We start from the raw sequence: 60,948 nt of genomic DNA on the forward strand, positions 1-60,948 counted from the left end.
CTCTAGAACTCAGGCCACCATGTATTGGATAACACTGACAGCATTATGTCAGTGTTATCCAGTACATTCGAGACCTCTAAGGTTTACATAGCATCATAAATCAAAATAATGCTATGCGACGACAGTGGAAGTTCAGGATGGGAACTGCGCTGCTAGTCAGCTGCGTGACACCCGGTCATCTGAAAGGGGCCTAACTAAAAGCTCTGGTTCTTACAACAGCCTCTGCAGCCAGGATTGGAGGCAGCTCAAATCCCAACTGTTAACCCTTTGATTGCAGCAGTCTGTGACCACGGTGTAATCAAACTGAATTTCCCCCTCTGATTGGGTCCCAGTGATCTGATCGGAAGGCTGAGTAAGGCCCCTTTCACACGGGCGAGATTTCAGCGCGGGTGCGATGCGTGAGTTGAACGCATTGCACCCGCACTGAATCCTGACCCATTCATTTCTATGGGGCTGTTCACATGAGCGGTGATTTTCATGCATCACTTATGCGTTGCGTGAAAATCGCAGCATGTTCTATATTCAGCGTTTTTCACGTAACGCAGGCCCCATAGAAATGAATGGGGTTGCGTGAAAATCGCAAGCATCCGCAAGCAAGTGCGGATGCGGTGCGATTTTCACGCATGGGTTCTAGGTGACAGTCTATTAATTGTATTATTTTCCCTTATAACATGGTTATAAGGGAAAATAATAGCATTCTGAATACAGAATGCTTAGTATAATAGTGCTGGAAGGGTTAAAAAAAATAAAAAAGTTAACTCACCTTATCCCCATGATCGCGTAGTTCCCGGTCGGTCTGTTCTTTAGCTGTGGCTAAAGGACCTGTGGTGATGTCAGATCACATGCTCCATCACTACGGTGATGGACCATGTGATTGGAGCATGTGACCTGACATCACCAAAGGTCATTCAGCCCACAGCTAAAGAACAGACCGGGATCTACACGATCATGGGGATAAGGTGAGTTAACTTTTTTATTTTTTTTAACCCTTCCAGCACTATTATACTAAGCATTCTGTATTCAGAATGCTATTATTTTCCCTTATAACAATGTTATAAGGGAAAATAATAGAATCTTCAGAACATCAATCCCAAGCCCGAACTTCTGTGAAGAAGTTCGGGTTTGGGTACCAAACATGCGCGATTTTTCTCACGCGAGTGCAAAACGCATTACAATGTTTTGCACTCGCGCGGAAAAATCGCGGGTGTTTCCGCAACGCACCCGCACATTTTTCCGCAACGCCCGTGTGAAACCAGCCTAACCCTTCTGCAGTCAGTCTTGGGGTCCTAGACTGTACCCCAGGATTGTAAATTCAGTAATCCTGCTACTGGCACACTAGTGTTGTTCTAACTATAGCCTGTGCCATAGAGACACACAGCATAATACAGGAGTATGCTATGATATTTTTAAATATAAAATTATTTTGTAAAACAGTATTCCTTAATGGGATTATAAAAAAAACTTAATAAAATATTCTATTAAAAAGTTTTAAAATGAAAAAAAACAAAACTTATAGGATGTATTTATTTTTGTCTTTTTCTGTCATTTTTCATTAGTTTGTAGTATATGCTTGAGGGAGTGGCACCTTCAAGTGTGAATGTGCTTCTATTTTATTCTGGGAGTAGCATTTTTGTGTACTTTTGGCCCGCCTATCCCAAAGGCAACCTTGATTAGGTGGTACATATAGGTGTGTGGGCTCCTCCTCTCATTGGTTCCTGGATGCACATAGAGGTGGCTAGGAGCAGGAGTAGGAGTCTGCTCTCCTGAATATAGATGCCCAATGGCATAGTTAGGTTTAGAGTAGGATCTGCCTGACTGAAACCACCTTGGCGCTGGTAGGCGGGCACCGATGTGTTTTGATCAAAATATATTGGCTGAGAGTCTTGGATTTTATCATATCAGAATAAGGGCTTAGTCCATATATAATGTTTGCATCTATTGTGTTAGTGCATTATTTTCAGTGATTTTTCTTTTAAAAAATAGATAAGCAATTACTTGACATGAAATACATTTTATTGAGCATACTTTATGTAAAAGCAAAAAACTTGTGGTATCCACACAACCGGGAAAAAAATGAATCATTCATTTAACAAGGGTCTATCTGAAATATGTAGTCTAAATAATAAAATAAAAAAATAAAATATGTCAAAAATTGAGGTAATTTATATGTACCCAGTGTCAGACTGGTGTGTAGAGCCCACTGTACGGCTACATTTAAATACCACCTGCTCACAGAGCGGCAGGCAGAAATAAGACACTGAAGATAATTGATTAAGGGGGTCCATGCAGCAATTTTAAGAAGGTGGGTCCCTGGGGAAAGAGAATACTGGCTGGCCTGCCTTTGTACCTGGAAGACACCTTAGCCACCTGATGCCTCTATTATATTAAATCTGATAGTATGTTTAATAATCTACTCTATTTTTTTATGGATATTGGCTAGTTAAGATGCTGTGCTGGGGGCCCACCTTTGTCAGGGGCCTACCAGGGAATTCACCTGTTCCCCTGTGGGCCAGTCCGAGCCTGTATGTACCCTCAGACAGCACCAAAAAAATGCTAATCCTCTTGCATAAAACTAAGCCTTAGGCCTCATGCACACGACCGTTGTGTGCATCCGTGGCCGTTGTGCCGTTTTCCGTTTTTTTTTGCGGACCCATTGACTTTCAATGGGTCCGTGGAAAAATCGGAAAATGCACCGTTTGGCAGCCGCATCCGTGAGCCGTGTTTCCTGGCCGTGAAAAAAATATGACCTGTCCTATTTTTTTCACGGCCAACGGTTCACGGGCCCATTCAAGTCAATGGGTCCGTGAAAGAACACGGATGCACACAAGATTGGCATCCGTGTCCGTGATCCGTGGCCGTAGGTTGCTTTCATACAGACGGATCTGAAGATCCGTCTGCATAAAAGCTTTTTCTGATCTAAGTTTTCACTTCGTGAAAACTCATTTCCGACAGTATATTCTAACACAGAAGCGTTCCCATGGTGATGGGGACGCTTCTAGTTAGAATACACTGCAAACTTTGTACAAGACTGCCCCCTGCTGCCTGGCAGCACCCGATCTCTTACAGGGGGATATGATAGTACAATTAACCCCATCATATCCCCCTGTAAGAGATCAGGGCTGCCAGGCAGCAGGGGGCAGACCCCCCCCCCCCCTCCCCAGTTTGAATATCATTGTGCAGCCCCCCCCCCCCTGTTGTTAACTCGTTGGTGGCCAGTGTGTGCACCCCCCTCCCTCCCTCCCTCTATTGTTTTAATACATTGGGGCCAGTGTGCGCGCGCCCCCCCAACCCCCCCTCCCTCCCTTTATTGTTTGAATACATTGGGGCCAGTGTGCGCGCGCCCCCCCAACCCCCCCTCCCTCCCTCTATTGTTTGAATACATTGGGGCCAGTGTGCGCGCGCCCCCCCAACCCCCCCCCCCCCCCTCCCTCCCTCTATTGTAATCATCATCGGTGGCAGCGGAGTGGAAGATTTTCATACTTACCTGGCTGCTGGCTGCTGCGATGTCTGCGTCCGGCCGGGAGCTCCTCCTACTGGTAAGTGACAGCAATGCGCCGCACAGACCTGTCACTTACCAGTAGGAGGAGCTCCCGGCCGGACACAGAGATCGCAGCAGCCAGCAGCCAGGTAAGTATGAAAATCTTCCACTCCGCTGCCACCGATGATGATTACAATAGAGGGAGGGAGGGGGGGGTTGGGGGGGCGCGCGCACACTGGCCCCAATGTATTCAAACAATAGAGGGAGGGAGGGGGGGTTGGGGGGGGCGCGCGCACACTGGCCCCAATGTATTCAAACAATAAAGGGAGGGAGGGGGGGTTGGGGGGGCGCGCGCACACTGGCCCCAATGTATTAAAACAATAGAGGGAGGGGGGGTTGGGGGGGCGCGCGCACACTGGCCCCAATGTATTCAAACAATAGAGGGAGGGAGGGGGGGTTGGGGGGGCGCGCGCACACTGGCCCCAATGTATTAAAACAATAGAGGGAGGGAGGGAGGGGGGTGCGCACACTGGCCACCAACGAGTTAACAACAGGGGAGGGGGGCCACTGGCCACCAATGAGTTAAAAACAGGGGGGGGGGGGGGGTCTGCCCCCTGCTGCCTGGCAGCACCTGCCAGGCAGCAGGGGACAGTCATGTACACAGTTTTTTTGTATATTCTAACCTGAAGCGTCTCCATCACCATGGGAACGCCTCTGTGTTAGAATATACTGTCGGAAATGAGTTTCACGATGTAGCTCATATCCGACAGTATATTCTAACATAGAGGCGTTCCCATGGTGATGGGGACGCTACAAGTTAAAATATACCATCGGATTGGAGAAAACTCCAATCCGATGGTATAACAGAACTCCAGACTTTACATTGAAAGTCAATGGGGACGGATCCGTTTGAAATGGCACCATATTGTGTCAACATCAAACGGATCCGTCCCCATTGACTTGCATTGTAATTCAGGACGGATCCGTTTGGCTCCGCACGGCCAGGCGGACACCAAAATGACTTTTTTTTCATGTCCGTGGATCCTCCAAAAATCAAGGAAGACCCACGGACGGAAAAACGGTCACGGATCACGGACCAACGGAACCCCGTTTTGCGGACCGTGAAAAAAAACGTCCGTGTGCATGAGGCCTTATACAGCCATGTCAATGGAAAAAAAAAAAAGTTATGGCTGGTTAAACATAGAGAGGCAGAAATGTAAAAAAACAAACAAAAAAAAGGTCATTAGAAGGTTCGTGTGCTGTGTTTTTTTTTGTGCACATATTTATCCTGTCTCAGGGGAAATCGGAGTATGTGGATGCAGCATGCCGGGACTCCCTATGGAGGATGCGCCTGTGAGCGTACTAGTAATAAGGTGCCGAGTATAGTAGTACTCACGGTTTGGCCTCATGCACACGACCGTTGTGTGCATCCGTGGCCGTTGTGCCGTTTTCCGTTTTTTTTCGCGGACCCATTGACTTTCAATGGGTCCGTGGAAAAATTGGAAAATGCACCGTTTGGCAGCCGCATCCGTGATCCGTTTTTTCCTGGCCGTGAAAAAAATAGGACCTGTCCTATTTTTTTCACGGCCAACGGTTCACGGACCCATTCAAGTCAATGGGTCCGTGAAAAAACACGGATGCACACAAGATTGTCATCCGCGTCCGTGATCCGTCTCCGTTTTTTCCTATCATTTCAATGGCAAACTTGACTTAGATTTTTTTTTCATTTTTCATGTCCGTGGATCCTCCAAAAATCAAGGAAGACCCACGGATGAAAAAACGGTCACGGATCACGGACCTACGGACCCCGTTTTTGCGGACCTTAAAAAAAAACGGTCGTGTGCATGAGGCCTTTAGTTGTCCTTTGGGGCCGGCAGTACAGTGGATAGGAAGACAGCACGAAATCCTCCGGGGTACTCTCGGTTACAGGGAAACCAGCCAGATGGAAGTTGAGGTGCCCTTGATGGTAATTGGTGTTAGGTGCTTTTGCGGCTGGGCCTCTGGTGTTCGTGACACCAGCACCGTAAGGTGCAAATGTTGAGAGTAGTAGTAAGAATGAGGAGTCGGTTGTTGTAAACCAGTTGAACATTTACTGAAAATCAATAGTCTCTGGACAGTTGGTACAGATCATCAATGGAAAGCGTTTTGTATTGCACAAATAATAATAAGTTCACTGGTAATCTTATTATCAGGTAGTGGCAGTTGTCAATGGAGGGGTTCTTCTAATGCTGACACTTTACAGGCAAGGATCCTGGCGGTAATCCTAAATTCACTTTTTATAGCACTCTGGTACTAAGTATGCTGATATATCTGGTTGCTATGAGCTATCCTTTAAGGGTGATCTTCCTTGTGGCAGGCAAACACATCGGCTTCATTATTTTCAGGATACTCTTCTACATAGGGTTTTTCACTATGACCCGGAAGGCTTGTGTAGTGGATTTGGACAATTATGGCCTTAATCATCCATTTCTGTCCAGGTACTCGGAAAGCTGCTCCTGGTCACTTGTGCTAATGAGGCCCATAAGCCATAGTTAGCTGTCACCCTCGCTAGGCTCTCTGCATCTGGGTGTATAGACTCACTGTCTGGTGCTTGGTTGCTGTAGTTATCTTCTCCAGACTTGATCAGGGCCCAGAGGAAAGGAACACAGCTACATGGTGACTTTAGCCTGTCTCTCTCCTCCATGAACTTGCTTCTCCTTAGGCCTCATGCACACGACCGTTGTGTGCATCCGTGGCCGTTGTGCCGTTTTCCGTTTTTTTTCGCGGACCCATTGACTTTCAATGGGTCCGTGGAAAAATCGGAAAATGCACCGTTTTGCAGCCGAGGCCGTGATCCGTGTATCCTGTCCGTCAAAAAAATATGACCTGTCCTATTTTTTTGACGGACAACGGTTCACGGACCCATTCAAGTCAATGGGTCCGTGAAAGAACACGGATGCACACAAGATTGGCATCCGTGTCCGTGATCCGTGGCCGTAGGTTGCTTTCATACAGACGGATCCGAAGATCCGTCTGCATAAAAGCTTTTTCTGATCTAAGTTTTCACTTCGTGAAAACTCATTTCCGACAGTATATTCTAACACAGAAGCGTTCCCATGGTGATGGGGACGCTTCTAGTTAGAATACACTGCAAACTTTGTACAAGACTGCCCCCTGCTGCCTGGCAGCACCCGATCTCTTACAGGGGGATATGATAGCACAATTAACCCCTTCAGGTGCGGCACCTAAAGGGGTTAATTGTACTATCATATTCCCCTGTAAGAGATCAGGGCTGCCAGGCAGCAGGGGGCAGACCCCCCCCCTCCCCAGTTTGAATATCGTTGGTGGCACAGTGTGCCCCCACCATCGCCCCCCCTCCCTCCCTCTATTGTATTAAATCGTTGGTGGCACAGTGTGCCAACCACCATCGGCCCCCCTCCCTCCCTCTATTGTATTAAATCGTTGGTGGCACAGTGTGCCAACCACCATCGGCCCCCCTCCCTCCCTCTATTGTATTAAATCGTTGGTGGCACAGTGTGCCAACCACCATCGCCCCCCCCCCCCCCTCCCTCTATAGCAGTAACATTGGTGGCAGTGTGCGGTCTCAACAGTAGAAGATTCATACTTACCTGCTTGCTGCTGCGATGTCTGTGAACGGCCGGGAGCTCCTCCTACTGGTAAGTGACAGTTCTTTAGCAATGCGCCGCACAGACCTTTCACTTACCAGTAGGAGGAGCTCCCGGCCGGACACAGACATCGCAGCAGCAAGCAGGTAAGTATGAATCTTCTACTGTTGAGACCGCACACTGCCACCAATGTTACTGCTATAGAGGGAGGGGGGGGGCGATGGTGGTTGGCACACTGTGCCACCAACGATTTAATACAATAGAGGGAGGGAGGGGGGCCGATGGTGGTTGGCACACTGTGCCACCAACGATTTAATACAATAGAGGGAGGGAGGGGGGCCGATGGTGGTTGGCACACTGTGCCACCAACGATTTAATACAATAGAGGGAGGGAGGGGGGCCGATGGTGGTTGGCACACTGTGCCACCAACGATTTAATACAATAGAGGGGGGGGGGGGCGATGGTGGGGGCACACTGTGCCACCAACGATATTCAAACTGGGGAGGGGGGGGGGCTGCCCCCTGCTGCCTGGCAGCCCTGATCTCTTACAGGGGAATATGATAGTACAATTAACCCCTTTAGGTGCCGCACCTAAAGGGGTTAATTGTGCTATCATATCCCCCAGTAAGAGATCGGGTGCTGCCAGGCAGCAGGGGGCAGTCTTGTACAAAGTTTGTAGTGTATTCTAACCTGAAGCGTCCCCATCACCATGGGAACGCCTCTGTGTTAGAATATACTGTCGGATCTGAGGTTCACGAAGTAGCTCATATCCGACAGTATATTCTAACATAGAGGCGTTCCCATGGTGATGGGGACGCTTCAAGTTAAAATATACCATCGGATTGGAGAAAACTCCAATCCGATGGTATAAAAGAACTCCAGACTTTACATTGAAAGTCAATGGGGACGGATCCGTTTGAAATGGCACCATATTGTGTCAACATCAAATGGATCCGTCCCCATTGACTTGCATTGTAATTCAGGACGGATCTGTTTGGCTCCGCACGGCCAGGCGGACACCAAAACGACTTTTTTTTTCATGTCCGTGGATCCTCCAAAAATCAAGGAAGACCCACGGACGAAAAAACGGTCACGGATCACGGACCCACGGACCCCGTTTTTGCGGACCGTGAAAAAAAACTGTCGTGTGCATGAGGCCTTCCTCTGACTACATTCTTCTCTGCTTTAGGCCTCATGCACACGACAGTATTTTTTCACTGTCCGCAAAACGGGGTTCCGTTGGTCCGTGATCCGTGACCGTTTTTTCGTCCGTGGGTCTTCCTTGTTTTTTGGAGGATCCACGGACATGAAAAATGAAAAGAAAATCTAAGTCAAGTTTGCCATTGAAATGATAGGAAAAAACGGACACGGATCACGGACACGGATCACGGACACGGATGACAATCTTGTGTGCATCCGTGATTTTCACGGACCCATTGACTTGAATGGGTCCGTGAACCGTTGGCCGTGAAAAAAATAGGACAGGTCATATTTTTTTCACGGCCAGGAAAAACGGATCACGGATGCGGCTGCCAAACGGTGCAGTTTCCGATTTTTCCACGGACCCATTGAAAGTCAATGGGTCCGCAAAAAAAAACGGAAAACGGCACAACGGCCACGGATGCACACAACGGTCGTGTGCATGAGGCCTTAGAGTCCATTCACACATCCATACGTGTTTTGTGGATTTGCACATCACAGACACTATAATAGAAAATGCATTTTCTGGTCTGTAATTGCGAACAAGAATAGGACATTGAGAAAAAGCTTAGAGAAGGCTCACCTCCTAGGCAAAAAATGGAGTGGGTGCACCTGCAGGAAGATTACACCCAATCTTCAAGGGAATTTAGTGAATAGAAAGTGTAGCAGGGCACACCTACACTTGAGGTCACACAGGAGAGTATAGTAGATAGTTATATATTTTATTTTGTTTATGTCAAATCTAATACAAGAAAATATACCTATAAAATTATTAAACAATATGCTATATAGACTTAAATTCCTCTAAAAATGGGTATCGCTAAAAAATGTAACAACACATGTGTGATCCTATGGGAAGGATATCCTGATGGTCAAGTTCCTTACTACTGATAGTGTCCAATACACTTGGTATATTCAGGTTTGTATTATCAAGAGTCATAGATTGAATGCCGTATAGTCAGAGTGCCAATCACTCCAGTTTCTTTTACCGTTAGTTGACAATGCAACAGATCGCTCTGCCTGTGTATACACTCGTTCGGCACTTTTGTTACTTACAGTTCTGTAGGTTTGTGCCGACTGTGCTGGAATTTCACGTGGCGTCCCACGTGTGATGCGTTATTCAGGCTGCGGTATATCCTCCAGGAGATAAAATCAGGGATCCACGGTAATCCACGGTGATCAGTTGTGGAAGTGCAGTCTCAGTAATTTTGTAGACTTCAGTTCCTGCACGGGTACTCAATCACGCAGGCAGGTCAGATGTTGCTGCGGCTGATGAGTTTTAAAAAATTTTCAATTTTTTCTACCAAGTTGTGATTACCAATCCCGTTACTCCTGGTCGACTTGAAGCGCTTCAGTACGTCCTTAGTCTCATGGAATTGTCCTACCAGACGCGTTTCGGAGTTAGCTTGACTCCTTCCTCAGTGGTTGACTTTCCCATGAGAATGATCGGCTTTATATAGAGGTATGTCCAGGTGTAATCCAGCTTAGTTTGATTCGGCTATGTTGAAATCACGGAATGGACTGATTAGTAAACCCACAGGGCTCTTTGTAGCACATATCCTTCCCTTAACTATATATATACAAGTAGAGTATATACTGATGTTTTGCAAATAAAAAACGAAGGTATACTTATAATAAAAACCCATATATACATAAAAAATATAAAATATAGTATAAATGTGAAACACAATATATGTGTAAAATGCATTAGTCATCATATATTAACCCTTCTGATACTAATATTTTTGCCCAGGCACAGAATGGTATATGATTTTATAGCAATATTAAGCTATTACTATGATTTCCAAGGATCGAGCAGATTTCGTCCTTTGCGGTGATGTTACATCATCGCTGCGGTTTCTACCAATCATGTATCTCTGATGCAGTTCTTACCAGAGATACATGTTGTCATAGGATTTTTCCTTGTATCCAAGATCACTTGTCTGCAATGTCATGTAGTGATCCGGAGTGCCGGCAGAACTATTGTAACAGACATATTTCCCTAACTGTATTTTGATAAGATCCACAGCGCTATATCTGTATATGTAACATCATTGTATATACACACAAGAGTGGCAATATATCCGACTCATATAAGGAATGTAAAGATAAGATATATGAAGTTATATTGATCACTGTATTTCCATATATAATTTATCGCTGGTGTTACTAACCAGAAAAGGCAGGTCTAAAACATTAAGACACTGCTCATCGGACAACTTTTATCCTTTGTAGCATTGCCTCTTCATTGTTGCGGTTTGTGTCAATAAAGTATCTTTGATCGGGTTTCTACCAGGAGTGTCTGTTATCGTATGTGTTTCGTTGCCCGTTTCTCCTTGTTCTATTTCTTTCATGTAATATATTGCTTGTGTATAGTTTACAGACGTATATCGATCCCACATATCTTTACTAGATTATATAGTGGGTATAATCTAGTAAAGATATGTGGGATCGATATACGTCTGTAAACTATACACAAGCAATATATTACATGAAAGAAATAGAACAAGGAGAAACGGGCAACGAAACACATACGATAACAGACAAGCTAACTCCGAAACGCGTCTGGTAGGACAATTCCATGAGACTAAGGACGTACTGAAGCGCTTCAAGTCGACCAGGAGTAACGGGATTGGTAATCACAACTTGGTAGAAAAAATTGAAAAATTTTTAAAACTCATCAGCCGCAGCAACATCTGACCTGCCTGCGTGATTGAGTACCCGTGCAGGAACTGAAGTCTACAAAATTACTGAGACTGCACTTCCACAACTGATCACCGTGGATTACCGTGGATCCCTGATTTTATCTCCTGGAGGATATACCGCAGCCTGAATAACGCATCACACGTGGGACGCCACGTGAAATTCCAGCACAGTCGGCACAAACCTACAGAACTGTAAGTAACAAAAGTGCCGAACGAGTGTATACACAGGCAGAGCGATCTGTTGCATTGTCAACTAACGGTAAAAGAAACTGGAGTGATTGGCACTCTGACTATACGGCATTCAATCTATGACTCTTGATAATACAAACCTGAATATACCAAGTGTATTGGACACTATCAGTAGTAAGGAACTTGACCATCAGGATATCCTTCCCATAGGATCACACATGTGTTGTTACATTTTTTAGCGATACCCATTTTTAGAGGAATTTAAGTCTATATAGCATATTGTTTAATAATTTTATAGGTATATTTTCTTGTATTAGATTTGACATAAACAAAATAAAATATATAACTATCTACTATACTCTCCTGTGTGACCTCAGGATGCTGAATCCGGTTGGAGCTGGTGCTGTTTAAGTTGAAGATTCTGGATGGCAACTGGAGCGGATCTGCTGATTGGTTGCTGCCCTGTTGCTGGGGGAGATTTCCAGCTATTTGATTTGTTCCTGGCTGCAAGGCGGGAAACTTGTCCCCTTTATATTGTCAGGTTCGCCGCTACCTCAGGGCAGTCGTCGGGGATCTGGACAGCGCCCGCCCCCCCCCCCCCCCCCCACTTTAATCTTGTGCTATCTGTCGCTGTGCTTTATTAGAGGGGCTGTATCGCTCAGCTGATGCTGAGTGGATCTTGGTCTATATGGATGGTTTGAAAGTGGTATTTATTGTTATGGTTTATGGTTTTAATTATTAATTAATTTATTAAATTATTGATTGGTTTTAATTTTGGTTACCCTTAATAAAGCACTTCGGCCATTTCTATTCCACTAAGAAATTGTTGTCATGGTTTTTATTTATCTAAATCACACATGGTTGAAGGGGAGTGGTGTCATTTGCCTCCATGGGTAGGACCGCAAGACAAGGGAGCAGGGAGCTAGTGTAGCATGTACAGGTCCTTCTAAAAAAATTAGCATATTGTGATAAAGTTCATTATTTTCTGTAATGTACTGATAAACATTAGACTTTCAAAAATTTTAGATTCATTACACACCAACTGAAGTAGTTCAAGCCTTTTATTGTTTTAATATTGATGATTTTGGCATACAGCTCATGAAAACCCAAATTTCCTATCTCGAAAAATTAGCATATTTCATCCGACCAATAAAAGAAAAGTGTTTTTAATACAAAAAAAGTCAACCTTCAAATAATTATGTTCAGTTATGCACTCAATACTTGGTCGGGAATCCTTTTGCAGAAATCACTGCTTCAATGCGGCGTGGCATGGAGGCAATCAGCCTGTGGCACTGCTGAGGTGTTATGGAGGCCCAGGATGCTTCGATAGCGGCCTTAAGCTCATCCAGAGTGTTGGGTCTTGCGTCTCTCAACTTTCTCTTCCCAATATCCCACAGATTCTTTATGGGGTTCAGGTCAGGAGAGTTGGCAGGCCAATTGAGCACAGTAATACCATGGTCAGTAAACCATTTACCAGTGGTTTTGGCACTGTGAGCAGGTGCCAGGTCGTGCTGAAAAATGAAATCTTCATCTCCATAAAGCTTTTCAGCAGATGGAAGCATGAAGTGCTCCAAAATCTCCTGATAGCTAGCTGCATTGACCCTGCCCTTGATAAAACACAGTGGACCAACACCAGCAGCTGACATGGCACCCCAGACCATCACTGACTGTGGGTACTTGACACTGGACTTCAGGCATTTTGGCATTTCCCTCTCCCCAGTCTTCCTCCAGACTCTGGCACCTTGATTTCCGAATGACATGCAAAATTTGCTTTCATCCGAAAAAAGTACTTTGGACCACTGAGCAACAGTCCAGTGCTGCTTCTCTGTAGCCCAGATCAGGCGCTTCTGCCGCTGTTTCTGGTTCAAAAGTGGCTTGACCTGGGGAATGCGGCACCTGTAGCCCATTTCCTGCACACGCCTGTACACGGTGGCTCTGGATGTTTCTACTCCAGACTCAGTCCACTGCTTCCGCAGGTCCCCCAAGGTCTGGAATCGGTCCTTCTCCACAATCTTCCTCAGGGTCCGGTCACCTCTTCTCGTTGTGCAGCGTTTTCTGCCACACTTTTTTCTTCCCACTGAGGTGCATTGATACAGCACTCTGGGAACAGCCTATTCATTCAGAAATTTCTTTCTGTGTCTTACCCTCTTGCTTGAGGGTGTCAATGATGGCCTTCTGGACAGCAGTCAGGTCGGCAGTCTTACCCATGATTGCGGTTTTGAGTAATGAACCAGGCTGGGAGTTTTTAAAAGCCTCAGGAATCTTTTGCAGGTGTTTAGAGTTAATTAGTTGATTCAGATGATTAGGTTAATAGCTCGTTTAGAGAACCTTTTCATGATATGCTAATTTTTTTAGATAGGAATTTTGGGTTTTCATGAGCTGTATGCCAAAATCATCAATATTAAAACAATAAAAGGCTTGAACTACTTCAGTTGGTGTGTAATGAATCTAAAATATATGAAAGTCTAATGTTTATCAGTACATTACAGAAAATAATGAACTTTATCACAATATGCTAATTTTTTAGAAGGACCTATAGGTGTGCAGATGGTGTACTTACCTGACAAAGAGATCAGTCCAATCCCAAAACCTGTTGATTGTCACCAATAAAGCTCCTCTATGTTCATATTGGTGTCGGAACGCCACCAATAATTTGTGAATTGGCCCACTGGCTATAATGGGTTAGCGTTCGGTCCTGGTGTTGTCTGTTCTCCACTCGGACATCACTCGTCACAATTTACCCTTAGCATAAGGCCAAAGGGGGTGGCACTGATGCATCCACAATGTGGCACACAACCTCTGCTTTTCTCAAACTGATGATTTCGTTTACCAGAAAACATTTTTATGTTTAGATAAAATTTACCAGGATGAAGAGACTTCTCCACCACCCCAGTCCTATGATGATTGTCCGAGTGACTCTGCCACACAGAAACACAAGCAAACTAAGGCTCCAATCAGACGTCAGTATGAATGGTCCGGATCCGTTATGCAATTATGCGGAACGGGTGCGGACTAATTCATTTTCAATGGGGCAAGAAAAGATGCAGACAGCACACTGCGTGCTGTCCGCATCCGCACTTCCGTTCCGCAGCCCCGAACTTCCGTTCCGCGGCTCCGCAAAAAAATAGAACGTGTCCTATTCTTGTCCACAATAGCGGACAAGAATAGGCATTTTCTATTATAGTGCCGTGCACATGGCCGGTGTCAGTGTTTTGCGGATCTGTAATTTGCGGATCCGCAAAACACTTACGGACGTGTGAATGGACCCTTAGACTTTCCACCCACTACCAAGTTCAGGAAGGAAATATCTTATCACCACTCTTGGCCTTACGTTTGGTAGAATTGTACACTATGGATGCACAAGGGAACTTGGATAACCCCTGCATACATATAAAACCAAAGGTGATGGTAACTGCTACTTCCTGGCCATCAGCTACATCCTGACAGAAACAGAGGAAAACCACCCCCTTCTTAGAGATAAAGTCATCCACCACATGAAAACTGACTTAAAAAAAGTACAGGACTACTTGAACCAAAATGTGAATGAATATGTGAACATCTCTGGAATGTCTCGTGATGGAGTCTGGGCAACTGATGTGGAGATCATGGCCACAGCGAATCTGTTGAGTTGCGACATTATCATCTACACAAACTTCGGTGACTCCATGGATTGGTTGTAATATCCCGCAAGCTTCAATCTGCAGTCAACAACAGAGCATGCATTTTATCTTGAAAATAATGATGACCATTTTAATGTTGCTATCAGTGTTTAACTTTAAATGTTTATATTGAAGCAAGGACTTGCAGGTCTAAGGGTCCATTCACACGTTCGTAGAATGGGTCTGCATCCGTTCCACAAATTTCGGAACGGGTGCGGACCCATTCATTCTCTATGCGGCAGGAATGGATGTGAACAGTACACAGTGTGCTGTCCACATCCGCATCTCCGGAGCGCGCCCCCGATCTTCCGGTCCACGGCTCCGGAAAAAAATATAACAATTGCGGACAAGAATAGGTAGGTCTATGGGGGTGCCAGCCGTGTGTATTGTGGATCTGCAATTTGCGGATCTGCAATACACTACGGACGTGTGAATGGCCTCTTTCACATGGGTGAGATTTCCGTGCGGGTGCAATGCGTAAGGTGAACGCACTGAATCCGGACCCATTCATTTCTATGGGGCTGTGCACATGAGCGGTGATTTTCACGCATCACCTTCACTCTATTTTGTGCGTTTTTCACGCAACGCAGGCCCCAAAGAAGTGAATGGGGCTGCGTGAAAATCTCAAGCATCCGCAAGCAAGGGATGGATCATGTGACGGACCATGTGATGAGCGCAGTGACGTCACCACAGGTCCTTTTCCTCCTGGACAGCAAAGAAGAAGGCAGAAGAGAAGCTGGGCTGCGCGAAGTGGGCGCAGTTACAAAACAAGGGTTAACAGCCAAACAAAACTCAATATTTATGGCTCTGATTCTGTCGTTTATAGAAACATCCCATATGTGGTCGTAAACTGCTGTACGGGCACACGGCAGGGCACAGAAGGAAAGAATGCCATACGGGTTTTAGAAGGCAGATTTTGCTGGACTGGTTTTTTGACACAATGTCCCATTTGAAGCCCCCCTGATGCACCCCTAGAGTAGAAACTTCAAAAAAGTTACCCCATTTTAGAAACTACACCCCTCAAGGTATTCAAAATTGATTTTACAAACTTTGTTAACCCTTTAGGTGTTCCACAAGAAATAATGGAAAATAGAGATATAATTTCAAAATTTCACTTTTTTGGCAGATTTTCCATTTTAATATTTTCCAGTTACAAAGCAAGGGTTACCAGCCAAACAAAACTCAATATTTATAACTCTGATTCTGTAGTTTACAGAAACACCCCATATGTGGTCGTAAACTGCTGTACGGGCACACGGCAGGGCACAGAAGGAAAGGAATGCCATACGGTTTTTAGAAGGCAGATTTTGCTGGACTGCCTTTTTGACACCATGTCCCATTTGAAGCCCCCCGATGCACCCCTAGAGTAGAAACTCCAAAAAAGTGACCCCATTTTGGAAACTACGGGATATGGTGGCAGGTTTGTTGGTACTAGTTTAGGGTACATATGATTTTTGGTTGCTCTATATTACACTTTTTGTGAGGCAAGTGTTCACCTGAGGGGTTAGGTCATGTGATATTTTTTATAGATCAGGTTATTACGGACGTGGAGATACCTAATATGTATACTTTTTTTATTTATGTAAGTTTTACACAATGATTTCATTTTTGAAACAAAAAGAATCATGTTTTAGTGTTTCCATAGTCTGAGAGCCATAGATTTTTCAGTTTTTGGGCGATTATCTTGGGTAGGGTATGATTTTAGCGGAATGAGATGACGGTTTGATTGGCACTATTTTGGGGTGCGTATGACTTTTTGATCGCTTGCTATTACACTTTTTGTGATTTAAGGTGACAAAAAATTGCTTTTTTTTACACCATTTTAATATTTTTTTTTATGTTGTTCACCTAAGGAGTTAGGTCATGTAATATTTTTATAGAGCTGGTTATTACGGACGCGGAAATACCTAATATGTATACTTTTTTTATTTACTTAAGTTTTACACAATAACAGCTTTTTTTAAAACAAAAAAAATTATGTTTTAGTGTCTCCATATTCTGAGCCATAGTTTTTTTAAATTTTTTTGGCGATTCTCTTAGTTGGGCTAATTTTTTGCGGGATGAGGTGACGGTTAGATTGGTACTATTTTGGTGGGCAGACGCCTTTTTGATCGCTTGCTGTTGTACTTTTAGTGATGTAAGGTGACAAAAAAATTGTTTATTTAGCACAGTTTTTATTTTTTACGGTGTTCATCTGAGGGTTAGGTCATGTGATGTGTTTATAGAGCCAGTGGATACGGACGCGGCGATACCTAATATGTCGACTTATTTGGGGGAAATTACGTTTTTGTTTTTATTTTACTTGAAGCTTTTAATTTTTTTTGGGGAAAACTTTTTGTTCAACATTTTTTTCACTTTATTTTTTGTCCCACTTTGGGACTTCAACTTTTGGGGGTCAAATCCCCTTTACAATGCATTCCAATACTTCTGTATTGGAATGCATTGGCTGTATGAGTAATACAGTGTGTATTACTCATACAGCTTCCTGCCTATGAGATCCAGAAGGGCTGGATTCACAGGCTCTTTACTGGAAGGCAGCACCGATGCCATTGTGCTGCCTTCCATGCCATCGGGTCCCCATTACAGCCGCACAGGGACCTGATGGCACCGCCAACTGCCCACCGCAGCAACCCGTAAACGCTGCAAACCGATACGGGGGGGACCCCCCGCGCATTGTCCCAGAGTGCCTGCTCAATGATTTGAGCAGGCACCTTGTTCCGATCTCCGCCCGCCGCGCGGCGGTGATCAGAATTACACATGACGTACCGGTACATCATGTGTCCTTAAAGGGGTTGTCAGAGTTAATTTTTTTGTTCATTCTATGTTCCAGTGTCTGGTTTCTCAGATTTGACTGAGGGTCACATGACCTGTGATGTCAGCTTCTCTCCCTGCTCTGATAACGTTTGTTTACAAGTCTGTAAAAAGATGTCACTGTGCTGGCCACGCTCCCCTTCACTGCTCTCTCCTAGGATTCTTAAACCCTTCAGCTGCACAGACTGGGTAGCTGCAGCAGTGAGGAGACAATGCTGGGCACAGGAGCTGACAGACTAGAAAGAGCATTGCACAAGAAGGTAGGGGAAGATCCTGTGTGTATTAGCAGTGTCATTATACAGCTGGGACCTGTAGTTCTACACTTACAAGTTGCTGTTGATTCTCCCAGCACTCAGGGCAGCTCTTGTATCCACTCCCTTAGCAGTGTTATTGTATAGCTGGGACTTGTAGTTATGCACACCCAACATGCTGCTGATTCTCCCAGTAGGCAGACATGTCACTCAGGGCAGCTCTTGTTTCCACTCCCTTAGCATTGTCATTATACAGCTGGGACTTGTAGTTCTACACATACACAATGCTGTTGATTCTCCCAGCAGGCAGGGCAGCTCTTGTATCCACTCCCTTAGCAGTGCAGGGGGAGGGGCAGAGATTGTTTTTATTGCATGTAAACAAGGGCCAGAAGAGAACCAGGGAAATGAGGAAATATATATATTTTTGTGCCTGAAACTTGCTTAGCTTAGTTATATATTGCTTCCCATCAGATTTTCAGTGCTATATATTTTTTTTTCAGAACTCGGACAACCCCTCTAAGTACCAGGACATCATGACATACCAGTACGTCATATGTCCCCAAGAGGTTAAGCTAAGTCCTAATCCTTCCCTTTTGTTGTGTGTTCTGGCTAGGCCACAGGAAGAGTCTGGTTCCTGCACCTTGCGCTAGGAACCGTTTGTCTTATCTCCAGCTCCCTAGCTGACGGTTTGCTTCAGTTTCAGCTAGGCTTAGGTTCCAGCGCATGTGTGAGATTGTGAATAAGCTCTGCCTGTATAAGGTTTATGTTTAATGTGTACTTAAACTGTAATTTGGCATTCCGGGCACTAGAGGCCACTGTTACACTGTGCTACAACCAGCACACTCTGGGATTTGCATATCAAAAGTAGGTGATGACTCATGCTGCTGCTTGTGAGTGAACCAGGAATTGTTGATCTGACATGGTGGAAGGATTGTGCTGTGAGGGACTGAATCCGATTCCATCCTGGCTTGCAGATGTCCAGCAGTGAATGTACACTCAAAGGAAGGAGAGTAGCTGTCGTCTCCTTACTGAATCCAGCTCTTTGAAAGAGAGGTTGTCCCAGGAAGTCCAGTTTCAGTTAGTGATGGGAAGTTCGGATCTTTGAGCTGAATCGGTTCATTTGAATCAGCTCATTCAAATGAACCGATTCATGAATCGGATCTTCGGTTCACTTCATGAGCCGGCAGAGGCAAGTGAACTGAAGATCAATGCGCATGCTCAGCTCATCGAATCTTCGGTTCACTTGCTGAGTCGGCTCTCAAGTGAACCGAAGGTCAGGAGGGACTCGCTCCTGGCAAACACAGCTCTGCTGCAGTGGAGCAGACTGTGATAATTGTCTGAGTGTTAAAAGAATCGTGTCACCGAGTCCCTACCAGACTTCCTGCTCTGCTACAGCATGTAGCAGAGCTGTGTGTGTACAGGGTGCATGTAGCATGATGCTACACTGCTGCATGCACCCTGTACACACACAGCTCTGCTACATGCTAGATTAATGCCTGCCCCCCCCCCCCCCCCCCCCCCCGACGGACGGACTGACTGACTTACGGACTTACAGGGAGCCGCAGAGCAGGGAGCCTGGCAGGGACTTGGTGACTCACGGTTCTTTTAACTCAAAAGAATCAAATGAGTCTCTGACTCATTCGATTCTTTTAACTAATAGACTCAGCCGATTCTCTGAGTCCCTGCGACTCCCCCTGTGCTGGGAGTCAGTGCTGCGGCCTCTGATTGGTTGGAGGGCGGGGAGGGGCAGGGCTAGCGTCCACTGCCGGCTCCTATTTCACTGCCTGCTGCTGCCTCTGTGCTGATCTGACTGAGCCGTTTCATTCGGATCGGCTCAGTCAGAGGAACCGACTCTTCCGGATCAGTGAACTGAATCGGTTCAAAAGAACGATTCGTTCATGATCCGGACATCACTAGTTTCAGTGTGTGGATAGAAAGCCTCATCATCAAGCAAGGCCGCATGGTTGTTGAGAGCTTGGTGGTCATCCCGGGTAAGCGGCATCCTAGGGCCCAGAATAGACGAAGGTCAGTACACCCATTTACTCCATGCTTTACACTAGTGGCGCCTGAAAAACAGAGACTAAGCTTAGGCCTGAAACTAGATAGCTAGTTAGGGTTGTGTTATTGCCAGGTTGTTCGGCACTATTCTGCAGCACAATATTGACGCTGCAGGCTCTGCTGTGTCTGCCATCGGCTAGGTCAGTCCTCTGTAGCGGCACAGCACGACTTGCAGGCTCTGCTGTGTCCGCCATCGGCTAGGCCTGTCCAGTGGGCAGGGACATTAACTGTGGGTCCGGGATATAGCGTTTTCTATGCGTATTTGTATTGTTTTGGTTATGCCTGTGTTATTACTTTTTGGCCTAAGTAAAGTTTCTAATGTCATCAAGGTCTGATTTCAGAATAAGAAGTCAGAGTAGGGACCTGCGCAGATCTGGATGCCTATATGAGTTAGAGGTGATTGATTTATATGTCAGAGAGGCGTCACTGTAAGTGTGGTTACAAGTGATAGCCTGCTTCAAATGACAATCTATATAACAAGGAAGCGTTGTCATTAATGAGGTTACAAATGATTACCTGCATCAAGTGACGATCTATGGATGAGGTTCCAAGTGGTTATTTCTGCTTCAGATGGCGATTCATACAGAGATGTTCTTCCTGTTGTTGGATCCGGGTAGATTCAGGCTCAACCTCAAGTGTGGGTGGCGCTCCGGCCGGTAGCTAATTCACTCACACGAGGGAACCCCAGTTGAAGTCCGGGAACTTCGGCGTGTGACGTCACCGCACTGTGTATGGAAGCCTACAGGGGACACAATTAATCCAACGCGTTTCTGAGCCAAAACGGGCTCCTTCGTCAGGGATCCCTTACAGTGACGCCTCTCTGACATATAAATCAATCACCTCCAACTCATATAGGCATCCAGATCTGCGCAGGTCCCTACTCTGACTTCTTATTCTGAAATCACACCTTGATGACATTATAAACTTAACAGTCACAGCAGCAGACTGTGGCAGGGACCCTAGCTGCGATCACCCGACGGATACCGAGTTCTGGTAGTGTTTGGGAGCGCGGGTGGGCTATTATATATATATAAGTAAAGTTTCTGTTCTTGCATATTAAGCTGGTGTCAGTGTCGCTTTCCTTGTCTGTGACTTCACTGTATCCTGGGGAGCCCACCCCGGTACACGTTGTAGTTCTACACACACAACATGCTGTTCATTCCCACAGCAGGCAGACATGTCACTCAGGGCAGCTCTTGTATCCACTCTCTTAGCAAAGATGGTTGGCCCGCCTCTCTAAGTACCAATACCGCATCAAGTTCCGGTCCGGTAGGGAGAACAGCAATGCCAATGCACTCTCTCGAGTTCCAGTAGGACAGTTGACTCAGAGAGCTGATGAGGAGTTAGAGGATACTGAAACTCCTGACCTTGGTCGCTTACCTTCCCGGATGTGGCACATTCAAGTGGGGTGGCGTCTGGAATGATGCTGGTGCTGGGGAAAACGTTGACTGATTGGGACAGAGTCCAGGATAGCTGCCGGGATTTGTGGAAAGTGAAAGATTGGGTTCGGAGCAAGATCTGGCCTCGGCCAGAAGAACGAGCCCACCTGACCCCGAGGATTAGAAGTTGTTAAGGCGGTGGGACAAGCTGACAATTACCCAGGGCCTCCTATGCGGGATCATATACTTACAGTCAGAGCTGCAGTACTGGCAACAGATTGTCATTCCCATGTCGTTGGGACAGGAGGCTGCCAGGGAAGCTCATGAAATGGGAGCTCATTTTGGGAGCGACAAAACGTTCAAGTGGCTCCAACGGCTGGTATATTGTCCAGATCTGGCCAACATGGTGGCCGCGGCATGTCTTAAGTGTCGATCCTGTGGGTTGATTAAGAGTACTGAGCAGTGGGCTCCTGTGCAGACCATCCGCACCTCAGCGCCCCTAGAACTTCTGATGATCGATTATGTACAGATTGGATATTCTACCTCGGGACACTCGTATTGTCTAGTCATGACAGATCATTTTACCAAGTATGCGGTGGCTGTGCCCACCAGAGACCAAACCGCAGACTCGGCCGCCAAAGCTGTCTGTAAACACTTTATACAGGTGTTCGGGTGTCCATGCAGGGTACATTCTGACCAGGGAGCATGCTTTCAGGGTACTCTAATGAATGAACTGTACCACCTGTATGGGATTGAACGCTCCCGAACAACTCCATATCACCCACAAGGAAACGGGGCGTGCGAACGCTTCAATCGCACCTTGCTTCACATGCTGCGGACTCTAGAAGACAGTCAGAAAGCCCAGTGGCCCGCGTACCTACCTGAGTTGATGTGGACCTATAACAACAGAGTACACTTCCACCCTAAAGATTTGCTCATGTTGTCAGCAGTCAGGGAAAGGCTCAGGGATTGTCAGGTGGCGACTTTTCCCTGTTCCCTAGCTTTGGGGCCTAGCCTGCTGTTTTGTTGCTTTAGTTGTATTTGGTTTGCTTCCCTTTACTCATCTACCATGACGATGCCCTTGAGAGGGTGGACCTGGTGGAACGCTATGAAGCTACCAGGAATCTAAAGGAGGGTTCTGTCGGGAGGGGGGTCAGCAAACCCTGGAAATCTCCACCCCAGGCCTGGAGATTTGAGCCGATAAAACCCGCCCGGGATGTACCCACGGCGGACCTGGATCCGATAGTCTGCTGGCGGTATCAGGAGCCTGGCCATGTAAGGGCTCACTGTCCCCATCAGGTTGAGCCCATGGACACTAACTATGGCTACCATCAGTCGCTATATGCCAGGAGGCTGTGTGTAACGGATCACCTGGCACCCCGACTGAGTACCTCCGTTTACGGATGCGCCTAGCGTTTTCCTGAGGCTTCCAAGCACTTTGGCAGACACCACAATCACCGAACCAGCATATAAATCCTCTCCCAGCAATGAATGCTGTAGGCAGTTGAATAGGAACCATACAAATAGGTTTTCACTCCTAGCAGTCAAACTGGGACAGCATGCAATAAATCCTCCCCCAAGAATGAGACGACACTTCACCTTGAGGTTTAAAACAGGAACTCCCTTTATTTTAACACAAGCATTGATTTATACACCTCTTCCAACAAGGTACCACCCACAGCCAATCATATGTATCTACAGTATTTAAACCTTCCCAGCAATTGTACACAAAATCCCCTTCCCTCTGTCTGTAACGCAATAAACAAAACACAATGAGCATTGTCTGAGATGTAATTAACCAACACAAAATACAATTATCAAACGTAATGGACTAACTTGAACCCTGGCATGCACATATACAATTCAACCGAACACATAATAACATACATAGTATTTAAGACAGCCTGAATGCAATCTGCTACACAGTCTTAAAGGGGCATTGTTCCTAAAAGTCAGACATGTCCACGGATGGCCATTAAAGGGCCAGTAGCAGCAATATAAAATAGCACATGCCCAAATATTGCATTCAAACGTACCAAATCACCAGGGGCCATAGTCAGTAGGTAGGAGGCGGCCAGCCAGGCCTCTCCAATGCCCAGTGGCGAGGCGGGTTCCGCCACACTGTGTGCAACAGGTACCCCAGAGTCTCTAGATCACTTGTGGCAGGTGGAAGTGGGAGACACTCCGGCGGAGGCTATGCTGGACTCAGGGAGTCTGGTAACCCTAGTAAGAGCTATCCTGGTGCGGTCCACTGAATATACTGGCTGGAAAGTCGGGGTGATGTACATCCACGGAGACTTAAAAGACTACCCCACCGTGCTGGTGTATCTAACCACGGTGGCCGGTAGATGGACCCACGAGGTGGCTGTTGCCACAAATCTACATTATGAACTCATAATAGGGAGAGACTTCCCAGGCTTCCCGGCATTGTGGCCTGCTATGAGAGTGACTGATACCCATGAGACAGGGGTAACCCTAGCAGATTGGCCCGGCTCAGGGGGGAGACCAGAACCCTGGGAACCTGAGACAGAAGGGCCAGTGGTAGGGGTGACCGCCACTTCGGTGGAAGAGGGAGTGACAACCCCACTAAGTGTGATGGTGGGAGACGTGAAGGACTTGCCACCGAGTCCTGAATTGGCAGACCTCAATGTCTCCAGGGATAATTTTGGTATTGCCCAACGTCCGGACCCAATCCTATCCCACGCCTGGGAAAATGTGTTAATAGTAGATGGTGTACCACAACAATCTGTGGCAAGTGTCAGTGTTTCCCAGTTTTGTGGTTCATCAGGATATGTTGTATCAGGAAAACCAGCTACAGGGTGAGCCTAATGAACAGTTGGTGGTCCCCAAGGATTATCGCAAGCTTGTGTTAGATCTAGCCCACCAACACGTTCTCAGGGGTCACCTGGGGCCCCAGAAAACTCAGGATCATATTTTACAGCGGTTTTACTGGCCCAGCATATTCAAAGAAGTGGACGAGTTTTGTAAGTCTTGCCCGACCTGCCAGATAACTAGCCCCCAGCCAAATTTCCATAATCCCCTAGGACCTCTCCCGATTATCGAAGTACTGTTTGATAGCTATGGACCTCATAGGCCCAGTACTGAAGTCCGCCAGAGGGCATCAACACATCTTAGTCATTCTACGCCACTCAGTACCTGGAGGCGGTGCCACTGCGACATACCTTGACCAAACTCATAGCTAAGGAAGTAATGGAGATGTTTTCCCGAGTGGGACTACCTAAAGAGGTTCTGACCGACCAAGGGACCCCTTTTATGTCCAAGGTGATGAGGGAACTCTGTAAGTTGCTGCACATAAAACAACTACGGATGTCCATTTACCATCCGCAAACGGACAGTCTGGTAGAACGGTTTAACCAAACATAAAAAAATATGCTGACAAAGGTAGTATCTAAAAATGGGAAGGACTGGGACCTGCTTCTGCCCTATCTCATATTCGCAGTGCTAGAGGTACCCCAGGCTAGGTTCTCGCCTTCGAACTGCTATATGGCAGACACCCTCGCGGTCTCTTGGATGTGGCCAAAGAGGCGTGGAAACAACGACCCACTCCACACAAAAGTGTCATTGAGTACGTTACCCAGATACAAGATTAGATAGAGACAGTGTTGCCTCTTGTTAGGGAGCATATGGCGGCAGCTCAGTGAGCTCAGAGTCGGGTCTATAATCGGCAGACTCGGGTGTGGATCTTTAACCCGGGTGATCGGGTTTTGGTTCTGGTGTCGACCGTGGACAGTAAGTTCCTAGCTAAATGGCAGGGTCCCTACGAGGTACTCGAGAAAATTCGGAGATGTAAAGTACAAGGTAACCAGCCAGGGAGGCAAAAGCCGGAGCAGGTTTACTGTCACCGCCACTTCTGTGAGAAGGTCTGACAGACATCCTTCTCTACCTATTGCATGATGTTCTTTGTTTTGGTTTCACTTTCTCATCTCATTTCCTTCTCCCAGGTGTCACCTATTTAGATTAATCCTCTTTCCTTTATATTTCCTCCCATACTGCCTCACTTTGCGGTTTATACTACTTCCTGGATTGACGTGTTCACTGCTGGAGTCTTCAGCTGCTGCTTGTTCAGATAAGTCCTTTCATGTATTGTGTTTCCTTGCTGGCTTGATTGTAGGTGACCCTGACTCCCTCCGTATGAAGTGCAGGGAGCCGGTGGTCGTGTCCCCTCACTATTATAGGGTTTTCAGGTGTCAAACAGTCTTAAGTACTGGGGCATACAATCGTCTGCCTTTGAGACCCTTGTATGTGCTTAGCAGTCAGGGTGAGCTCTTAGGGTTTTATAGAGGGGTCACCTATATGCTCCTTAGTTTGGGATCAAGCCAGTCGGATGTTTATTCATAACTTCCAGCTATCTGCAACATCATCCGTGACATTTACCATGTGAATTTACTCAAACTGTGGAAAGATAGGGAAACCTGTACAGAAGACAGCCCACGGCCGGGTCCACAGCCGGGTTTTCTAGGAGAAGAGGTACCGGTCCCTCTTTCTGATGCAAGAGTAAAAATTCCTGACTGAGCCTCATGCAAAAGTCCAATTAAAACCATACCAGTTACCCGAGGCTTGGCAACAAGCCATATCGGCGGAGGTGCACCAAAACGAACAAGTGGAAAATGGTATAAAAAGATATAAATTTATTGATAAAATACAAGGGATGGAGCTACTACAGGATTGCAAGAATACGGAGAAGCGCAGGGTCACAAACACCACAATACACCTAAGTGTCTATAAATTATGACACATGGACAGGTACAATGATCAAGTACTAATGTGCGTCCAAAAATGACCTAAATGGCCAAATATGGAAGCTCTACACAATACCTGTAGATGAATTTATACAAGTAACCCTGTTGAGTGCAGGGAAAAACACAGTGAATCTGCACATGGTATTGAAACCATGAAAAAGCAGACCATGGGAGTAAGCATACTCTAATGGGGATAACAATGTAGACAATAAATACCATGGATAAATAAGGAGACTCACTATGGATGCGTGCAGAGGTCCCCAGCAGCAATATGAACAGAGAAATACCGGCTTAGAACGTACCTGAAGACATGGTGGTGAATGGGCGTGAGGGCCCTGGGCGGACAACCTCGACGCACGTTTCGCCCTACGGCTTCGTCAGGAGGTATTGATTGATGTGTGGACAGGGTATATATAAGGAGGGGTGGGTGGGTGAAGGGAAATTACCTCTATATGGTACACCTGTGGTCCACATATCTGGGTGCGGAAGGCTCCATGATGCTAGACGCCATCTCTCGGCGCATCCACGTCATCGCGCAAGCGCGAAAATATGACGTAATGGAGCGCGTCCAGGTGGCGCCGCGCAGCGCATGCGCAGACATTTAGGCCATTTAGGTCATTTTTGAACGCACATTAGTACTTGATCATTGTACCTGTCCATGTGTCATAATTTATAGACACTTAGGTGTATTGTGGTGTTTGTGACCCTGCGCTTCTCCGTATTCTTGCAATCCTGTAGTAGCTCCATCCCTTGTATTTTATCAATAAATTTATATCTTTTTATACCATTTTCCACTTGTTCGTTTTGGTTTACCTTGGATGTTATACAAGTGGTAATTGTAGCTGTCTAGTTGACAGGTGGCCTTTTGTAGGTTAATAATATCGGCGGAGGTGCAGCTAATTCTCCAGCTAGACGTCATTGAGGAGTCAAAAAGTGAGTGGGCCAGTCCTATAGTACTGATACCCAAGCCGGATGGGATGTTGCGGTTTTGTAACGACTTTCGAAAACTTAACGAGGTTTTCAAGTTCGATGCGTATCCCATGTCCCGGGTGGATGAGCTCATCGAGAAGTTAGCACAAGCCCAGTATTTTTCTGTTTTGGACCTCACGAAAGGGTACTTTGAAGTCGGCCCTGTGCAGGTCTCCGGTTTTGGTGACGCCCCCGACTTCAAAAGGGAGTTTATAGTACAGATTACCGCTGAGGAAGAGGCTTGATCCCTGAAATACGTCCGGTTTAAGACAGCAATTTTCTTTTAAGTCCCCGAGGTGCCGATACCATAAGGCAGCCCCCTGGACCTCCGCTGAATGGATTTGTGTGCCATCGATATTGCACGGTCCGGACCTCGAGACCACACGGGACGCCGATGTGAGTCCGAGTGGCGAAGTAAGGACGATTCCTTATCTCTACCCAGCACAAGAAGAGGGGTAAATGTACTCTGCCCCACGGGGCTGTGTGTTCATCTATACACCACAACTATATTGCGTATAGAAATTAAGTGCGGTCAAATTTACGGACCAACACAATATCACACCCACCAGGGTGTCGCTGCTGGACTCTGACTGCCCATCTGGGACTAAGCCCACGTTCCGATTAGGAGATAGTGTTTGCACCAATTCTTGCGGCCACCATTGTTATTTGTCTTTTTTATTGTTTGTTCACGCCGTCTATGTTTTTATTGCCTCATATGCATGCTTAGTTTTATGTCAGTTTTATAATAAATGTGGTTATTTATACCTTACGTCAGTGTTCACATATAATTGAGTGCCCTCCAGTCGTATATATACATTTTGAGTTTATAGTACAGACCGATGCCTCCGAAATAGGCCTCGGTGCTGTACTGTCTCAGGAAGTCAACAGGGAGGAGCATCCCGTTGTCTTCCTCAGCCGTAAGCTCATCCCAGCCGAGACCCGGTATAGTATAGTGGAGAGTGCCTGGCTATCAAGTGGGCACTAGAATCTCTCCGCTATTATTTATTGGGGAGAAAATTCCGCTTGGTGACTAACCACTCCCCTCTCAAGTGGATGAACCAGGCTAAGGACAGAAATGCCCGGGCAGGGCCGGTGCAAGGATATTTGCCGCCCTAGGCAAAGATCCATTTTGCCGCTCCCTCATGTCACTTACTCACTGACAGACACACACACACTGACAGACACTTAGTCACTCACTGACAAACACTCACTCACAGACATACACCTACCCAGTGAAACACACACACACCTACCCAGTGAAACACACACACACACACAGAAACACAGACACTCACTGAATGACGTACACAGAAACTCGCTGACAGACACAAACTCACTCACTGACAGACACTCACTGACATACACCTACCCACTGATACACACACACACAGAAACTCACTGACAGACACTCACTCACTGGCAGACAAACACACACACTTACTGACAAACACACAGACACTTATTGACCGACAGACATCCACACTCACTGACTTACACACACAGACACTCAATCACAGACACACATACATTTACTGACAGAAAGACAGACATACATACACTCACTTACTGACATAAATACACAGGCAGACACTCACTCAGTCAAACACTTAAACACTCACCTCCTGGGGTCCAGTGTGGTGCAGCTCCTCAGTCCTCCAGCGCGCCGTTTAGTATGCCGGGGCCGGAATGACGTCATATTCCGGCATCACAGAGGGCGCACGAGGGAGGAGTGGGGAGCTGCTAGAACAGCCTCCCTTGGCGTCCGCCTCATCTCCTCTGGTAATTTACTGGCAGAGCAGGCACCTGCCATCAGGGTAAGCAGATGCCTGCTCTGCTATATTTAAGAAGGACCTCCACCTCCTGGCCCCCCTGTAACGGCACTGGGGGCGGCTCAAGAGCCGCTCGCCCAGGGCTGCAGCCCCAGACAGGGGGAGCCCACCAGGGCGCCCCCAGCAGGCCGGCGCCCTAGGTAAACGCCTAGTTCGCCTAATGGTTGCACCGGCCCTGTGCCCGGGTCACCAGATGGTTTCTCTTCCTACAAAACAAAAAAGTTTTCGGTGGAACACAGGGCAGGCTGGTTACACCCCCTCAGAGTTGAACAAAAGGGGGGGGGGGGGGGGGTTGTGACACAGTGAGAGGTTTGGTCTGGGAAAACAGGTATTTTCCTCCCAGCATGTGCTGCTGGGCTGATTTATAGCCAGGTCATGTCAAATACCGGACCAGATTTTAAGTGCCAGCCCAGGTTTTGGCAGCACCTGGCTGTCCTTAAATAGGCACCTGGGCTCAGAAGCGAGGACTCTGTGTTGGAATCTGGGAGCCTTGTGTCTGGATGAAGGCTTGCTACCTGTTTGGCGTGAAAACAGGTTGGTGCTGCTATGCTCAAGGACTCTTTGAGGCAGAATTGCTGCATGGTGTGAATTACCACCAACACCGCAAGGTGACTTTTTGCTTGTTTATGACTGCTTATTTTGCCACTTGCCTAAAGTGTGAATAAAACACTGAACTGTTTGATCCAAAGAACTTGTTGTTGCCTCTATACTGCGTCCGCTAATTCTGTCTACCAGAGCAAAAAAAAACACAGGTCCTATCAGGCAACAAAAAGCAATAAAATGTATGGGAGATACTATACATAGACTACCTTCCACACTTTACAATAAGCACATTAACCCTTCTATGTCTCAACTGGAGACCTCTCTGCTCACCTGGAAGAAGTTCCCATTATCAGATATAGGATGGGCAAATCTTTTAACAATTATCAAAATACCCAAATCCTCTACTACTGTAAAGGGGGCACATGTGGGTATAACTACGGTGAAGGGGCTCATGTGGGGATAACTACTGTGAAGGGGGCACATATGGGTATAATACTGTGAAAAGGCACATGGGCATGACTTCTGTGGAAGGGGCACATGTGGGGATAACTACTGTGAAGGGGGCACATCTGGGCATAACTACTGTGAATGGGGCTCAGTGTGGACATAACTACTGTGAAGGGGCACAATGTGGGCATAACAACTGTGTGGTGGCACAAAGGGGGAATAATTATTATGTATGGGCTTGAACCCCTTCCTGACACAGCTATTTTCTGTTTTTGTGTTTTCATTTCTTACCTTCCTTGAGACATAACTTTATTTTTTTCCATTCACATAGCTTGTTTTTTATGGGTTTTGTTTTTACGGCGCTCACTATGCAGTAAAACTGACTTGTGCTCTTTAATCTCTTGTTCAGTTAGATTATGGTGATACCACTCTTGTATAGTTTTTCTTGCGTTTTAATACTGAAAAAAATAGAAACTTTTGAAAAAATGTATTTTTTCTTGTCTTCGCCGTATTCTAACCCCCATAACTCGTTTATAGTTCTGTCTATAGAGATGTGTGAGGACTCATTTTTTGTATGACAACCAGGGATGAGAGAACTTGTGTTTTACAAATTTGGGGTTCGGGTTTTATAACAATTCCGTGATGGATTCCATTACCACGGGCCATAACAGAATTCTATGCCTTTAAGAGGCATTCTGTCATAATAGAAGTCTATGGGCCGCATAACGGATCTGTCTGGTTTCCGTTATGCAGGAGTCCTCTTTGTGATTTTCAAACCTTCTTTGTGATTTTCGAATTTGTGTAGCGCGCTGCACATATTGTCCCTCTTTGTGATTTTCAAATGTTGGGAGGTATGCAGAAATTGCTGCCTTGGGATCAGCATCTGGAGACATATTATTCTTAATATTATCACTCGACTATGACATCTGAGGATATTCTAACATGGACACTGCAATCCTGTTTTACCCAATGAGACACACTCAAGACATTTTTTGTTTTGTTTTATAAATATCTATTACAAAAAAACTATTTAAAAAATCAGTGGTAGCAGATAATACAGTCTAGTCCTGCTAGTGGGGGATATATCACATTGGCTAGTTTTAGGAACTCTTCCCAGAGTTTCTTTGATGAAGCCCACCTACCACAGATTTTTAGGGATGACGCATTTTCCCCCACTGAAGTCAATATGGAATAATGTTTTCAAAAATATCAGGGATGAACCTTGCAGCATTCCCTTTAAATGGCCAGGAACCTGCACGCGATGCCATACCTACTACCTAAGCCACTACAAAAGCATCTCCTTGGAAGAAGACAGGGATTCTCTGAGACATTTTCCCAGTATGACCTCATCATCTAATGTAAGACGAGATCACGCCTGCCGTATTATTACACAATGACACAAGTGTTCTAGGCCGCTGCTGTGAGTCAGGAAAGACTGCTTCATGTTCCTATTGAATACCCTGCCTGAACTCCACCATCCCCTCCACCACCTTCTTAAAGGCGCCTTTGAGGATCATGACGTCTTTTCCACGAGCTGTGAGCCCAGAAACTGTTATATTATCTGGGCAGGGAGGGCGAGGTTTATGTTTGAATACAGAGCGTCCCTTGTAGAAAAAGCCACAAAATGAAAACACTTATTGTAAATGTCCAAGTGTCTGCATACAGGAGGTGAATGGAGATTTCATGGGTATTTGAGGTTGGAATTCCAATTTATCTCCAGCCCCCCCAAAAAAAGACATTTCAGCCCTGGCTGGATATTATAGTAGTGACTCATCAACTAAGTTTTTGCTTAACAGGGGTTCACTTTTTTAGACTGGGGAAGGTGGGCTGTATGTAAGACTACCTTCGCAGAGTTACCAAGGCTAACCATGCCTTTTGAATCCCTCAGTGATACCCAAGTGCCATGACCATGCCTCCTGTAACCCCCGTTCAGCTCTAATTATTGCCTACAGTATACACCCTCCGGCAGACCTGCATAATACCAGGTGCCAAACGACTGATTTTGAAAAACACTCAAAAGGTTTTAGATTTTTTGAACCAATGGGTTCAATACAAAGCTGATCCTTCAGCTTGAGGTCATTGAAGCAGATCTACACCAAAAAAAGAGCATGGAAAGCACACAAAGAACGCCTGGACTTACATGGAGCTGTTTTTTTTCTCTTCTGATTCCTATTCATTTCAATGGGAGATTCAGTGCTGATTCTGCCCCAAGATAGGGCATGCTGCTTAATTTTTTCCACGTATAAAAAAAAGCAAGTGCTGCTTCCCATTGAAATGAAAGGGATGCTTTTTTGAGGCAGAAACGCTTCTAAATCAGGGACAAAAAACTCCATGTGAACAGGCCCTAACAGCCAGGTGCCATAAGTATGCCTCCTGCAGATAATACCCGGGTGCCATAACCCCGACACATACAGCCCAGATCTGTCATTAATTCAATTTTTTTTAGATCAAGAGGCTGAAAGCCTATACAGATTTAAGGCTAGGTTCACACAGCAAAATCCAATATCTGCAGCAGATCAGCCAAAAACAGGTTGTCTATGGTTTTGGTTTTGTAATTTGTTGGCATTTTTGCAGGAATTTTTATAGGCATTTTATTAAAGTTTGTGAGTGATGCTTTTATGCTTCCCCCTCGATTTCTATGAAAATCTGCTTAAAAACAAATAATAACAATTTTCAGGGTACATTTTCCATGGGGGATTTTAGCTGAGTGAAAATATCCGCAAGCAGTTTTTAAATCAGATTTTGAAAAAACCTCCATGTGTCAAGCGTTTACAAGTAAGGGCTCATGCAAACAAATGTATTTTCTTTCCATGTCCGTTCTGTTTTTTTCGCGGACTGTATACGGAACCATTAATTTCAATGGGTCTTCAAAAAAAAAAAAAATTAATTACTCCATGTGCTGTCCATTTCTATATGTCCGTTCTGCAAAAAAATGTCCTATTATTGTCCGCATTTCGGACAAGGATAGTACTGTTCTATTAGGGTCCATTCACACGTCCGCATCCGTTCCACAATTTTGTGGTACAGGTGCAGACCCATTCATTTTCAATGGGGCCGGAATGTGCTTGTCCGCATCCGCGGATCCGCACTTCCGTAAAAAAATAGAACATGTCCTATTCTTGTCCGCAATTGAACAAAAAAAGGCATTTTCTATGAGAGTACCGGCGATGTGCGGTCTGCAAAATGCCGAACGCACATTGCCGGCGTCCGTGTTTTGCGGATCCGTGCCGCCGCCATAGCTGTGCGTTGGTTACTATGTGTGTGTGTGTGTATATATATATATATATATATATATATATATATATATATATACACACTCACCTAAAGAATTATTAGGAACACCATACTAATACGGTGTTGGACCCGCTTTTGCCTTCAGAACTGCCTTAATTCTACGTGGCATCGATTCAACAAGGTGCTGATAGCATTCTTTAGAAATGTTGGCCCATATTGATAGGATAGCATCTTGCAGTTGATGGAGATTTGAGGGATGCACATCCAGGGCACGAAGCTCACGTTCCACCACATCCCAAAGATGCTCTATTGGGTTGAGATCTGGTGACTGTGGGGGCCATTTTAGTTCAGTGAACTCATTGTCATGTTCAAGAAACCAATTTGAAATGATTCGAGCTTTGTGACATGTACCCATCAGGGGATGGGTACATGGTGGTCATGAAGGGATGGACATGGTCAGAAACAATGCTCAGGTAGCCCGTGGCATTTAAACGATGGCCAATTGGCACTAAGGGGGCCTAAAGTGTGCCCAGAAAACATCCCCACACCATTACACTACCAGCCTGCACAGTGGTAACAAGGCATGATGGATACATGTTCTCATTCTGTTTAAGCCAGATTCGGACTCTACTATTTGAATGTCTCAACAGAAATCGAGACTCATCAGACCAGGCAACATTTTTCCAGTCTTCAACAGTCCAATTTTGGTGAGCTCGTGCAAATTGTAGCCTCTTTTTCCTATTTGTAGTGGAGATGAGTGGTACCCGGTGGGGTCTTCTGCTGTTGTAGCCCATCCGCCTCAAGGTTGTGCATGTTGTGGCTTCACAAATGCTTTGCTGCATACCTCGGTTGTAACGAGTGGTTATTTCAGTCAACGTTGCTCTTCTATCAGCTTGAATCAGTCGGCCCATTCTCCTCTGACCTCTAGCATCAACAAGGCATTTTCGCCCACAGGACTGCCGCATGCTGGATGTTTTTCCCTTTTCACACCATTTTTTGTAAACCCTAGAAATGGTTGTGCGTGAAAATCCCAGTAACTGAGCAGATTGTGAAATACTCAGACCGGCCCGTCTGGCACCAACAACCATGCCACGCTCAAAATTGCTTAAATCACCTTTCTTTCCCATTCTGACATTCAGTTTGGAGTTCAGGAGATTGTCTTGACCAGGACCACAACCCTACATGCATTGAAGCAACTGCCATGTGATTGGTTGACTAGATAATCGCATTAATGAGAAATAGAACAGGTGTTCCTAATAATTATTTAGGTGTGTGTGTGTGTGTGTGTGTGTGTGTGTATATATACACATACACACACACACAGTAACCAATGCACAGCTACAGGTCCTTCTAAAAAAATTACCACATTGTGATAAAGTTCATTATTTTCTGTAATGTACTGATAAACATTAGACTTTCATATATTTTAGATTCATTACACACCAACTGAAGTAGTTCAAGCCTTTTATTGTTTTAATATTGATGATTTTGGCATACAGCTCATGAAAACCCAAATTTCCGATCTCAAAAAAATAGCATATTTCATCCGACCAATAAAAGAAAAGTGTTTTTAATACAAAAAAAGTCAACCTTCAAATAATTATGTTCAGTTATGCACTCAATACTTGGTCGGGAATCCTTTTGCAGAAATGACTGCTTCAATGCGGCGTGGCATGGAGGCAATCAGCCTGTGGCACTGCTGAGGGGTTATGGAGGCCCAGGATGCTTCGATAGCGGCCTTAAGCTCATCCAGAGTGTTGGGTCTTGCGTCTCTCAACTTTCTCTTCCCAATATCCCACAGATTCTCTATGGGGTTCAGGTCAGGAGAGTTGGCAGGCCAATTGAACACAGTAATACCATGGTCAGTAAACCATTTACCAGTGGTTTTGGCACTGTGAGCAGGTGCCAGGTCGTGCTGAAAAATGAAATCTTCATCTCCATAAAGCTTTTCAGCAGATGGAAGCATGAAGTGCTCCAAAATCTCCTGATAGCTAGCTGCATTGACCCTGTCCTTGATAAAACACAGTGGACCAACACCAGCAGCTGGCATGGCACCCCAGACCATCACTGACTGTGGGTACTTGACACTGGACTTCAGGCATTTTGGCATTTCCCTCTCCCCAGTCTTCCTCCAGACTCTGGCACCTTGATTTCCAAATGACATGCAAAATTTGCTTTCATCCGAAAAAAGTACTTTGGACTACTGAGCAACAGTCCAGTGCTGCTTCTCTGTAGCCCAGGTCAGGCGCTTCTGCCGCTGTTTCTGGTTCAAAAGTGGCTTGACCTGGGGAATGCGGCACCTGTAGCCCATTTCCTGCACACGCCTGTACACGGCGGCTCTGGATGTTTCTACTCCAGACTCAGTCCACCGCTTCCGCAGGTCCCCCAAGGTCTGGAATCGGTCCTTCTCCACAATCTTCCTCAGGGTCCGGTCACCTCTTCTCGTTGTGCAGCGTTTTCTGCCACACTTTTTCCTTCCCACAGACTTCCCACTGAGGTGCCTTGATACAGCACTCTGGGAACAGCCTATTCGTTCAGAAATTTCTTTCTGTGTCTTACCCTCTTGCTTGAGGGTGTCAATGATGGCCTTCTGGACAGCAGTCAGGTCGGCAGTCTTACCCATGATTGCGGTTTTGAGTAATGAACCAGGCTGGGAGTTTTTAAAAGACTCAGGAATCTTTTGCAGGTGTTTAGAGTTAATTAGTTGATTCAGATGATTAGGTTAATTGCTCGTTTAGAGAACCTTTTCATGATATGCTAATTTTTTAGATAGGAATTTTGGGTTTTCATGAGCTGTATGCCAAACTCATCAATAATAAAAGGCTTGAACTACTTCAGTTGGTGTGTAATGAATCTAAAATATATGAAAGTCTAATGTTTATCAGTACATTACAGAAAATAATGAACTTTATCACAATATGCTAATTTTTTTTAGAAGGACCTGTATATACAGTATACACAGTCACTTGCAGGGTGTGACATGATAACACTTTAAAAAATGAAGGCTAGAAATAAGGCCTCTTGCACGCAAACTTTTTTTCCGTTCTGTATACGGAACCATTCATTTCAAAAGATCCGGGAAAAAAAAAAGGAAGGTACTCCGTATGCCTTCCCTTTCCATCTGAAAGATAGCACATGTCCTATTATTGTCCGCATAACGGACAAGGATAGTACTGTTTGATCAGGGGCCAGCTGTTCCATTCCGCAAAAAACGGACCGCACACAAACATCATCAGTATTTTGCGGTCCACAAAAAATACGGAAAAAGCCATACGGTCGTGTGCAAGAGGCCTAAGAAAGAGAGCAAAGGCTGACACATTGTACCAAAATCAGGACAGGAGAGATCTGAGGTGGATGGGAAAGACTGGATTCAACTGTAACAAACCCTCAGCTGTGAGAAGTATCAGGGTGAAACACGTTCAGGCTTTTTGATGCAGTTTTCGAAGCCAAAATCAGATGTGGATCATAACGGGAAAGTAAGGACAGATAGAACTTTTCCTCTTTTTTTTTTTCAATCCACTCCTGGTTTTGTCTTCAAAAACTGCATCAAAAAAGCTGAACATGTGCCAGCACCCTTAGGCCCCTTTCACACGAGCGTGTCCGGATAGGGTCCGGATGCGTTTAGGGTGCGTTCAGTGAAACTCGCACCATGTTGCAAGCAAGTTCAGTCAGTTCTGTCTGCGATTGCGTTCAATTGTTCATTTTTTTTCCGCGTTGGTGCAATGTGTTTTGATGCGTTTTTCAGTCGCGTGATAAAAAACTAAGGCTGGGTTCACACCTGAGCGTTTTACAGCGCGTTCCTACGCGCTGTAAAACGCTCAACAAGGAGAAACCAATGATTCCCTATGGGAATGGTTCACACTTGGGCGTTTTACAGCGCGTACGATCGCGCTGTAAAACGCCCGACGCTCCAAAAAGTACATGAGCGACTTTTGGGGCGTTTGTGGCCATAGGACACTGTAGTGAATCACACAAACGCGCGTTTACTATTACAAAAACGCGCATAAAAATGCGCGTCAAAAACGCGCGTAAAACGCGCGTTTGCGCAACGCTCAAGTGTGAACCCAGCCTAAAGGTTTACAAACAACATCTCTTAGCAACCATCAGTGAAAAACATATCGCATCTGCACTTGCTTCCGGATGCGATGCGTTTTTCACTGAAGCCCCATTCACTTCTATGGGGCCAGGGCTGCGTGAAAAACATGCTGCGTTTTTCATGCAACTCAGAACTGATGCGTGAAAAAAAACGCTCATGTACACAGAACCATTGACGTGAATGGGTCAGGATTCAGTGCAGGTGCTATGCGTTCATGCCACGCATTGCATCCGCGCGGAAAACTCGCTCGTGTAAAGGGTCCTTAGAGCTCATGCAAACTAACGTATTTTGTTTCCATGCCCGTTCCGTTTTTGTGGCCTGTATGCCGAACCATTCACTTCAATGGGACGGCAAAAAAACTGAAATGACTCAGTGTGAATTCCGTTTTCGTACGTCCATTTCACAACCAAAATAGACCATGTCCTATTATAGTGTGCATTATGGACATTGATAGGACTGTTCTATTAGGGGTCAGCTGTTCCGTTCCGCAAAATACAGAACGCACACAAAATTCATCCGTATTTTTTGCAGATTCAGGTTTTGAAGACTGCAAAATACATACGGTCATGTGCATGAGCCCTTAGGCTATGTTCCCATCCTCCATGCGCAATCTGCATTTTAAATGCCATCGCAGCTTCCCAATTAGTGCTCATGCACACGACTGTATGTATTTTGCGGTCCGCAAAAAATATGGATGACGTCCATGTGCATTCTGCTTTTTGCAGAACGAAACAGCTGGCCCCTAGTCCATTTACACTCTATGAGAGTGTCGGACTGCACATTGCCGACACTCTCATAGAAAATGCCTTTTCTTGTCCACAATTGCAGACAAGAATAGGTCATGTTCTATTTTTTTTTTCCCGAACGGAAGTGCGGATCCGGACAGCATATTCCGGCCCCATTGAAAATTAATGGGTCCGCACCTGTTCCACAAAATTGTGGAACGGATGCGGACCCATTTTGCGGACGTGTGAATGGACCCTAATAGAACAGTACTATCCTTGTCCGAAATGCGGACAATAATAGGACATGTTCTATCTTTGAACATAACAGAAAAGAAAGGCATACGGAGTACCTTCCGTTTTTTTTTGCGGATCCATTGAAATGAATGGTTCCATATATGGTCCGTATACGGAACGGAAAAAAAAAAATTTAATGTTTGCGTGCCAGAGGCCTTATTTCTATCTCTATCACATATATAGTAACCAACGCACAGCTAGACCCGTTCTACAGCTCTCCAAAAATAATGCTGTATCAAAAAGGTAATTCAAAAAAATGGAAAATCCCGACCTAATATAACCCAACCACTTCTATATTGAGCTGCAGACAAGACGACTTATCCGAGGCATAACTCAGGAAAATGTCCCCTTATCAGAAGGGGCTCGTCTGAGTCCTTACAGGGGATGTGTGGTTTAGAAGGCACATTTCAATTACTCAATTAGGGAATGTTGAGTTGGCATCTAGAGTTTAGTAACCTCAAAGAGAAACTGCTATCAACATTTGTTAATCGTACATTAACAGCCTATGGGCAATTTCACACGAACATTCAGTCTAGGAAACACGCTCCCCTGCCGCTCACAGCTCCTGTGACACAAACTCACAGCGATTTAGAATGCTGTGAATTCCAGCGTGTCCACGGCTCTACTGAATTGTGGTTGTGACATTCTGCAAGTGGGCAGGAACCCACAGCATTTTAAATCATAAAGGCGTGAGTTTGTGTCACCGGAGTAGCATTCAGCCTAGGCAATACTGCTCTCACACAGAATAGGTTTCCCGGACTAAATATGCTCATGTAAAATTGCCATTTAGGTGAATATTCTGTGTGATTAGTTTTGTACAAAAACCAGGTGTATGGTATTTTCTTTACGTCACTGCATGTATTCTGCTCCCTGTTCTGGCTTTCATTTCAATTCTTAGGCCCCATGCACACTCTGTAGCCGTTTTTGCAGTCCGCATGACACGGATGGCAGCCGTGAGAGTTCCGCATTCTGCAGAAAGGAAAGTCCTGCACTCTGTTAGAACAGTCTATTCTTGTCCGGGTTTCTGCACTTATTTCCGACATACTCAACAAGAGGACGGAGCTTAGTGGAAAGGGGACAAAGCTACATGAGAAAAAGGGGCATGGCCTAAGATGCACAAAACGGAGCATAAAAATCGGTCTCAAAAGTAAATCATTGGTATAGAGGCCCTGTGATAAATCTAAAAAAAAAAAAAGCTCTACATGTGAGAGTCTATGGGAAATATGAAATGCAGGGCCCTCAAGCATTTTTGATAATTTGGCGGTGTTTGTGTTTATGGCTTTTTCTAGAAAGCTAAGCATGCAGAAATTTTTTCTTTCCCTTTTCTATAGGGCAAAAAAAAAACTCCATGAAAAACTTGGTCCATACATTTGACTAGAAAAAAAACATGACTTTTCCTGTTCATTTAACGTATACAAACAAAAACATGTTAAACGGATGCCTCAGACTGATGCCATACAGTGGCATCCGTTCTCGATAGAGTTCCATTATAAAAAAAAAATATGATTTTTTTTTTACCGGACTGTGCAGAATACAAGAACGTGGTGTGCTGTAGGTCATAAAAGGAGGAGAGGAAGTATAAAGAAAAAATATGACTGCTCTTTTTTTTTTAGTTCATTCCTGGTTTTGACTTCCAGAAACCTGACCATGTGGCCGTACCCTAAAGCCCCTTTCACACAGGCGAGTATTCTGTGTGGATGCAATGCGTGAGGTGAACGCATTGCACCAGCACTGAATCCTGACCCATTCATTTCTATGGGGCTGTTTACATGAGTGGTGATTTTCACACATCACTTATGCGTTGAGTGAAAAATCGCAGCATGCTCTATTTTGTGCATTTTTCATGTAACGCAGGCCCCATAGAAATGAATGGGGTTGCGTGAAAATCGCAAGCATCCGCAAGCAAGTGCGGATGTGGTGCGATTTTTACGCACGGTTGCTAGGAGACTATCGGGATGAAGACCCGATCATTATCATTTTCCCTTATAACATGGTTGTAAGGGAAAATAATAGCATTCTGAATACAGAATGCATAGTAAAATAGCGCTGGAGGGGTTAAAAATAAAATAGAAAATAATTTAACTCACCTTATTCCACTTGATCGCGAAGCCGACATCTCCTTCTGTCTTCATCTTAGCTGTGTGGAGGAACAGGACCTGTGGTGACGGTAAAAGATCATGTGATGACCGGAGTGACGTCACCACAGGTCCTGTTTCTCCACACAGCTAAGATGAAGACAGAAGGAGATGCTGGCTTCGCGATCAAGTGGACTAAGGTGAGTTAAATTATTTTTTAATTTTATTTTTAACCCCTCCAGCGCTATTTTACTATGCATTCTGTATTCAGAATGCTATTATTTTCCCTTATAACCATGTTATAAGGAAAAATAATACAATCTACAGAACACCGACCCCAAGCCTGAACTTCTGTGAAGAAGTTCGGGTTTAGGTACCAAACATGAGCGATTTTTCTCACGCAATGCACCGGCACATTCTCCCGCAACGCCCGTGTGAAAGAGGCCTAACAGAATTTTTTTTTTTTTAAGCCAATTATAGGATTTGTCCAAAAATGTAATTCTCATTATATAGACAACCCACTGGTGGCGCTGTTGGGGGAATAGGACACTTACTCCGAGTTATGTAGAGCTCACACAAGAAGGCTGCAAGGCCAGGTATGAATGCTTCATATTCATTCCTGGGAAAGGACACCAGGTCTGCCTAATTACGATACCTGTGGGCACACTAACAGAAGCCATACTAGTCACCCAGCTTTCTCAGGAAAAGGTGTGACTAAGAAATGACTGAATAGAGTAAGAATTAGACACCTCAAAGACTGAGAATTTATCCAAGTGGTGGATAACATTGGTGCAGAGATATTATTTGATTGGGCTGGCTCTTTAAACACATTCCATAGACCGTTCTAGTCCTCACTGTCACCATCATGTTCATGTAAAGCTTGGGTGATGTAACTGGACACAGGAAACTAAGGATTAACTCATAAGAGGAAGTGACTGACTCAATCCTGGTCTACTGCACAGAACACCAAAAACAGGCACCAAGCACCGACTCAAGCTCATTCTTATGTCACGTGACTATTCTGTCCGAGGACTTTGGTGACATCATGACCACATGGTCATCTAACTGTATTGAGGAAAAACATGAAAGTGAAGCTGCAGATGCACTAACCACTATTACTCCAGATCCCGGGCTCTGCTGTGCCAGGACAAGCTGACAGTTTTACAAGATCAATTCACTGGGTCTCATTACAGCTAAAACTGAGAATATCTAAATAAATCTTCTGTGTCCCAGGAGGTCAACCATGTCCCCACTCCTCCTCCCCACTGTCCTATAACAGACGAAGACAAGTGGCTGCAGCAGGAGCCTCCACCCACTGAGCCGTTCTCCAGATGAAAACCGAACTGATCAGCAGGAGCTTCCACCCACTGAGCCGTTCTCCAGATGAAAACCGAACTGATCAGCAGGAGCTTCCACCCACTGAGCCGTTTTGATCAGCAGGAGCTTCCACCCACTGAGTTAAGAGCATAAACGCTACAGATTTGCAGCAATTAATCCAATTTTATTATGAAAAACCCGATACAAACAGTTGCCGTGACAAAGGCCGATAGGATTTAAGTGCAGCCCGTCCTAGCAGTAGAAAAACCACTCATGCCAAACCGATTTCTAATAGGTCCAGCAATTTTTATACATGAAAACAGGGCCACCTACTGGTTGTGAATGGGAAGGACAGAGAGGAGATTTTAAGGGATCCTGCGACTGTCCTGGGATCAGAGTGGGGAACCTACACGAATATTAGGAAAGTGCATAAAATCGTAATTGCCTACAATTCCTTTATTATGGGGAGCTCTGTCTGTTTTCTATTAGCAGACATGCTGTTTTAGGACAGCCTGTGCTTGCTGCATTATTTAAAATACAGGCCCTCTCTGAAGGTGGTGGGGTTCCAATGAAAGACACTTGGCATATCATGGATGTTCTCCAACAAGCTTTCAGATGGGGGACAGGAAACAGGGGTCCAGTGGAATTAATAACCTATGTGTGATGGGATAACCCTTGAGGTATGATAAGGAATCAGACTGCTTTTATATATAAAGCAGGCAGTTCCTCTCAAAGCAATTCCCTAAGGGTACTTTCACACTAGCGGCAGGGGACTCCGGGAGGCTGTTCCAGCGGGTGAACAGCCTGTCTGATCCTTCCTGCCACTAGTTCACGTGTGCCCCCGGACTTCCGCTCCGTCCCGATTGACTATAATGGGGGCAGAGTTATGGCGGCGGCACGGCAGCACACAGTGAGAGGCAGCTGGACTAAAAGTACTGTATGCAGTACTTTTAGTCCAGCTGCCTCTCGCTGTACACTGCTGGAACTCCGCCTCCATTATAGGGACGGAGCGGCAGTCCGGGGGGCATACGTGAACTAGCGGCAGGAAGGACCCAACAGGCTGTTCACCTGCCGGAACAGCCTCCCATCCCCAGTACCCTGCCGCTAGTGTAAAACATAAGCATAGGTTCATCGATAACAGGTCATCTTAAAGCATAATAAAAACATATAAGAAGTATTTAATTGCACGCTGTAATCTCATGCCCATGGAGAGTCTCTCTGTAGTGCCAATCATTGATGTTCTAAGCCCCTGGCAAGCACGGCTACTGTTTCCTGCCACTCAGCATCTCACAGTGATCAGTTCTAATGAAGGACAGCGCCCTCTACTGCTAGCTCTCTGAAAGTGGCTGCATGTGGATGATGCTTCTGGTCTTCAGCTGAGACTGGGCGATGTCCGCTAGTGCAGTCTGAATCTTCTCAAGCAGCATGTCCCCTCTGTATACCACCTCCTCTAGACGAGCTGCTGCTGCGTGGTTCTCTTCCTCTAACTGGTACAGGCTAGCGGCCTTAAAAAATAAATATTAAATATTACAAGTAAAGTCCAGTTATTCAGCACCATAGTGTCCTATACTTTGCTACACTACAAGACTACCCAGACAGACTAATGGGGGAATTTATCAAACTGGTGTAAAGTAGAACTGGCTTAGTTGCCCATGGCAACCAGATTCCACCTTTTTTTTCCAAAGGAGCTGTGAAAAATGAAAGGTGTAATGTAATTGGTTGCTATGGGCAACTAAGAGTTCTACTTTACTCCAGTTTGATGAATGACCCCCAACTTCTAATAATAGATGTATAAACATGCCCTGCAGTCATTAAAGAGGAACTGTCCCCTCTCCTGACATGTCTGTTTTAGTTACTACTTGCATTCCCCATGATGCAGCAATTCTGAGTTACCTTTTAATATAACTATGTCGTCATGCCTCTATTATTCCTCCTGGAAATGCCAAAACAAGTTGTCAGGGGTGTGTCCCTGCACAGTCTGCCACTGCCCGCACCAATTAGACAGGGCCATAGTGTGTAGGTGCACACTAACTATTAACACCTAGTTATCAATTTATTAATAATCCCCAATAGGAATAACAGAGGGACAACACAATTTATATTCTAAAGATCAGATGTTCCACAATTATTATATGGGGAATAAAATGATCTACTAAAACAGACAGGTCAGGGGAAGTGACGGGTCTGACCTGTAACGCAGCTGTAGATTCCTCACTTGGCAGAGAGTCGATGAGAACATCAATATCTTTTGCTGTGCGAGCAATGAGGGCGGCAAACAGCTGAGCGTATTCTGGAATATACAAAAGTACAACAGCCGCCAATACATCAGCATTTCTAGCCACATATGCGTACATTACTCAAAAGGTGCAGAGCTACAAGAAAAGTCAACTGAATGACCGTAGAGCGCCCCCTGAAGGAAAATAGGAAATGGCTGGCCAGCCGGTTGAAAGGGACCCGTATGTAAAGAATGGTGGGAACTTAGGAAGTGTCAGAATGGGAGCAGCAGGGGATCAGTAAGGTACACATCACTTTCATTTTTTTAAGTTACCGGCTAAAAACAAAAACAAAAATATGACTCAAAAATCAGGTGATATCCGTTTCAGGGAAACCTGAGTGATGGCTAACATGGCTGCCGCTGGAACTCCCGCAGGGGTAGTTATCCAACATCTCCTAAGGCCTCTTGCACACGAACGTGCGCGCCCCGTGGCCGTGCTGCGGCCCGCAACACACCAAAACCGACTGTGGGGCAGCTGCAGCGGATCACGGACCCATTCACTTTAATAGGTCTGCAATAAGTTAGAACATGTCCTATCTTTTTGCGGAACGGAAGTACGGGATGAAACCTCCTGGAAGCACTCCGTAGCGCTTCCATTGGGTTCAGTATCGGACCATTCCACATCTCCGGATTTGCTCTTGAATGGGTCCGCATCCGTGATGCGGAATGCCCACGGAACGGCGCCAGTATATTGCGGATCCGCAAACACGGTCCGCAATACGGAGGCTTTACTCTTGAACCGCAAACGTGCAGTTTGGGAAGTCTGAATGACAGCAATGGTGGAGGTGGTGAGGGCAGCCATGTTAGTTGTCACCCAGACTGACAGTAATTGCCGTCTCCAAAAAATAAATATTCGTCAACTGCAAAGAGAAAACTGAAGGACAAACCATGTTCATATACTAGTTTAGGATATATGGACACCCCCTCCATTCTGTAAGATTAGCTCTTGCCCCAGCTTACACGGTCACTCCATGCATTACACAGCTGATCACTCATTGAAATGGCTGCCATGTAAAGCTGCATTACCCCTGAAGGGGGCGCATACTGCATCTGATCTATATCCACCTTCTGATAGTCTGGTCCATGGTCGCTAGCCTTTCACTGCATCATTACATTATACACAGGACTCCTCCACTCACCTTCTGTGGGGTTGGAGGGCTGCTCCTTGTTTATCGCTGTCTGAATGTTATTAAAGGACGCGGGGGGAGCACACTGCTGGAGGACACCAATCGCATTACAGAACTGATCCGCAAGCTGCAGGAAACAGAGCACAAAAATAGCCACAAAGTCACACGTCATTCCTCCGAACTCTGCTGTCAGGGGCAGGAAGGAGACCCCTAGACACGAGAGATCATCAGTCTAAGGCATGGATGTCAAACTCATGGCCCTCCAGATGTTGCAAAACTACAACTCCCATCATTCCCTGATAGTTGTAGTATGCCCAGGCATGATGGGAGTTGTAGTTTTGCAACAGCTGGAGGGCCACGCGTTTGACATTCCTGGTAAGGGCTCATGCACACGGCCATTGCCCCACCATGGCCGTATTGCGGCCTGCATACGGCGGGTCCACAATACTCGGGGCATCGGCCGTGTGCACCCCGCATCACGGATGCGGACCCATTCACTTGAATAGGTCCGCAAACCCGGAGAGATGCGGTGCGGAAGCACGGATCAGAACCCCACGGAAGCACTACGGAGTTCTTCTGTGGTGTTTGTGGCCATGCCTCCTTACCGCTAAAAAGTAGTGGATGCAGTACTTTTTTACGGTCGGTGCCCGTGCTTTGCGGAAGCAATTTGCGGCACAGGTACGGAGTCCTTACTTTCGTGGGCATGAGCCCTAAAACAGCAAGTTTATCTAAGGGTGGGTTCACATCACATTTTATTCCTCTGTTGAACGTACACATTACAAAAATACAGCACACCACGTTCTTGTATCCTGCACAGTCCAGTAAAAAAAACGTATACTATTTACTATACTAATGGAACTCCATGGTGAATGGACGCCACTGTATGGCATCAGTCTGAGGCGTCTGTTTAACATATATATATGTTAAGCACATGTGAACCCATCCTTACTCCAGTAAAGCAGGAGATATTTATTTTCCCTTTACATATATAGTTGCCAGCCTATAAATCCATTTAAAGCCTAAAGTATGTCCAGAGCTGCACTCACTATTCTGCAGGTTAAGTCACTGTGTATATACATCACTTATCCTATACTGATCCCGAGTTACATCCTGTGTTATACTGCAGAGCTGCACTCACTATTCTGCCGGTGGAGTCACTGTGTACATACATTACATTACTTATCCTGTACTGATCCTGAGTTACATCCTGTGTTATACTCCAGAGCTGCAGTCACTATTCTGCTGGTGGAGTCACTGCGTATAAACATTACTAAGGGTACTTTCACACTAGCGTTAGAAGAATCCGGTAGGCAGTTCCAATGCCGGAACTGTCTGCTGGATCCGGAAATCCGTGTGCTGGATATCATTTGTTTTCCGGATCCAGATCAGTCTCTCATGCATTGAAATACCAGAACCAGAAATCCCTCCTAAAATATATGGTACAGGCAGCGAAAGCGGTGATTCCCAGGCATTGGAAATCCACCTCTCCTCCCTCACCCGAGGAATGGTTTGACGAAATTGCCCTGTATCAGAGACAAGGACCTCATCAGTATTACGCCTGCAGACACCTCACGATATGCGAAAACGTGGAGCTCCTGGGAAGCCTTTCGCTCCTCGAACTTATTTAGGGATGTACATAATCTCTTCAAGGGAAACTGCAGCCTCTTTCCCATTTCCCTCCCCATTTGTCTAATGTCTTATCTGCATGTCTCCTCTCTCAACTTTTATGTCCACTTGGGCATTTAACCCCATATTTTTTTTTAAATCAAATCATTTTTATTGACATTGAAATTTCTGTTTTCTTTTTTCCAAAAAAGACATTTTCAGGGTTCACAATCACAATATGACAAAATGAATAACAGAATAAAATTCCATCATGGCTCACAGCAACAAGCATAATAATTATTACCATAGCACAGCATACTCACACTTGAGTACATGAAATCGCAGAGAGTAAACATCCCCCAAAGTCTACCATATCCCTAAACAGGTCAACTTTCCCTTGACCAACAGGACATCTCCCCCCCCCCCTCCCCTCTCGTCCCCCCCCCCCCAACAAAGAAAAAGGAGTATTAAACCTTCAAACCCATTTTATAACATGAGATGAGTATGAGACAACCATTCATTCCACAGTTTTTCAAACTTCTGAGGGCAGCCACGCTTTACAAACACACTCTTTTCCAAGATCAACATGTCATTCACCTTCCTTTCAAACTCTTCTATAGTTGGCGGACTCCCCTGGATCCACCTCTGCGCCACCAGTTTCCTAGCCACATAAAGCAGTCTTCCCACCGCCACCTTAACCAACTCACTCTCTCCAATCTCAGCTACATATCCCAGCACACACATCTTAGGATCTCTTTGCAATCTCAGCCCCATGTTCCGGTTAATCCTATTCATCACCCTTTCCCAATATCCACTTATAACCGAGCACGACCACAACATATGCACCAGATCCGCTCCTTCCACCATACATTTCGGACACCTATCATCAGTCCTGACCCCAATTTTCCGTAAAAACACTGGTGTCTTATACACTCTGTGAATGATAAAAAGTTGTGATAATTTTGCCTGCTCGCTGAGAGACACTCTGGGAACCGCCTCCAATATATCATCCCACTGATCCTTCGAAACTGCACCTAAGTCCCCTTCCCACTTCATCATCCTTGACCGGGGGAATCCCTCCAGAAAGCTATCCAATAACACCGTATATACCTGAGAAATCAGTCCTCTCTTCCCGCCCTTCGGAAGGATAAGTTTCTGCACCACATCCATTGTAGCTATACGACACCCTTTTCTCACCGTGACCTCATATGCATGCCGCAATTGCAGATACTGATAGAACCAATTCTTGGGGACATCAAACTCTTGTTGCAGACCCTGAAAAGATTTGAATACCGTGCCATCAAGTAATTGACCTATCCTCATGACTTCCCTAGACTCCCAGTTCCTAAGTCCCGACAGTGACATGAATTCTGGCAACAGACAGTTGTCCCATATTGGGGAAAGCTCCCCCACTCCTCCCACACCCCTAATTTGCTTCACCGTCGCCCACACTTTCTTCATAAGATCAATTACTAGGACCCTATCTTTCCCCCCATGCATGCCCGCCCCCTCCAAAATGCACATAAGGTCCCTACTACCCACCCAATGCTGTAATATCTTTCCCGTCACATCCACGGCCTGAAAGTCAATCCAGCCCTTAAAATGCTGACACTGAGCCGCCAGGAAATACAACCAAGCATTAGGTACAGCCAAACCGCCCTCCGTCTTAGGGTACTGCAGCGTCTCCAATTTAATCCTTGCTTGGCCATACTTCCAAATAAGATCTCTAAAAATGGAGTGTATTTTCCTAAACCTATCTCGCGGAATCCAGACAGGGGCATTATTAAGCACATAGAGTAACTGCGGCATCATTACCATTTTTAAAAGGTTCACTCTACCCACTACCGACAAAAAGAGCTTACACCAAATTCATTTAACCCCATATTGTTTGATACCGGGTTATATTTACCCTTTACAGTTATATAAACACCATACTTGAAATGTTCATGTCACATGACTAACGGTTTTACTGTGTTATATTGGAAAATCTCAATAAAACCTAAATGAGAAATACCAGAACATCTCTCCGGTGTCATCCGGAAAAACGGATCCAGTATTTCTTTTTCACATTTTTAAAAGGTCTGCGCATACGCAGACCGGAAACCGGATCCGTCAATGCTGCAATTTTCTGAACAATTGGTACCGGATCTGGCATGCTGCGGTATTTTCTCTGGCCAAATACCCTAAAAGGGACGGGACGGGACGGAACACATCCTGATGCATACTGAACGGATTGCTTTCCATTCAGAATGCATTAGGACAAAACTGAGGCTTTTTTTTTTTCCCCCCGGTATTGAGCCCCTATGATGGAACTCAATACCGGAAAAGAAAAACGCTAGTGTGAAAATAGTCTTATCCTGTACTGATCCTGAGTTACATCCTGTATTATACTCCAGAGCTGCACTCACTATTCTGCTGGTGGAGTCACTGTGTACATTACTTATCCTGTATTTCTTTTATTAAAATTGTAAAAACATGAATAAATACAGAATTAAGATAGCAGCCTACGCTGATGATTTGTTGTTTATGATTACAAACCCCAGGATCACCCTCCCCAACCTTACAACGGAATTTCAGAAGTTCCATAACTTGTCAAAATTGAAAATCAACTTACAAAAATCTGAGGCCCTTAATGTTTCCATTCCAAATTCCCTTGAGGCGGATCTGGCGGGCTCCTTACCTTTCAGGTGGACGAAAGATGCCATCAAGTACCTGGGCACGATGATCCCCAAGGATCTGAAGGAAGTGTTTTCTAGGAACTTTATTCCCCTGCTGAGTCGGATTAGGGTGGACCTAAAGAGATGGTCCAAAGGCCTGTATACCTGGTTTGGTAGGTGCGCTATATTCAAAATGAATATCCTCCCACGCCTGTTATACTTATTCCAAACCCTTCCTATCCAGTTACCAGCTAGTTTTTTCAATTCTGTTCACCGTGACCTCTTCAAATTTATTTGGGCGGGAAGACGTCCAAGGATGTCTAGATCCTTGCTGCATGTCCCGAAGGATAGGGGGGGTTTGGGGATACCGGACTTAAGGAAATATTATGCTGCCTCCATGTTTCAGCGTGTATTAGACTGGTGCCGACACGTCCCTTTTAAACAATGGATCTCTATTGAGCAACTCTCTTCCCGTACCCCGTTGGCTTTACTACCATGGGTGGACAGGAAGACCCCGACTGAAATTTCCTCACACCCTATCATAGGCCCTACTCTACTCCAATTTAGTAAATACCGAAGCATTCCTGCGATATCGCCTACGCCATCCCCATTGTTCCCAATTTTGGGGCACCCGGACTTTCCGGCAAGTATTTCGGGAGGCCCTTTTGTGCAGTGGAGACGGAGTGGGAGGTGTCGGGCGCCTTTCTTTAGGAAAACGGGACGGTGGCTTACTCACACCGAACTGCTGGAGCAATCCGAGCCATGTTCTTTCGGTCCATGGAGAGCTATGCAACTGCACCATTTCCTTTCTTCTATTCCATCTTCTCCGGATTTTGATAGAGCCCTCACTCCCTTTGAGAAAATATGCATAGGTTCAGGTGTCTATCGCCACTCTCTCGCTGAGGTATACAAGACACTGGTACTGCCTGACAAGGATTTCTGCCCTTCTTACGTACACAAGTGGACTCAGGATCTGCAGCTGGATATCTCCTCTGACCAATGGCTTAGAATCTTCCAATTAGCTCATAAGTCTTCCATTGCCAGTAAATATCAAGAGGCTAGTTACAAAATTCTGTCACGGTGGTACTATGTTCCGACACGTCTCCAAAGGATGTTTCCGACAGCGTCCCCTCTGTGCTGGCGTTGTGAATCGTCTCAGGGTTCGCTTCTACATATTTTCTGGCAATGTGACAAAATTAGGCCCTTCTGGGACTCAATTCATAGGGCTTTATCTTCCATTTTCCCTTTCAACATTCCGAATTCGCCTGTTTTTTTCTTACTGCTCCATTCGGATTTGCCCATGAGCTTACTCAGACGCTCCTGTTTGCGACATACGGTCATTGCGGCTAGGTCTTGCGTCCCGGTGAAGTGGAAATCCCCTGTTCCACCTTAAGTTGGAATGTGGATTCAAAAAGTGGAGGAGATCCGGAGAATGGAGGAACTCACGGCATCCTTGAGGTGCAACAATAAGACCTTTGTTACGTCCTGGACCCCTTGGTTCACCTTCCAAGATTCAGCGGAGTACAAGTCGTTACTTACCTGAGCTGTCCTTTATGCTTGTTTGGTCTATGCAGTCTCCCTTCGTTGGTGTGTTCCCCTCCCCCCCCCTTTTTTCCGTATGTGGTGTGTCTTTTCCTTTTTGTCGGTCTGATTACTGTTCTCAGGTCTTGATAGGTGTTCTTCAAGACTAGCTACTTTTGGAGTATAGTCTCTATTTGTCCGCCATGTCCTTTATTATTTTGTTTGGTTGCTTTCATGATTGCCGTCGGCAATGTATATTAAGATTATATTGTCAGGATACCTGTGTGTCACCTGTATTAGTATGCTGGACGGGTTTCGGCTATGCATATTTGTGATATGTGATGTAACATGTCGCAAGCTTTGTAATACTTTTGAAACATATAAATAAAGAATTTAAAAAAAATAAAAAAAAAAAAATAAAAAATGAATAAATACAGAAATGACACCAAAACATAAAACCCAAACCAAAAATACAGGACATAATGCAGCTCAGCACGGTGCAGACAACACCGGTCCAGCCCAACACTCACTTCCCCATAGAACACCCACTATATACAATCTTTACAATGTACTAACCTTCCTGATCCGGTTGCACCCTACCTACACACAGCAAAATACTGAACACTTACAAAAACCCCACACACGAACACCCCAATTAAACACACACATGTATTTATTTTTTGGCCCTAAGGTGGTCCCGCATCCCATGCCCCCAGTACATGATAACAGATGTCCATGAACCAGCCCAGAATTTCTCATATACCCCAAAAGTCCCCAATGTCCCATGGAACCCTAGAACCCTCCCCCCATTTCCCCACCACCCAACAACTCAAATTATAAAATATATACATCACTAGACAAATATACAACATATATACACACACTACATACCAATATATACATACAGACATATAAACTAAAATACATGGCAGACCACCCATACCACCCACAGTGAGGCTTTTCAGCCACACACAACCATTAAAGCCCAAGTTCGGCGCCTGCAGGCCTTATGTCCTCATACAGCCACCAAAACAAAACTCTACAGTGTCAGCATCAGCCTACCACCAGGAAGGGAGACAACAAGCTAGGGTACCCTAAAGGCAAAACCCCTCCAGAGGAACGCGGCTCTACCCGCCCCCAACCTCTCATACTCCAGAGAGTCTCCAAGAATGTTCCTAACCACCTCATCCATGGGGAGGATTTTGCGCTGCGTCGAGACTAAACCATGTGTGTCATGTGTAGTATCTGACCACTGAGCTGACTAGAAATAAAGTGCAGCGGTCCCTAACACCCAGGTGTCTGAATACTCCATAGGCCCATTCGCATAGGAAAGAGTGACCAGCCTAGGCCAGCCGATGGAGGTTCCCCCCCCCCCCCCTTGTGTAAACCTCTGTGTTAAAGGGACAATGAAGCAGGAAGTGGTCCATGCTCTCCAGCACACCACCGCACTCCTCTCTGGGCCACCCCCCTGTCCTCAGAGCTCCTACAATTCAGATTGTCCCTCACACACAGTTTCCCATGGAAGCAGTGCCAAGTCAAGTCTAAAAACTATTAAAGGGATCCTAATGGAATTCAAAAGCCGTAACCCGATCCCCACTCAGGAAGTCCCTGAGGGCCAGAGGTTTCTGGAAATGGGTCAACAGAACCCTCTGGTCAAGGAGAGTCCCGATTTCCCACATCCCCAGACCCCACCGACATAATACCTTCAGAACCAGGGCAGCATAAGCCGGGAGATGCCCATGTGGTGTGCAGAGATCCTTCACTTGCCCCCATCTCCCATTCCTGGAAGAAAGGCTGAAACCATCCCCGACAGGAGACTACTCACAGAGGAGCTCTCTTTCCAGAGGCTGGCGAGATTAATCTTAATAAAAGGTGTTCACCAAGAACACCACAGGGTTGTCCATACCCAATCCTTCTAGTCTCCTCGTACAGTAAGTAACCTCCCTCTTGACAAAGTTCAGTCTATTTCCCCATAACATCTGGAAGAACAGACTGTAGACCCGAGTCCAGAAAGGTTCTGGCAAAACGCACACACTGCCCAGATATAACAGCAAAGGGATGAGGTAGGTTTTGACAATGTTCAACCCTCCACTGGTCCACCCTCTGAGCGGCAATCTTAAGCCTGCTATCCCAATTTTGATGTGGGCAATCCCCTGGCCAAATTCAATGCCAAGGACTTTTGTAGACTCCTGGGGCTCTGGAAAGGTGTCCGGGAGATCAAAACCAGGATCACCACCTCCCAGCCAGAGACTAACATTTATCCTGGTTGATCTTGGACCCAGATGACTGAGTAGTGTTCTACCTCTGACAGCACCCACTCTGCCTCCCCTCTCAAAGACACAAAGATAGTAACATCATCAGCAAGCGCCACCACCCTGAGTGTGGTCTCAGGAGCTTCCCGGTCCATCCCGACACCCCAACGGCCCATTATCAACCCTTCTAAGGAAGGGATCAATCGCGAACACGTACATCCTGTATTATACACCAGAGCCATACACACCTTCGCTGTACTCGCACTATCATGTTCCAGTGTATGAGTGCAACTCTAGAGTATAACTCAGGATCAGTACAGGATAAGTAATATATGTACACGGTGACTCCACCTGCAGAATAGCAAGTACAGCTCTGGAGTATAATACAGGATAAGTAATGCAATGACTACACCAGCAGAATAGTGAGTGCAGCTCTGGAGTAGAACACAGGATAAGAAATTATGTACAAAATGACAACTTTTAGATCATGCTATATGTTTACTGTAAAATGGTGAATGTACAATTTAAAGCGATTTGCTTGCATAACAGATCCTCTTTTAACCTCTTGGGGACAAAGGGTGTACAGGTTACTAAATTTTGAATGTGTCACGAAAAAACAATCTCAGAATTACCTGGATAAGTAAAAGCGTTTTAAAGTTATCACCATATAAAGTGACACTGGTCAGATTTTCTAAAAATGGCCTGGTCCTTAACCCCTTAGTGACCAAGCCTGTTTGGGCCTTTATGACCAAGCGTTTTTCTTCCTTTTTTCATGGTCTCGTTCCAAGAGCTATAACTTTTTATTTTTTCGTCTATATAGCTTTATGAGGGCTTGTTTTTTTTACGGGACAAGTTGTAGTTTTTAATGGCACCATTTTGGGGTACACATAACTTTATGATTAACTTTTATTAACCCTTTCTGGGAGGGAGATAGGGAAAAATAGCAATACGGCTACTGCGTTTTTACATTATAAATTTTACGGCGTTCATTTTTCGGTACAAATAACAATATCTTTATTCTTTGGGTCAGTACGATTTTTTTTCCAATAAAACCCCTTTTATTAACTAAAAAAATGATTTTGCATTGCCACTTCACAAGACCCATAACTTTTTTTTTCCCCCTATGGAGATGTGTGAGGGACAACGTATTTTTCATTGGTATAATTTTGGAGTAAATGCCGCTTTTTGATCGCTTGTTATTAAGTTTTTTTTCGGTGGAAACTAAGAATAAATTAGATTATTTTTTTTTTACGGCGTTCACCTTAGGGGATAATTTATGTAATATTTATGTAGTCCGGGTCGTTACGGACGCGGCAATACCAAACATATGGGGGATATTTTCTTTTTGCAATTTTTTTCATTTAAAAGCGTATTTTCAATGGAAAAAAAAAAGCATATTTTTTATTTTATGGAATTTTTATTTATTTAATAAATGTGTATTTTCTTTTACTACTTAAAAGTCCCACAAGGGGACTATAATATACAGTATTTTGATTGCTTTTAAAATGTAATGCATTATCTCTATAATGCATTACATTTCAATAGCAATGCTATTCAAAGATTGACCAGCAGGCTGCGCCAGAGAGGCACAGCCTGCTGGAGAGAACTGCAGACAGGCTCAGGGCCCTGATCGGAAGCAAGGTAAGCTTCCCAACACATCAGCACCCCGCAATCGCATTTTCGGGGTGCTGATGGGAGACAGAGGGAGTCCGCTCCCTCTGTCACCACTTTACATGCAGCGGGCGCCATTGTGCTCGGCATGTAAAGGGTTAAACGGCCCAGATTGGCACTTCTGCCGGTCAGGGCTGTTAGAGCAGAGCCCCGATTCTCATGCGAGAGCCGGGTCAGCGCTCCCCGCTGCACGGGGAAGCAGTGCAGCGCTTAAACTGGGCCAGCCTATGGCCCCTTAGTGACCGCTGTAAAAAGGCATATGGGTGGTCACTAAGGGGTTAAAGGGATTCTGTCATGAGATTTTAGCCCTATAAGCTAAACATATGCCCATGTCCGTACTAATAACATTCTAAGCTGGCCTTATTAAACCTGCTTGTGGCTCTATTAGCCCAAAAAACTGGTTTTTATAACCTGTCAATCACCTACCTAAGGTGCCCAATGGGACGTCTGTTAATACAGGGTGCCCGGCCGTCTGGTGCCCAGCGCCTCCTTCCCAGTCTTAATCGCTGCCCTCCCCGTCTACAGTGCCGCCTTCCTCACCTCAGCGCCGCCTCCGCAATCCTCCCGTCCTTCTGCCAGATCCGGCGCCTGATCACTAGGCTTACCCTGATGAGCCGCGGGATCCCGGCAGCGGCTTCGTTGAGCGAAGTGTGCATGCGCCCAGCCTGATGCGCATTTCGCTTAACAAAGCTGCTGCCAGGATCCCACAGCGCTTCAGGATCTCCCCCATGCACTATGCCCCCTTGGGGTGGAATAGTGGTGGGATCACATCCACCACAGGGAAGTCAATGACAGCTTCAAGGCATCCATGGGTGGATCCCAACATCTGTAGTAGGCAAGTGATGACCTACCCCTCCTATGTCCCCCTGAAGTGCTGTACATTGACCACACTCAGGAGTGCGTTGTAGTCACAATGACCCAGTATAATAGGGGCACTAGCACTACAATACGTAACTATTATACATAACTCCCCCCTTTCCAGTACACTCTGTCCCCTCACATCTACATACCACAGAGGAAAGCCATAAGCCCAGGCAGCTGACACCGGGACAAGAAAATAACTCACCGAATTCAGCGCATCCTGCAGCTGCGTCAAGCGATCCGCCATCTTGGACTCGGGCAAATCCCTAAACAGCGTCCAGAACAGCGACGTGCTCTCCTATTGGCCCGCAGCTTGTAGGCGTTCCTGCTGCGCTCGACGTTTTCTCGTCACTGTTGTTTTTTTAATGTAATAACTTTATTGATATCATTCCGAACTAACACTGGCTCTAAAGTGATTCAGGAACCTCTATAATCTAGGAGGTGTTTCGTTTTCTTAGATTATGAACACTTAGCAGTTATAAATCAGACTATTTTATGATTTTATTCTATTCAGAGCTTGGAATGCGTCAGCGTGACCCACAAATATATATGCGTCCTGGACGGTTTGCGTGTAAATAATAAGAGCAGTTCCACTAATGACCACCAGGTGTCAATCTGAATCCTTCAGTGTTTAATTATAGTGGGTCAACCTGTGACGCTATATAGACTGTCAAGTAGGGTTTAGAGCAGGCATCCTCAAACTGCGGCCCTCCAGCTGTTGTAAAACTACAACTCCCACAATTCCCTGCTGTAGGCTGATACCTGTAGGCTGTTCGGGCATGCTGGGAGTTGTAGTTTTGCAACAGCTGGAGGGCCGCAGTTTGAGGATGCCTGGTTTAGAGAGTGGGATTTATCAAAACTGGTGTAAAGGAATGCTGGTCTAGTTGCCCATAGCAACCAATCGGATTCCACTTTTCATTTTTCAGAGCTCCTTTGGAAAATGAAAGGTAAAATCTAATTGGTTGCTCTGGGCAACTAAGCCAGTTCTACTTTTGACAAGTTTGATAAATCTCCCCTAGAAAGTTTAAAAATCCTCCAGGAATCAGAGCTCCAGTGAGTGGTTTGATCATAACACAAGCCCTCGGTCTTCCAGTTCCTGCTGCATGACATTTCACGTTTATTCCCTGTATATACCATACACATGTAAATATAATAAAATACACATCCCACATAGAAATACACATACACCGTATCAGGCCGGGGTACTAGAGAAAAGTATATTGAGGGGCTAAACCTACAGCTGCATGCCTCCTGACACCATGTTAAAAATGACGAACCATAGCGGCAGGGGATTGGCTTGTGTTTTGCTGCAATCAATGGCCCATAGTGCCAGGACCTGAGCCCTTTGGAGGATCCTCTAGTACAGGTATAAAGTACATGCATGCACATACGGTATATACATACATATCTTACATGAACTGCATGGGAACCATGTTTGCACATCTCCGAGCTGTAAGAAAATCAGCAGCAACCAGATCCAGAAGTGACTGAAACACAAGCATGCTGCCGCGCCATTCATCTCTAGGGGACTGATGGAGATAGCCAAGCAGCTTCTCCTTGGTAGGCCAATAGAGATTAAAGGAGCGGCAGTCCCTGGGGAATACAGAAACCCCCATTCTCATGATTGGTGGTGGTCTCTAGGGATGAGCGAATCAACTTCAGATGAAACATCCGAAGTATCCGAAGATACTGACAGATGCCCTTTAAAAGGGTTTTTCCAGGAGTGCAATACTGTTGGTCATTCATATCTGAATGGTGGGGGTCTGACTCCCTGCATCGCCACCGATCAGCTGTTTGAAGAGTCTGTGGCGTTCTTGCTGCGGCCTACTTACAGGTTACCAAGCACAGCTCCATACATTGTATAGTGGCTGTGTTTAGTATTGCAGCCAAGGCCCACTCACTTCAATGAAACTGACCTGCACCTAGTCCATTTGACTGGTGAACATGTTGTCACTGGCCTAGGAAGAGGCTACAGAGGTTGCCAGGAGTTGGACCCTCAAAGATCTGATATTGATGACCTATCCTTTAGGGCTGTTTCACACGAGCCTATGCTGTGCGTGTCATCCGCTGCGTCAAAGAATGCCAAGCCCCACACTGGACAGCAGAGACACAGAGGATTAACATGATTGATAATGCTCTGTGCCTCTCTGTGATCTTTTTACTACAAAATCACGGTGACAACTTTATCTCCCTGTCATTTTGTAGTAAAAAGATCTCAGAGAGGCACGGAGCGTTATCAATCATGTTACTGCTCCGTGTCTTTGCTGTCCGGAACGGGGCTTGGCTGTCTTTCACACATCATTTTACTCATTTTGAGCTAAAAATATATTTTTCAATTGGTCCTTATTAAAAATTTTGAACCACTGTCTTTGTGCAGCCTTGAGTTTATCTAGTATCAGGAACTGAATTTTCACTCTGTTCTGTCAGGCAGGTCAGCTGACAGGCTCCTTATCTCTGCTCTCTGGCATTATAAACATTCATTATAGCTCAGTTCTAGCTAACTGATAAGAATGTGGCTTAAATAAGTGTTTATGACCTTTTAGTAATTTAGAGATAAGGTTTATTAGATGACCGGCACAAAGTAAAAGTACATTCACATAGTAAGGCCTCATGCACATGACCGTTGTTTCATTCCGTGTCCGTTGTTCCGTTTTTCGTGATTTTCTGCGGACCCATTGACTTTCAATGGGGCCGTTGAAAACGTAGCTAATGCACCGTTTGTTATCCGTGTCTGTGATCCGTGGTTCCAGTCCCTCAAAAAAATATAACCTTTCCTATTTTCTTCACGGAAAACGGTTCGCGGACCCATTCAAGTCAATGGGTCTGTGAAAAAAAGCGGAGGCACACAATATTGTCATCCGCGTCTGCGCGTCTGTTTTTTTCCTATCATTTGCATGGCAAACTTGACTTAGACTTTTTTTTACTTTTCTTCATGTCTGGTGATCCTCCAAAAATAGAGGAAGACACACGGAAACAAAAACAGAAAATGGATCACGGAACAACGGAACCCCATTTTGCGGAACGGAACACAACAACGGTCGTGTGCATGAGGCCTTAGACAGTTAATCCTTTGTAACAGAACCGCTCAATATTTTTTTATAAAGAACAATTGAAAAAAAAGTTTTTTAGCCCAAAATGAGTAAAATTCAATCACAAAAAACTTCCCCCAAAGGTGTACATAACTTTTATATTGTGAGCCCCATTGGGGACAGCGTGATGCTAATATCTGTAAAGCGCTGGGGGATATGTCAGTGCTATATAAGTGGGCAAAATAAGTAAAAATAAGAAAATGTTAAACATATACAACGTGTCAATCCGCAAACAAAAGTTGCCACTGATTGAGCAAAGATCTTATTCTGAACCACGATGTGGGGACCTCTTAGGCTACTTTCACACTTGCGTTCGGAGCGGATCCGTCTGGTGTCTGCACAGACGGATCCGCTTCTATAATGCAAACGATGGGATCCGTTAGGAATGGATCCGTCTGCATTATATTTCTGAAAAAAATCTACGTCTAGAAAGTTAGTCAGACGGATCCGTCCTGACTTTGCATTGAAAGTCAATGGGGGGCGGATCCGTTTGAAATTGCACCATATTGTGTCAATGTCAAACGGATCCGTCCCCATTGACTTACATTGTAAGTCTGGACGGATCCGTTTGGCTCCGCACGGCCAGGCGGACATGAAAACGCTGCAAGCTGCGTTCAGGTGTCCGCCTGCTGAGCGGAGCGGAGGACAAACGGTGCCAGACTGATGCAGTCTAAGCGGATCCGCATCCACTCAGAATGCATTGGGGCTGGATGGATCCGTTCGGGGCCGCTTGTGAGAGCGTAAGTCAGTGGTGTAACTAGAACTGATTGGGCCCCACAGCATATTTTTGAACGGGCCCCCCCCCAAAAAAAAAAAAACTTCTTTTCAACACCCTCCTCCCATACAGCCCCCACTACGGCGGTGGAGCGATGTGTAAACATGGCACCCACTCGCAAGTGCAGCGGGCGCCATGCCCGGCAGATCTCTGCTGCTAATTACCGTGACCGTCAATAATGCAGATTGCGGTAATTAAAGGCTTTAGACGCCGTGATCAAGCGAGATAAAAAAATGTTAAAAAATATATTTTTTTACATATTTTTTTCCGTATAATTAAAAAATAAATACCTAAATACCAATAAATATAAAAATCATGGGTATCATCGCGACCGAAAACGCCCATACTATTAAAATATTTTTAAAAAATTCCAATATGGGAATGGTGTAACGGAAAAAGGGGTCAAAATGGCCAATTTGCCATTTTTTCATTGCTTCTCTTACCCCAAAAAATGTAATCAAATATGATCAAAAAGTCACGCACATTCCAAAATGGTATCAATAAAAACTACAGATTGTTCTGCAAAAAATGAGCCCCTAAACAGCTCAGTAGACAAAAGTATAAAAAAGTTATGGGGGTTAGAATATGGTGATGTAAAAAAAAATTAAAAAAAATTCTCAAAGTTTACATTTATTTTTACACTATTTGGACATAAGAAACCGACACATATGGGGTATCGTTGTAATCGTACTGACCCAGAGAATAAAGGGCATGGGTCAGTTTAGCCTTAAACGAACCCGTAAAATGGTGGAGGAATTGCGTTTTTTTTCCAATTCCACCCCATTTGGATTTTGTTTACTGCTTCCCACTACATTTTATGCCATAATTAATGCAAAAAAAATATGCAAAAATAATGCAAAAAATAAGCCCTCATGCAGCTATGTGACCAGAAATATAAAAAGGTTGTGGCTCAAGGAAAATAGGGAAGAAAAGTGAAAATGCAAAAACCTCCAGTAGCCTAAGGGTTAAAGGGGTTTTCCAACCCCTATAATGACCCCCCAAATGCTTAGGCCCCTCAGATAGGTTATACTTACCCCGCTTCCCGGCACCCGTGTCACTCTGGATCCCCGCACGGGCCGCCGCTGCATCTCCGCGATGCTAGGGAGGCTGCTATTTGGCTTCTCCCCCATTGCCGGGTGTTTTGATCTGCACGATGGGGAGATGCAGTGGTGGCCATGCGGAGATCAGAAGCGATGCGTGTGCCGAGGAGCGGGGTAAGTATAACCTATCTGAGGGGCCTGGGCATTATGGGGGTTGGATAACCCCTTTAAGATTGCTCTCTCAGGCGAGGCTGCTCCATCCATTTCTTACAGTGTCACTGTATATAAGGTCATTGTATAGTATCTTTTAGTTCTCCCCCTGGGTGGGCCCCTTCTGAGTGCGGGCCCCAAAACAGCAGCTTCCCCTATAGCTCCGCCCCTGCTCATAGTCTATATTACAGAATACACACAGCGTTATCACAGACTGAATCTGACAACCCCTCCCTACAG

General features: G+C 45.4%; 1 protein-coding gene across 2 annotated transcripts; it reads right to left on the minus strand.

The window, feature by feature from the left end:
- Positions 1 to 41,788: 41,788 nt before the first annotated feature.
- MED21 (mediator complex subunit 21) lies at positions 41,789 to 55,938 on the minus strand. 2 transcript variants are annotated; one of them, XM_044281449.1, is made up of 5 exons: positions 55,800 to 55,876; positions 47,743 to 47,907; positions 45,040 to 45,154; positions 43,815 to 43,915; positions 41,789 to 43,130 (listed from the first exon to the last, which is right to left on the minus strand). In XM_044281449.1, exons 1-5 carry the CDS (start codon positions 55,839 to 55,841, stop codon positions 42,954 to 42,956), a joined length of 600 nt encoding a protein of 199 aa, XP_044137384.1. In that variant the 5' UTR covers positions 55,842 to 55,876; the 3' UTR covers positions 41,789 to 42,953. The 2 variants fall into 2 exon arrangements, with proteins under 2 accessions (XP_044137384.1, XP_044137385.1); XM_044281450.1 differs by lacking the exon at positions 47,743 to 47,907 and having other exon boundaries at positions 55,800 to 55,938.
- Positions 55,939 to 60,948: the final 5,010 nt, after the last annotated feature.

This window comes from Bufo gargarizans, chromosome 2 (assembly GCF_014858855.1).
Source record: "Bufo gargarizans isolate SCDJY-AF-19 chromosome 2, ASM1485885v1, whole genome shotgun sequence".
Classification (NCBI taxonomy): Eukaryota; Metazoa; Chordata; class Amphibia; order Anura; family Bufonidae; genus Bufo; species Bufo gargarizans.

Coding starts and splice junctions, on each gene's coding strand:
- MED21 (XM_044281449.1), bottom strand. CDS start 55,841: ATGGCGGATCGCTTGACGCAGCTGCAGGATGCGCTGAATTCG. Junction 43,916..45,039: donor GCCCTCCAACCCCACAGAAG/GTGAGTGGAGGA, acceptor TGTATATTCCAG/AATACGCTCAGCTGTTTGCC. Junction 43,131..43,814: donor AATCTACAGCTGCGTTACAG/GTCAGACCCGTC, acceptor TTATTTTTTAAG/GCCGCTAGCCTGTACCAGTT.